The 71,718-nt window shown below is 47.6% G+C and overlaps 2 protein-coding genes across 3 annotated transcripts; one reads left to right on the top strand and one right to left on the bottom strand.

The window, feature by feature from the left end:
* The first annotated feature begins 32,864 nt into the window (after window positions 1-32,864).
* On the top strand, window positions 32,865-53,655 carry LOC140192572 (uncharacterized). Of its 2 annotated transcripts, none has more exons than XM_072250137.1 (5): window positions 32,865-33,243; window positions 34,080-34,217; window positions 41,917-42,033; window positions 47,544-47,598; window positions 52,461-53,655. In XM_072250137.1, the coding sequence occupies exons 1-5, from the start codon at window positions 32,950-32,952 to the stop codon at window positions 52,817-52,819; spliced, it is 963 nt and encodes a 320-aa protein (XP_072106238.1). In that variant the 5' UTR covers window positions 32,865-32,949; the 3' UTR covers window positions 52,820-53,655. The 2 variants fall into 2 exon arrangements, with proteins under 2 accessions (XP_072106238.1, XP_072106237.1); XM_072250136.1 differs by having other exon boundaries at window positions 34,074-34,217.
* Window positions 53,656-55,172: 1,517 nt separating this feature from the next.
* Window positions 55,173-68,417, bottom strand: LOC140192573 (izumo sperm-egg fusion protein 1-like). Its single transcript, XM_072250138.1, has 6 exons — window positions 68,404-68,417; window positions 66,748-66,828; window positions 58,760-58,869; window positions 56,784-56,940; window positions 55,537-55,720; window positions 55,173-55,259 (listed from the first exon to the last, which is right to left on the bottom strand). Exons 2-6 carry the CDS (start codon window positions 66,764-66,766, stop codon window positions 55,187-55,189), a joined length of 543 nt encoding a protein of 180 aa, XP_072106239.1. The 5' UTR covers window positions 66,767-66,828; window positions 68,404-68,417; the 3' UTR covers window positions 55,173-55,186.
* Between the last annotated feature and the right edge of the window lie 3,301 nt (window positions 68,418-71,718).

Here is a 71,718-nt window from a genome sequence, read left to right as displayed (position 1 = left end):
TGTGAAAGGAAAACCATGTCTGACGAATCTCATTTAATTTTTTGAGGATGTAACTAGTAGAGTGGATAGGGGAGAACCAGTGGATGTGGTATATTTGGATTTTCAAAAGACTCTTGACAAGGTCCCACACGGGAGATGTGTGCAAACTTAAAGCACATGGTATTGGGCGTATGGTATTGATGTGGATAGAGAATTGGTTGGCAGACAGGAAGCAAAGAGTGGGAATAAACGGGACCTTTTCAGAATGGCAGGCAGTGACTGGAGGGGTACCGCAAGGCTCAGTGCTGGGACCCTAGCTGTTTACAATATATATTAATGACTTGGATGAGGGAATTAAATGCAGCATCTCCAAGTTTGTGGATGACATGAAGCTGGGCGGCAGAGTTAGCTGGGAGGAGGATGCTAAGAGGATGCAGGGTGACTTGGATAGGTTAGGTTAGTGAGCAAATTCATGGCAGATGCAATTTAATGTGGATAAATATGAGGTTATCCACTTTGGTGTCAAGAACAGGAAAACAGATTATTATCTGAATGGTGGCCGATTAGGAAAAGGGGAAGTGCAATGAGACCTGGGTGTCATTATACACCAGTCATTGAAAGTGGGCATGCAGGTACAGCAGGTGGTGAAAAAGGCGAATGGAATGTTGGCATTCATAGCGAGAGGATTCGAGTACAGGAGCAGGGAGGTACTACTGCAGTTGTACAAGGCCTTGGTGAGACTACACCTGGAATATTGTGTGCAGTTTTGGTCCCCTAATCTGAGGAAAGACATCCTTGCCATAGAGGGGGTACAAAGAAGGTTCACCAGATTGATTCCTGGGATGGCAGGACTTTCATATGATGAAAGACTGGATCGACTAGGCTTATACTCTCTGGAATTTAGAAGATTGAGGAGGGATCTGATTGAAACATATAAAATTCTAAAGGGATTGGACAGGCTAGATGCAGGAAGATTGTTCCCGATGTTGGGGATGTCCAGAACGAGGGGTCACAGTTTGAAGGTAAAGGGGAAGTCTTTTAGGACGGAGATGAGGAAAAACTACTTCACACAGAGAGTGGTGAATCTGTGGAATTCTCTGCCACAGGAAACAGTTAAGGACAGTTCATTGGCTATAGGGAGTTAGATAGGGCCCTTGTGGCTAAAGGGATCGGGGGTATGAAGAGAAGGCAGATATAGGGTTCTGAGTTGGATGATCAGCCATGATCATAATAAATGGCGGTGCAGGCTCAAAGTGCCGAATGGCCTGCTCCTGCACCTATTTTCTATGTTTTCTATGTTTTCTAAGAACTGAGTGGGACAAGCAACATCTGTGGAAGGAAATGGCCGGCTGACATTTTGGGTCAAGACCTTTTATTTGGAGAGAGTAAGGAAGTTTTCCCTAGTAGTTGATACTAAAACAAAACATACTATTATTTCATTCCTGCTTATGGAACTTTGCTGTGTCTTGTTGCTGTGCCCACAATTATGTGAATATTTGCCCAAAGAATAGACGGAGCATGACTTGTTGCTGTGTCCAACAAATCATGCTCCCTGTATTCTTTGGGCAATTATTCACATAATTCTCATTCACTCTGGTTACTGATCCAGGCGCCTGACTCTTCGCTGCCTTTTCAATTTCAACTCCCCTCCCCCCATGCTTAAAATGCAACAGAGGAGCCATGCTTTTTACCCTATCCCCTCTTTGCCCTTTCTCATCCCTACTAACCAAAATCGTAACTATGTGACAGAGAATAGGCATGGTGGATTATCTACAACCTTTCAAGCATCCTTTTCCATAGCCTGCTCTCATTGTCCAGCTGAACAGAACCAGTTCAACTGTTTCCAATCTCCCTATCGTACTATAACTAAACAATATCTATTGTCCTAACAGCTTTGTCTCACCAATCCCTCTAAAAAAACACAACTTCTGGTCACTTCTCTCTTTCATCTAGTGGTCTGCCTTCTTTCTTGTGAAGCCTTTAAGGAAATGTAACTGCACCAAAAGATTCACATAAATAGAAGTGTCTTCGATGAGCTATCCCCCCCTGAATGTGGGAGGTCCCATTTTCTTTGCAAAATATGTGCAACTCAGGAAAATTTGAATTAACTCAAATCAAACCATTTACAAATAGCATGATTTTCAGCTTTTAGTTGCAGAATTACACCATCACTTAGTTGCTAAGCACATGCACGTTTCAGTCACAGAGTTGTACTCACAAGGTGAAAAATAAGAGAATTACAGATTCACTGTCAATTATAACCAAGCTAGCCATTTATATTGTCTTGTATGCTTTTAAACAAATTCACAGAAGTCAATAGCCATCTTTCACACACCATAGCAGATAGCCATCTAAAATAATTTTTTAATTAGCATCTTATGTTGTGAGAAATTTATGGTGTAAGATGAATACATCAGGATGCTCTTTATCGATTCCAGCTCAGCATTCAATACCAATATTCCCTCAAAAATAATCAATAAGCTCCAAGACATTGGCCTCAATATCTCCTTGTGCAATTGGATCCTCGATGTTCTTACTCGCAGACCCCAGCCAGTTCAGTTTGACAACAACATCTCTTCCACAATCTCCATCAGCACAGGTGCACCACAAGTTTGTGTGCTTATACCCCTGCTCTATTCACTTTACACTTATGACTGTGTGGCTTATTACAGCTCCCATGCCATATTCAAGTTTGCTAATCACACCACAGTTGTAGCTTGCACCAAAAGTGGAGATGAATCAGCATATAGGAAGGAGGTTGAAAATCTGGCTGAGTGGTGCCATAACAACAACCTGTTACTCAATGTCAGCAAGACCATGCAGCTGGTTATAGACTTCAGAAGGAAACCAGAGGTGCATGAGCCAGTCCTAATCAAGGAATCAGAGATAGAGAGGGTCAGCAACTTTAAATTCCTCAATGTTATCGTTTTGGAAGATCTGTCCTGAGCATGTATGTGCAATTACAAAGAAAGCATGGCAGCACCTTTACTTCCTTAAATATTTGTGAAGAGTCAGCATGACATCTAAAACTTTGACAAACTTCTATAGATGTGTGGTGGAGAGTATATTGACTGGTTGTATCACAGCCTGGTATGGAAACACCAATACCTTTGAATGGAAAATCCTACAAAATGCAGTGGATATGACCCCGTCCATTACAGATAAAGCCCTCCCCACCATTGAGCACATCTACATGAAGAGTTGTTGTAGGAAAGCAGCATCCACCATCAGGGAACTCCACCACCCAGGTCATGCTCCCTTCTCACTGCTGCCATCAGGAAGATGGTACAGGAGCCTCAGGGCTCACACCAGTAAGTTCAGGAACAGTTATTACCCCTCAGCCATCAGGCTCTTGAATAAAAGGAGATAACTTCACTCAACTTCAATTGCCCCATCATTGAAATGTTCTCACTACCTACGGACACACTTTCAAGGACTCTTCATCTCATGTTCTCAATATTTATTATTTCTTTCTTCTTTGTATTTGCACAACTTGCTGTCTTTTGCACACTAGTTGAATTATTCTGCTATGATTATTGTCCTATTATTGATTTATTGCGTATGCCCACAAGAAAATGAATCTCAGGACTGTACATGGTGACATATATGTACATTGATAATAAATTTACTTTGAACTTTATGCTCACAGTGAACGTCAAGAATTAAGTCTCTATGATCAGTGGATATTTTTTTTGAAAACACCTTCCAAATTTTTTTTTTTGTTAATGTCTGTTGCCAAAGATAAGTTCTGAAATTTCAACTATTTCGAAATGTAACTTTTAACAGTCTTTTATTTAAAATTTAAAAAACAGAAAACACTGAAAATACTCAGTAGGTAAGTCTGTTATCTGTGAGAAGAGAAACAGGGTGATTGTTTCTAGCCAAAAGCCCTTTGTCAGAACCAGGAAGCCCTTTAAGTTGAGTTGTTTGCAACCTTTTCTTTTGAAACTTATGGCCTCTGTCTCTGAGGGCAATTTCATATTCAAGTACAATTCGTCCTTCAAACTACCATATCCATTCTTTGTTTCTGTGGTTGTAATTGTTAGTCAACTTACTCAAGTTTTATAAGTTATTGGTTGAGTATTTATGATTAACTTCTACTTCATATTCTGAAAGCAGCTCACTGGGCCAGAGCCTGGAATAACAGAGAATGGACACTGGCAGAAAGGACAAGGAAATGATTTGTCATTATGCATCTCTGCACTTTTAATCACTCGGATGCATGTATGTTCTGCATTGATAAATTTGAGAGATTTGATGTATATGTATTTACAGCCAGCACTGGTGACAGTCCTACCCTTGTCAGAATATTCCAGGCTCTAGCAGCACTTCAGATCTTGAGTGAAAATTTTAATGTTTAAAGCCGGCATAGCACTTAGTAAAAGACAGAGATAAATAGATTTCTGGATATAAAGAAATCAAGGGAATATGGGGAAATAGAGTTGGTAATGGTGCTGAGGTCAAAAATCAGTCATGATTTTAATGCATGGAACAGCAGGCCTGAAGGACCATAGGGCTACTCCTGCTTCTATTTCTTAAATTCTTGCGATGCTCTTACATTGTCCTTTCACTGAGCCACTAAAACAAAGTCAACTGTGCCATAATGCTACAAAGCAATATGACAGGAAAACAGGCCCGCTGGCCAAGATGTCCAAAGATTAGCAAAGCAAACATCCTCTCAGTGCCTTGATTAAACTTTCATTAACTTTCAATCCACAGTGTATCACCAAAATCATTATTAATTTTATGCCATTTGCTTTGCTTAAATGGATGCACTTGGAAGGGATTTGTGATAGGCACTGAAATGCCTTGAGCAATGATAAATTGCCAAGAAAGGCTGATTTCTTTTTGTTGCTTATCTAATAGGAGATTTTTCTATTTCCTGAATAAAGTGGTCTCTGTGCAAGATAGAAACTCAGTTCTAATTTTGTACATTTTCTCCTCTGAGCTGATATTGACTCAGAAATGAAGTCCCCAAATTTATTTTGTGCAGAATCCTTACAGCCAGCAGTTAGAAGAGATTTCATATCATCATATAGATTAGAATCTGATGTCCAAAGCAAAATGACAAAAATAACACTTTCCATTACTTGTCTATGAATTGCAAAAGCAATATTTTTTATATTATATAACAACATGACAATAATTTCCATTTGACATGCTATAGCATAATTTTCAAAGAGCATCCATCAGTCTTTTTAGATTGCTATAGCCAAAGAATCCTTCGCACCTGACATTACAAGTATCTGTTGTCAGAAGATGAGCATATTGTAGTATTTGTGTTTGTAACAAAGTCATCATTGGAACTAAATTCAATCTGTAAAAGAATACATTTGACTAATTTTGTTATGTCATATGTTATGACCTTTGATCTCTGGTCTCCCATAGCTATTAATTATTAAGAACAGCTGCAAGGTGTTGGACCACAAGACCCGACAGAAGATAATAAAAAAACACTAAGTGGATCAACAGAGTCTTCTTCCCCTCTATTTGTGACATTTACCAGGTGTATTGTATACAAAGGTCCTAAAGCATTGCTCAGGATTCCTACCATCTACCTCACAATCTCTTTCACCCACTACCATCAGGAAAGAGAAACAAGAATATCAGGACTAAGACTGCCAGATTGGGTGACCGTTTCTTTCCTCAGGCTTTAAGAATAATGTGTATTGTGGAAGTACATCTGCAACCCTGGAGTCCTTATGAATTTATAACTTTTGTAAAATGTAATGTGACAAAATGGAACCTTTGTGATCCCAGAGTGCTCTGCTGATTTGTTGATGGGAAGCTTGTAAAAAGGGTTGTGACTTATAGTAGGATGTGTTTTATGGCAGGGAGTGTTTTGACAACAGACAAAAAGAGGATACAGCTTTCAGGGGAGCAGGGAGTGGGGAGAAGGCCTCAAAGAGAAATGTGGCTCCTTTAAGATGGATGCAGCTAAGAAAGGAATGCGATTAAGGGATGCAACGACCTCAAAGGCATGAAGTTGATGAGTTACTGGACTGTGTAAATGTATAAAAACGATCTATTTTCAGCTGCCACCACTGAGGGCTTGCCACCAGGACCGTGAGAAGTTCACTGATTACTGTTCTATTTAATGTTTACGTATGCTGCATACTACATCCACTTTTAATTACTGAATCACTATTGCAAAGTGTTCCCCCTCACAAACGTTTGTCATTTGCTCTTTCTTATTCCCAATAAGAGATCTAGTATTACACTCTCTCTAGTTGGGACTTCTATATACTGATCAAGGAAACTTTCCTGAACCCATTTGACAAACTCTTTCTCATCCAACCCTTTTACAGTATGGGAGACCCAGTCAATTTGCTGAAAGTTAATATCTCCTATCACAACCTTATGGCTTGCAACAATCTGCAATCTCTCTACAAATTTGTTCTTCTAAATCCTGTGGACTATTGGGTCATTTATAAAATAATCCCATTAGATCCCTGAGGCACACCACTGGTCACAGACCTCCATGCAGAGTATGAACCATCTACAAACACTGTTTGCCTTCCGTGGGCAAGCCAATTCTGGATCCACAAAGCAAGGTCTCCTTGGATCCCATGCCTCATTACTTTCTGAAGGAGCCTTGCATGAGGTACCTTATCAAATGCCATACTGAAATCCATATATACTACATCCTCTACTCTACCTTCATCAATGTGTTTTCTTACATCCTCAAACTCACTTAAACTCACTCCTGTAGGCAGTTCTACCCACAGCCACACAACATGCTGAGTGAAAAAGTTTCCCCTTAGATATTTCACCTTTCACACTGAATCCATGTATTCTTGTTCTATTCTCACTCAACCTGAGAGGAAATTATTCACCCTTGCTGACTCTTCACAAATATTTAAGGAAGTAAAGGTGCTGCCATGCTTTCTTTGTAATTGCAGATGTATGCTGGGCTCAGGGCAGCTACCCAGATGGAATATAAGGTGCTGCTCCTTCAATCTGAGTGTGGCTTCGCTTCACCATGACAGTAGAGGAGGCCATGGATTAACATGTCGGAATGTGAATGGAAAGTGGAATTAAAATGGGTGGCCACTGAGAGATCCCGCTTTTTCTGGTGGACGGAGCATAGGTACTCAGCGAAGTGGTCTCCCAATCTACGTCGGGTCTCACCAATATACAGGAGCCACACTGGGAGCACCGGATGCAATAGAAGACCCGAACAGACTCATAGTTGAAGTGTGGCCTCAACTAGAAGGACTGTTTGGGGCCCTGAATGGTAGTGAGAGAAGTGGTGTAGGGGGCACGTGTAGTGCTTGTTCCACTTGCAAGGTTAAGTGCCCGGAGGGAGATCAGTAGGGAGGGATGAATGGACAAGGGAGTCGCAGAGGGACCAATCCCTGTGAAAAGCCAATGAGAGATCCTGGCATCGGAGTCAAGATTGCTGCTTTTACTGTGGGGAAGCAGGTCACTTGTGGGCTGAATGTCTGAGGTTGCTGACTCCTGGGGAACTGCTCAGTGTCGGGAGGACTTTTATGGTGGCAGCCATTACACCCAATCCCATGGATTCTGGTTTCTTGCTGAAGGCAGAGTTCACCTGGGGTAAGAACTTGAGGCAGGTGAAGACTTTTGTTGACTCAGGGACAGTGGGTATTTTCTGGATTTAGGAACCATCCATCAGTTTGACATACCGCTGCAAGAGTTGAGCCAGTCCTTGCTCGCAACTGTTTTGAATGGCCGCCCACTAGGATCCAGGCAGGTCCAGCAACAGACTGTGGTTTTGCAGATGCGGATAGGGGATCATGTGGAAGACATTAGTTTCTACATTATTGACTCTCCACTCATATCCCTGATCCTTAGGTACCGCAGGCTGTCCCAGCATAACCCGTCCGTGGACTGGAGAGAGGGGAGAATCATTGCTTGGTCCAGTCATGGTAAGAGGCTTTGTTTCTGGTGTGGTGTTCTGCCACCCTGTCTCTCTGGTGACCAACAACCGGTAAGGGGGCAGGCTTCAGTGCCAGGGAAGCTGAGGCCTTTTGGAAACGTAGCCCAGTCCTCAAGAGCAGACAGGCTGGATCTGGCCAACGGGACAGTGGAAGTCCTGACACAGTCTAGCCAGAATCCCACAGGAACTAGACAGTGAATTTCTAGGTCAGGAGAAGACCAAAGAGATGCCCAAGCAGTCTAGGAGACTTGTCATTAAGCTGAAGGGAACCAGCCATCAGGTCTCATGGAAAGAGAAGACTCCTTTACTCTTTGCTCCTTTACTATTCCTGGGGACGCAAGAACTCTCTGTACCACTTCACCACTATTGCCTGTGGATACAGACAGGGAGTCAGACTCTGATTTGGCCACTGCTTCCGCAGATGACCTTTGTGAGCACAGAGAGATGACTCTGAAGCCCGACTAATCACCCCTGCACCAAAGAAGCTTCAGGAGTCATCCTCAAAGGAAGGTCCGGAGGAGGCAGCAAAATGATCAAAATCTCCCCTGTTTACAAGGACCTAGAGAAGGTCATTAGTATCGGAAAGTTCTTGATGTTTCCACTGCACTGGCCCTGTGACTGTGCCATAGACCTGCTGCCCGGTCCTCTGTGGGGTCATTTGCACGTGCTCTCAGGCCCAGAAAGAAGTACCATAGAGGAGTATGTACTCCATGGAGGAGTATATACTCTTGCCCTGGGCCTCATTTGGCCCTCCACCTTACCCACTGGCTAAAGTTTCTTCTTCGTACAAAAGAAAGATGGAAGCCTGTGGCCATGCATTGATTACAGGGGATTAAACTACTCACCAAGTTAGAGCTCTGGAGTGCCTACAATCTGGTCTGTATCAGGGAGGTTGATGAGTGGAAGGTGGCATTCAATACACTGATAGGGCACTATGAGTACCAGGTTACCCTGTTTGGCCTAGTGAACATCACAGCCGTTTTCCAGGCCTTTATAAATGATGTGCCCTGGGATACTCTCCATTAATATGCCTTCATTACTTGAATGATATTCTAATATCTCTTCCATGGAGGAGCACTTCGCTCACATCAGAAATATTTTAAAGAGGCTACTAGATCATGGATTTTACATCAAGTTGGATAAGTTTGAGTTTCATGTGATGACTGTTTCAATTTTGGGTTTCATCATCTCTAATGGTAATGTTGAGATGGACCTTAGCAAAACCCTAGGCAGTCAGAGACTGGCCACCACCATCCAATATCAAGCAGGTCAAATGAATCCTGGGGTTTCTTAACTTCTTCCAGAAGTTCATCAGGAACTTCAACTCAGTGGCAGCTCCGCTGATGGCCCTAACTAAGAAATCCACGGGCCCTCTTTTTTAGACTACGAAGCGGAGGCTGCTTTTGCAGAGTTTAAACAGTGATTGCAACTTGGTTGCAACCATCTTGCTTGCACCTACCCCAGACCTTCCGTTCAATGTCGAGGAGGATGCCTGAGACATTGGAGAAGGTGCCGACTTGCCTCAACAATCACCTTCAGACAGTAAACTCCACCCGCGTGTGTTCTTCTCCAGACGGCTATCCCCGGCAGAGAGGAACTATGACATCGGGAATCGGAGCTTCTTGCTGTTAAGTTATCTTTGGAGTGATGGCATCACTGGTTCGAGAGGGACAAGAAACCTTTCATTGTTTGGACTGACTGCAAGAACCTGGCCTATATTCAGAAGGCCAAGAGGCTGAATTGCAGGCAGGCCAGGCAGTCTTTGTTTTTTAACCGGTTTAATTTCATCCTGACCTATCGATCGGGGTCTAAAAACCAGAAGCCGGATGCCCTCTCCTCCCAGTTTGATGAACTGGAACAGGAGGAACAGCCTGCCACCACTTTGCCCCAAGCGAGGGTGGTGGCTCCGATTCACTGGGGCATCGACACTCTTGTGTAAGGAGAATCCTGAGAATGGTCATCTGGGTCGGTTGTTCGTTCCAAGTTCCATCCAGTTCCAAGCACTGCAATGTGGACACTCATCAAGAACGACCTCACACAGAGGGATTGCTAGGACCCTCAGGTTTATCAAGAGGAGATATTGGTAGCCTGGAATTATGAGAGAAGTTCAGCAGTACGTACAGGCATGCGAGGTGTGTGCCCAGAAGAAGGAGCCCCATACCCAACCTCCAGGGCTCCTCCACCCCCTACCCATTCCGAAAAGACTTTGGGCACACATCTTCATGGACTTTGTCATGGGTCTCCTGTCATCCAACGGGAAATTGATCATCATAGTGGTTGTTGATCGGTTTCCGAAAGCCTGCAAGTTCTTTGCCTTGGAGAAGCTACTTTCCGCGGCAGAGACAGCCAAGATTGTCCTGAACTAGGTCTTCAGAATCCATGGATTCTTGGTGGATATTGTCTTGGATCATGGTCCACAATTCTCATCACATTTCTGGAAGGCGTTCTGTAAACTGATAGGGGCAATAGTAAGCCTTTCCTTTGGGTTTCACCAACAGTCCAGCAGCCAGACAGAGCGGACCAACCGGGATTTAGTATGTACCCTGAGGTGCCTGGCCTCGGAAAGACCTGATGAGTGGTGTGACCATTTGATGTGGGCAGAGATTGCCCACAAAACCTTACAGCACTTGGAGCACAGGATGTCACCATTCGAGTGCCAGTTTGGTTATCCTCCATCTCTCTTTCTGGAACAAAAAGCCGGTGTTGGGGTCCCTGCAGCAGAAGATCTTGTCCAGTGCTGCAAGGAGAAATGGAGAGGGCAAGAGGGATTTTGCTTTCCTCTGCCAGGAGAGCAGAGACCAAAGCAAACTGAAGGAGAAGCCTGGCACCTGCTTTACAGCCTGGGCAACAGGCCTGACTGTCCACTCAGGATTTGCCTCTCTGATTGGAATCAAGAAATTTGGCACCCAAGTTCATTGGTCCCTATAAGATTCTGAGGAAAGTAATGCTGGTGGTTTGCACCTTACAGCTCCTCAAGATTAGAAAGATCAGCCATACCTTCCACCTCTCTAAATTAAAACCTGTCCACACCAGCCCCTTAATCCCACTACCACCAGTCCTGCTGCCAGGTTTTAACAAGGTGGAACAGGTCTTCATGGTGAAAAGACTTTTGGACTCGTGTATTGTTCAAGGTGTTCGGCAATACCTAATGGAATGGGAGGGATTCAGACGAGAAAAGAGGTGCTGGGTGCCGGAAATAGACATCCTGGATCACACTCTCATGCATGATTACCATCACCACCTCTCCTTCTCCGAGCAACCAGGGACATCAAGAGTCAGCCGTACGGGAGGGGGTCCTGTTACGAGATGCTCCCAACCATGCCAACTTCCAAAGTTTAAACACTCTAACTTTCCAGAGTATGGATAGCTAGTGCAGCCCCTTTAAGGGCTTAGGACATTCCCGTTAATTAATAATCATGTTTTGGGCGCCAAGAATCAGTATTTAAGGAACACCTGAACATAGGTTCAGTGCTCAATCATAAGTCTATCAGTGATTTCATCTAGCATTTGTTTTGTGCTCAGTTTCACGATCCCATTTGAGACAGTGTATTGATCCCAGCTATGATTAGCAAATTTGCGAATTTCTAGATGTGATACTCCATGATTTGGGTCCAAGCCAGCCTTGTCAAGGACTCTCATCACACAGGGATTTAGAAAGATAGTTTGTGATTGATAAAAAGCTAGGATTTATCCTTCTGTGCACAGACAATTCTGAAAATGTGTCCAGTTTTGACAAACAAGAACAGAGTTCAATACGGCTTCATGTTGCCCAGTCAAGCCTAGTGCTGAATAACTAAATCATCTAAAGGCTAAGTCTGTATCCCTTGCAACTTTAAAGTAACAGAGATAAGAGGTAGTGGACAATACAGGGGAATTGACAAGGAAGAGCTGAGTAATGACGTTAATGGGCACCAGAGTGACAGTGATGAAGAAAAGAAGGAGATTGAACAGATCTGCAGAATGATTTCAGTGAATTTATCAAAGTGGTTAAGATCTCCAAAGTACAATTGGAAATAAATTGAAATATAGAATTTTCTAGGGAAGTCATTAGTTTAGGAGATACAAAGGGAGTGGTAACAGAACAAATTGAAGAGAAATGACCTCATATGTTTGGAGTAATGGGAATAGTGAGACCACATAAGAAGGCCCATTCAAGGGTATGGTATTTAATAAGGATAGGGGAATAACCGTGATGATATCTTGATCAAAAATTCATGGTAGTTCTTGAGTGGGTGATCGAGAACAAGAAATTTTATTAAGAACTGCGAAGAATAGCTGGTGATGTATCAATTGGCAGAATGATCCAAAGGAGCAGACCAAGAAATGGATTTGGTAATAAAAATGCACCACCATTGCGCAGTCACACAGAGAAAAATCATGGAAAATATACTTGAATAGATGCTCTTTTTATGTGGAAGTATACTTTTATGCTTCACCATTTAGCCAGGTTTCTGTCAAATTCATGACATCAGTGTAACCAATCATAATAAGCCCCAATAAGGAATCACAATAATAACTGCATCAATGAAGTTCCAAAGAAAATGAGTTGAAAATGTTTTCTAAATTTTCTGCACTCCTTCCATCACAGGTGAAGTCCTCCCCACCATTGAGCACATCTACATGAAGCAATGTCACAGGACAGCAGTTTCCATCATCAGGGACCCCCACCAGCCAGGACATGTACTTTTCTCACTGCTGCCATCAGGAAGAAGATACAGGAGCCTCAGGACCCACACCACCATGTTCAAGAACAGTTATTAACCCTCAACCATCAGCTTCTTAAACCAAAGGGGATAATATCACTCAACTTCACTTGTCCTGTCACTGAAATGTTCCCACAACCTATCAACTCACATTCAAGGACTCTTCATCTCACGTTCTCATTATTTATTGTTTATTTATTATTATTATTATTATTATTTCCTTTTTTTGTATTTGCACATTTGTTGTCTTTTGCACACTGGGTGAACACCCAAGTTGGCACAATCCTTCACTGATTCTATTATCAGTTTGAAACGTGCCCACAAGAAAATGAATGTCAGGGTTGGATATGGTGACATATATGTACTTTGACAATAAATTTACCTTGAACTTTGAACCTTGGCAGAAATTGTGATTAGCACATTTGCGAATTTCTAGATGTGATACTGATTTTTGCTTTGGTGTCAGGTCTCTCCTCAGTTCTTATTTTGCACACACCTGTGAAATTAAAGACCTGTCACGTATCTGGCACGGCCACTTGCCGACAGCCAGCTGTTTGCTTCAACTATTCCCACATGTTTAGCACATTCCAAGTGAGCTATGAAAAAAATCGCACTCACGGCTTTCAGCTAACAGCCTTGTAGATTATCAGCCTTCTGAAGAGGGAAAGCAGGATTTCAGTGGGATAAAACCCCCTTCTAACTCATAGTTCCAATACAAGTAGCACCCAGTTCCATATTGAACCGTGGTGTTGGCGCAGTATTGTGATAGACAGCACGAGGAAGAAATTCACCCTTGTTTGTAAGGTAAAGATGTACAAATGGGGTAGCACAGTGGCAGAGCCGATAGGACTGTCAGTTCACAGCTTCAGTGAAGGTTGTGGAATTTTTTCCATGTGTTTTTGCGTATTCCCCCAGGTGCTCCAGTTCCTCCCACCTCACATTCCCAAAGATATGAAGGCTAATAGGCTGCTGTAAATTGTTTCTGGTGTGTAGATCAAGTCTTGGGGGAGTTGATGGGAATGTGGGGAGAATAAAACGAGATTAGTTTAATGGCATGCGTGAGAGTCAGTACAGACTTTGTGGGCTGAAGGGCTTGTCTGCACGCTGTCTGACTACGGAATAGGAGCTCCTCTTTGTATGTTGCTTCTGAAATTCGGCTACATTGAAGTCAATGGCACTTGACTTCAATGAAGTACTATACACAGCTACCAATAACTACATGCATGAGCACAAGGGGTTATGAGCATATTTCTAACCCACATGTTCTTACAGATGTAGTACTGGCATTCCCAGGAATAAAAGCTACTCAGTTTTATTTTGTATCTGATACTTGAGAGAATGATGAGGAACACTTAGGTAAGTGAAAACAAAGAAATCTTTTTTTTAACTTTACTAAGGTATGACTGTAGTCATAAATGTAATACTAAGCTTTGCACTATTATAACCTGCAATGGATGGCTTTACATCACATGATTAAATGAGTTTTAGGATCCAATCTGTCTCAAAGCACCCACTTCCAATTTTGATAGAGGTGAGATGGAAGGAGGGCAAACAGCTTGGTCCATACCACAAGTGCCTCATTTAAATATTTAAACAGGTTATGTGCTTCATATTTGATCTCCTTCAGGTTTCACAATGGTCAGGCAAATTTCACTAGCCTCCAAGGAAAGGTTATCAAAAGAGAAAAGATCTGTAGTATGAAAGTGGTAAATAGTCTTTCAGCTCACTCCACTAGGCCCCAGGTTAACCTATTTCTTTCCTCCTGATAGACCCCGTTATTGAACCCTCCATCCCCACTAAAACTACACACCAGTTTTCTACTTCCACCTTGTCCTCAACACTACCAGGCACACCCTATCCACTTACCTCTCCTTGCTACCTCTACCTCAACGATGCAACCTTAATGCTGATGGCTGTAGCCGCTTCCATAAGGCTTGAAGCTTTCATCCATTTAATAATGCTTTCGCACTTTGCATTGGCCAATTATTCATGCTCTAACTCTGTGGCCTAGAAGCAGTGAACAAAAATCTGAGACCCCTATATAGTGCTATAGAATTAGTCATTATCTCCAGGAGAAAAGGGAATGTGGATAAAACTAGAGAATTATAATAGTTATCTACAATAATTGTTAACATGGCTAAAGGATTACAAATAATTAAATTGGTTTTATTCCAATGCAGAGTCTTGAACCAAAATGTTGATGATTTCTTTACCCCAACAGATTTTGTTTTTTGCCCTAGATGCCGGTGTCCATGCCTCTTATATCACTGTCATAGCTTTTCCTGAATTGCATTTAGTGAATTATATACAGCTCAGGAATAGACCTTAGAAATTAATTAAATGTTTAATATAGCAGCAATAAATTATTACACTATACACATAAACTTAGCGCATTTTGAAGGATTTCATGTTGGTGGATTTCACTGGCCCTTCCCACATTAATGGTGTCAAAATGTTTGCTGTAATGTGTCTAGTGTGGTAATGCTTGTTGCTCTCACTTGCAGCTTCCACCACTGGCTAGCACTCCTGCGAAAAGGAGAGCTGAATGTGTAAGTCACTCAATGCCAGTACACAGCCTCTCCAAAAGCAAGCCTCATGTAGTGCCTCCTCGCTGGTGACTCACAGAAACTGAACTCCTTTTGGACTCAGGTTGAACTACAGAGGATGGATAGGAGGTCTGGCCCCTGCACCCATAGTGAACCAAATCCCCAGCTATGGGTAAGTAGCCCCACTGCCTTGTGGGCAGCATTGAGAGAGACAAAGGTTATGGGAGTGAACCCAGACAGAAAATCCAGAATGGAGCCCCTACGGCAGCTGGATGTCATTGAACATCCTTCTGGTAGCTCCTGCAGCCAAGCTGGTGCCAAATGTATTTCTTCATAAGCTTTCCTTTGGACTACACTGGTGAGGCCGAGAGGGGGATCTTGAAGCCTGGACATCTCAGGATCACCATACTTTCCACCCAGGCTTGTGATGATGATCTTCATCACCCAATCTCCTTCGAGACAGACAGATGACAACCACCCTACATTATGGATGCCTAGTTTGTGTGCAGACCTTGCAAACGAAGGGGCATTTTGAAGATCAGTGGCTTCTCTTTGCTGCAGAGCAGCAGGCCTCTTCCACTGTCTGGTAACTTAGTTGACAGCTGCGCTTCAGACTTGAGAGTTGTGTGGGTTGCATGCAGTTTGTAGGAACGGACCCCAACCTAACCTGGGGAAGGCCTATAATAGAAGGCAAGACTAATTTCATAGGAAGGATGTTCTTTAAAAGTCAAGAATTTATTCCACTGATTTTAGTAGAATTGTCTATTGTCAACAACTGTTACCTCTCACTTAAACTGTTCATGTAAATTTGATGGCTCAAATTATGTTCCTAAGAGACAATAACAAATAAATGCTATGATTTTATAAGCATACCAACCAAACAGAAGATCCCAGATTAATTATCTGACTTCAAATAATTTAGCTACATCAAGAAATTGATGTACTTAAACCTTTTCTCCATATATCTGGCTTTGGTAGACAGCCATGCTGATGTCAGCTGCTTGCTGGGAGCTGACCAGACAAGTATTGCCATCAAGTGGTCCGACAAGGATTTGCACAAAGACAGGATCTGGATTAGGACCCAGATCCCAATTAGGACGTGTTAGACAGCTAGGTTTTGGTCAACATGCAGGCTTGTTTCACTGTGGTAGAGATCCTAGACAATCAATGAAAATCAGACAGGGTTATATGAGTGAACAGCTACTTAATAAATTTCTTCTTAGTAGAGTCTACACTTCAGATTATTGTGTTAAATGCAAGCATGGCATACTTGACAGTGTTAAGATACAAGAGTAAAGTGACTGGTTCTAGGAATTCCCAAACAGTTCACAGAAGAATTAACCCCTCTTTCCTGAAGCATTTGCTGCTGCACATTATTTTTTGTGAGCTGGGCAGCTCCTGGAAGCAAGCTGGGTGAAACATATGTGTCCTATATTCAAAAACGTTATCAGAACTGGACCAGTTTAGTCAGTTCCTGAGATAAGGTTAGGATTACTAATTCTCTGGGATTACTGATTCTCTAGGATTCTTTGTGATATTAAAGTACAACTCCATGGAGACAGTTTTGAGCAACCCAGGGAAAAAAATATCAGTGTCATACAGCATAGAGGCTCATTCTTCAACCTAACTGGTCCATACTAAACAAGCTAAATCACAATCAGTTTCAATATCACTAACATCCATCGAGAAATTTGTTGTTTGGCAGCAGCATTACTCATAAAATACAGCAAATTACAAAAATAAATATATTTTAGAAAATAAAATTAATTAAGCAGTGCAATAAGAGAGCAAAAATAGTAGGGCAATGTTTATGGTTTGTTTCATTGTCCATTCAGAAACCTGATGGCAGAGGGGAAGGGAGGTTCCTAAAACATTGAGTATATCTCTCAGGTTGTCTTCCTGAGATGGTCCTATTTGCTTAAGGTTGGCCCATATCCCTCTAAACTTTTCCTATCTATCTAAATATGGGATAAACTTCCTTTTAAATGTTGCAATTGTTCCCATCTCTACTACTTCCTCTGGTATTTTGTTCCATATACCCACCTCTTTTTTGTGTGGAAAAATGTTCTCCTTATGTTCCCAGTTAAAATTTCCCCTCTCACCTTTAACCTATGCCCTCTAGCTTTAGGCTCTTCTATCCTGGAAAAAAGGACTGACTCTACCTTTGCACTCATGGCTTTTACATTTTATCGCCGGAGATTAAACATGTCAAATTATCATTTTCTTTGAAAACATTGGATTTATTTAAACATTATTTTTTTAAATGATTGAGGAGGGGAGAAGGGTGTTAGATAGGGTGGAGTGATTACTGGTAGAGTGGAAGGAAAAGGAAAAACTTTATAGGACTATTTTCCACCCGGATTATCTAGGATTCAAGATGAAACAGTCAGAGTTGTTGACAAGAAGAGAAGCAGGTGGTCCCAAGATTAATAATATTTTATCTAAATCTGATTTATTAGAACAAGGAATGGAATAGAAACAGAAAATCCAGCCAGAGGTACTGAAGCAGACTGCTCTAGATCAGTCAGACTCCGAAGCAACAATAATCTATCTTGATGCAAATATTCAATTTTGTTTTCTAAACACATCCTCATCTCCAAATTCCATGAGGAACCAACAAGTTAAAGACTCCCTTCTGTGCCAGTGTGACATTCAGATTAGGTTTGCCAATGTTGGTAGGATATATTCTTGGACTTCTTATCATGTGACCTTATGCAAAAGATCCACAATAATGCCATTCGCTGAAGCTATTCGGCGAGACTCCAAAATATCTGCTCCAGACATGACTAAAGTCACATAAAGTTACATTGTATGCAGATGATGTTCTAATTTTCTTATCAGACCCTGCTATATCAGTGCACCACCTTATACAATGCATCAATTCATTTAGCTCCTTTTCAGGTGATAAAATCAACTTTACTAAATCAGAGGCTATGCCTCTGGGGAATCTACAGCAGGTACCTGACACACAGGGTGTTTTCCCCTTTAAATGGTCGCAGACAGGTTTTGTTTACTTAGGCATATTTATCACACCTATATTTAATCAATTGTTCAAAGCTAACTTTACACAGTTATTTGACAAAATCAAACAGGATCTTGAGTGATGGAGCACTCTTCCCATTTCTTGGCTTGGCCGAATATCCTTGCTCAAAATGAACAGTCTGCCTCGTCTGCTCTAGCCAATATGAATGATTCCAGTCATGGCTGGTGTGTTTCTTTCACCTGGAACAAAAAAAGACCCTGTATTAAAATGGCTAAGTTACAGCTTCCCAGTAGTCTAGGGGGTCTGGATTGTCCAGGCATCAAAAAATATCAATTAAGTTCCTTTTTATCTTATGTGGTTGACTGGGTTTGCAGGGACCCCTCCTCAATTTGGCTGGACATTGAAGCTTCACAAGCAAAATGCCCTCTTATTAATTTGCTTTTCCTCAATAAGATGAAACTAGTTAAGGAATATTGTTGCAATCCAATAACAATTAATACAGTCAGGGCTTGGAGGGCGGTGCAACAAATTGAGGGCAACGCAGCGAAAATATCACCCTTCACTCCAATAACTAGCAGTCCAGATTTTCAGCCTGGCATAATGGATTCTGGACTTAAACTTTGGATTTCTAAGGGTATTTTCCATCTAGGAGATTTGTTTGATGAAGAAACGATGATGTCTTTTAGCCAAATAGCACAGAAATTTAACATACCCAACAAGGATCTTTTTCGCTTCTTTCAGATAAGAGATTATTTACAGAAAAAAACATCATTATTAACTGATTTCCATAGTTCTGACATAGAAAAGAGGGTGTTTCGTTCTAAGGGTGAAGTCTCCATTAGCACTTTTTACAGCATCCTGAGGGAATGTTCTTGTGGAGAGGCTGAGCAGCTGGGAAGGGTCTTGGAGGAAGAGCTGGGAGTAGAAATTACAGCTGAAACATGGGAAGACATATGTGATAATGCAAAGAAAATTTCAGTTTGTAACAGAACTAAAGCATTGCAACTCAAAATTCTGCATAGAGACCACCTGACTCCAGATCGCCTCTCGAAATTTAAGACGGGAGTTTCTCCAATGTGTTCTAAATGTAAAGTAAATACTAGAACTTTCACCAACTGTTTTTGGACTTGTCCCAAACTTCAGGCATACTGGAGTGATATTTTGGGTGAAATGGAAAAGAATCTGAAGATGGAGCTTGAACTGGACCCAGTGTCTTTTCTCTCGGGCTTACCCAGCAGTCGTATTATTAATGCACATCAGAAAAAACTTATTAACATCCTGACTTTTCGTGCAAGGAAGAACATTTTACATTGTTGGATATCCGATAAGGCCCATGGACTTTTTGGTTGGCGTAAGTTAATCACAGAATACATTCCTTTGGACTTTTTGACATGTATAGTACACTCAAAAACAAATAGTTTTCATAAAACATGGCAACCTTTTCTGCAGTACGTAGATGTAAACCTGTCTGCTATACTAATAAGGGCTTTTATATAGGATGTTGAGGTGATGTCTATATTTTGATCTGTGAGGGGAAGAAATGTAAATGTCTCTGTAAATTGAAAGTTTTGTTATGCTGAGCAAAAAATAAATAAATAGATATTAAAAAACAAATCAATGTTTTCATAGAAAATGAAAGTTTGATCATGATTATCTCGAGTGATATTTCACCCTATTTTCAAAGAATATTGCTTAAAATACATAGAACTTAAACCACTTTAGGCCACATTTTATAATGCTGTTTACATTGTAAATACATATTGATATTTATGTACTTATGCACATTTCATTCCATATCTGTGCTTTAACTTTAGTTCATTTTTTATAAAATTATTTATTATTATAATTGTTGAATGTTGTTGTTCATGGTTGGATGTTGCACCAACACACCACACAGATAATTATTGATGCATTTAAATTATATAGCAAATAAAATTGACCCTAGATACTTGATCCCTGAATAATCCTTAGGAATTAGGACTTCTGGTAAGAAAGCAGCACACTCGGATGCACTGGCTTCTATGGATCGAACTAAGATGTTATTGTCTTTATGAGACATTTTTTATAATTGCAAGACCCTGACGGAAGAACTCAAAGTAGTGCAGGTCTACCCATCAGCGACTTGCTCATTGGCGGAGAAACTGAAGGAGCTGGACTAAGTGTGGATCATCAGAGAGTCGTCGGAGTAGTCATTGCGTAAAGGAGGTGTGCAGTCTAACAGCGATGGAATCGGTGCTCTCCATCGAAGGCAGTGTGGTATGGCGTCGAAACTGGAGTCGGTCCTGTCCCCTGGTACTTGCTTGGCAGAAGGCAAGATGTATTATGTTCGAAGCAACACGTACAATGCTGGAGGAATTCAGGAAGCCAGGCAGGAATATGGAAAAGAGTAAACAGTTGACGTTTCAGGCCGCGACCCTTCCCATTTCCATAGAGCTGCTTGGCCTGCTGAGCCTGTCTAGCACTTTATGTGTGTTACTTTGCATCCGAATCTGCAGATTTTCTCATGTATCATGTTGGAGCAGACTTCTGGATCAGCTGTGAGCTCACTTTTGTGATCTTTAGTCCTGATTGCTATTTGCTTTCTTTTATTGTTTGCATGATTAGCTTCTTTTTTTGCACATTGGATGTTTAACGGTTTTGTTTTTTAATGGGTTCTTTTGGGTTTCTTTGTTTTGTGGCTGCGAATCTTAAGTTTGTATACAGTAGCATACTTTGATAATAAATGTACTCTAACTTTGCAGACTGCTGCGATATTCAGGACCCAGGCTCTTTGACTATAAATATTTTTTGTGTGACTGTACTTTACTGATATCTTGTATGTGCCTTGCACTTTATGTGACTTTTGGTACGGTGGATTTCACCCTGGCCCTGCAGTAACATTGTCACGTTTGACGGTATTCATGAGTATTCATGGAAGGTTGAATGACAATTAAACTTGAACTTGAATTTGAATCCTGAAGAAATAGCAATTCTAATGCACAAACCCTGCTGAGTTTGTCAAATTAGCACTGAACTTTGATGAACCTCATACTCTAGACTCCACTCCTTGTTTCAGCATTGACATCAGTCGTCTTTCACAGGAAAACACAGTAAGTTCCCAGGCTGTTCATTTTCCCTTATAGTGTTAATTAGTGTGATTAATAGCTCAAGGTTGTTAATTTAAAATAGTAGAACAATAAAGAGGCTATACTTTTAAGTCAACTTCTTTCTAGTTTGCCACTGATTGAAATGGCATAGCTAGGAAGAACTGTGTGGGAGATGGTCTAAATATTTCAAATAAACACCCTTGCAACTATATATGTTACATATTTGGGTAATTGTGGCCAACTCCCAGTGGGGACCAAAAATAATCTCAAGTGACCTATTCTCATTAGATCTCCCCCAGAGATCTATTTTTGATTCTTGCCTGCTTCCTGTCCCTCAGCAACAGCATACAAAATTATGGCAGCTCACTCAGATATGCTCTTTCCTGCAACATTCCCTCTCGTATCCTCACCATCTTTAAGTCTCCACCTCTGGTTATTTGCCCAACATCCAACACTGTAACATCAAGTATCTTCTCGAACTAAACATGTGGCAAAACAAATGCTTTCTTTGCAGTCCGTCACCAGTGCTGCCTTCTGGTCATCAGTTCCACCTATCTCCCAGGCAACTGTCTGAAATCAAATCATTCTGATTGCAATTTTCTAACATATTTGACCAGTAATGAATTTCAGACCCAATTTCCACTAAAGTCATCTATTTCAATCTGCATAACATCAACTGCCTCTCCTTCCAGTTATCCCTGCCTTATAGCTCAGCCATTTCTTTCTTAATCCAGGACTTAACTATGCACCTGGTTGCCTTTTTCATTCCTTGATAAACATGATTTCTCAGAAATTTTCCTGACCATTTCTTAACTCACAGCAAGTTCAGTTCACCAGTCACCTTTCTGTTTGCCGATTTATATAAGCTCTCAGTAAACACTGAATATTCTTTTTCTTTCTGCAAGTTCCTTTTGTTTGCTGTGGCTGTAGGGATGTTCTCATGATCTAGCTCCAAGGAAGTTTCATTGCAACTTTTCTTTGGAATGTTGGACACCAAACTTTTTAATTAACTCTTGTTCACTAACCCCCGAAGGTGAGTCCACACCCCGAATCACTGAGAATTCCTGGATTTAATTGTTCCACCACTGACAGCTGTGTCTTCAATTGTCTAGTACAATTCCCTCTCTTAGCTTCCATAAGACCATAATACTTAGGAATAGAATTATGCCATTCGATCCACTGAATCTGCTCTGCCATTCTATCATGGCTGATCCATTTCCCTCTCAAACCCATTCTCCTGCCTTCTCCCTGTAACCTTTGATGCCCTGACTAATCAAGAACTGAACAACCTCAGCATTAAATATACCCAATGACTTGGCCTCCACAGCCATCTGTGGCAATGAATTTTACAGATTTACCACCCTCTGGCTAAATAAATTCCTCCTCACCTCTGTTCTAAGGTGATGCCTTGTATTCTGAAGCTGTGCCCTCTGGTCCTAGACTCCCCCCACTATAGGAAAAATCCACTCCACATCCACTATATCTAGGCCTTTCAATAGTTGAAAAGAGCTCCCTTTCATACTTCTAAACTCCAGCATGTACATATCCAGAACCATCAAATGTTCCTCATATGTTAAATCTTTCATTACCAGGATCATTCTCGTCAACCTTTTCTGGGCCCTCTCCAATCAAGCACATCCTTTCTTAAATAAGGGGCTCTAAACTGCTCACAATACTCCAAGCGTGGCCCGACCAATGCCCAGAAAATCCTCAACTTTAAATCCTTTCTATTTTATTTGAGACCCCTCGAAATGACTGCTCTCATCGGATTTGGCTTCCTTACTATGGACTCAACCTGCAAGACAACCTTCAAAGAATTCTGGATGAGGACTCCCAAGTCCCTTTGCAACTCTTATTTCTGAATTTGCTCCCATTTAGAAAGTAGTCTATGCCCTTATTCCTTCTACCAAAGTGCATCACCATATATTTCCCTAGACTGCAGTCTATACATTTCTTTCCTCATTTAATAACCTCCTTAAAATACTGTGTATATCTTTTAGTCATCTTCCTGAATGCATCCTTGTGGAGATTTGTAACATTTTTTATGTGTTAATGCCATTGTGAAGGGCTTTGAGATGATTTTGCAATGTTAAAGGTACCATCTGCAAGGAAATTAATATCATTTGAAAAGCTTAGGATTGTGCTAAGCAAATACATTTCTATTGGGAAGGCACACTGGGAATCACAATGCATAAACTTAATTGTAATTATTTGAAGCACCATTGATAGGTAAACTGATCTTTCATAGTCTGTCCTTCATGGAGATTTGCATCTTTCTGGAATAGATCTCGTGGAATTTAGTAGGATTTATAAAATGATGAATACCATCCCATTTTCTTCTTCTGGGGTCATTTGAGAATCATCTTTATGTTCCTGAGGGAGGGAGAGCATTTATATTTATCTCTGATTCACATATACCTCTAGTTGGCTGGTGGTGTAGTGTCATCAACACCTGCCTTCAAGGCAAATGGTCTCGAGGTCTGTTGCTTTGAGGCGAGTTCAAATCCTGCCAGCTCCTTGTATGCCTTCCATTTGTGCTAGGTTGAGCATCGAGCTGGCAACTCAGCCTCATATCAAATGCTATGGAAATGGGAAAAATGCCACCTAATGTGCCACGAGGCGTAAAAAGAAACAACACACACACCAACACCTCTATTTTCTGAGGAAGCTGAAGAGAGAATAGTGTATTAACATCTATATTCATGTCCTTCTACAGATGTGCAGTAGAGAGCATCCTAACATGCTTCATCACTTCATGGTATGGAAAATGCAATGCAATGGGCAGGGAGGCTCTACGACAGGTAGTCAAAACTATGCGACACATCACTGGCATCAGCTTACCCGCCATCAAGGACATATATACAGAAAGATGTTGGAAAAGGTCCAATAACATCATGAAGAATCCCACCCATCCTGCTCATAGACTGTCTGTTCCACTCCCATCAGGGAGGAGGTTAAGTAACATCCACATCTGACCACTGGACTCAGTAAAAGCTGATTTCCCTAAGCTGTAAGGCTGATTAACTCCTCCACCCACTAACCCACTCCTCCACAGTCCCCACCATTACTACTTCTTCATTCCCTGTCAGATTCACCTTATGTACAGACATTCCTGTGCCTAGCATCACCTTATGGGTATATAATCAATCTATGTATATAGGCTCTCTTATGTATTTATATTTATTGTGTTTTTTTACTATTGTGTTTGTTTTCTCATTTCTTTTTGTGCTGCATGAATCCCGAGTAAGAATTGTTTTGTCTCCTTTACTCTAGTGTGCTGGAAATCACATCAAACTATCTTGAATCTCTAGCAAGTTACGTTTGGACATCTACAAGGATGGTTGGCGTTCAAAATTCCAAGAAAAAGCGATCATAAGGTTTCCTGTGAGGTGAATGAATAGTCAACAAATTAAGAGAGAAGAAAATCTCACACAGTGAAAAGAACAGAAGTATGCAAATGAATTTCAAATTTGTTTCTGGAGCAGTAGCAGGATTTAACAGAACTGCTTTGCTTTTTTATATATTTAGATGGCTGAACAGCAAATAGGTTGTGAATTGGGTGATGTACCTAAAATAGGAATGGCCAAATATGGAGATAATGACTGACATTGGTTAGTCTATCCTCATAGAGTAACTGATCACCAGAAGGTAAGTAGGAAAGAAGGTGTGAAAGAGATGAAAGGGAAGTAAACAAATGGGAAAAATACAGAAAATAGAGTGTAATATGGGACAAGGTGAAATTGTTTGTCTTGGTAGTAAAGACTGATGTTATCTAAATGGTGACAAACTGCAGATCTCAGAAATGCAGAAGGTCACGTCCTAGTGTATGATTTGCAAAAGGTTTTAATGTGGATACAACAAATGATTAGGAAACTAATAGAATATTGTTGTCTATTGCTAGTGATTTTGAATATAAAATAGATTGCCTCAGTTATACAGGTGATGCCGCATCTAGAGTACACTGTTGGTCTCGTTATTTAAGGAAGAATGTAAGTTGAAACAATTCAAAGAAGGTTTACTGGACTAATACTGATGAACATCAAAAACTACAGATGCTGGAATTCTGAAATAAAAGAACAAAATAAGAGAAATTATCAGCAAATCAGGTAATCTCATTGGTAAAAGAAACCACATTAACTCTTCTAGTCAAAGCCCTTTAGCAGAAATATTGGCATGCTCATAGAATCATCAAACAGTGAACTGCAAGAATTAAAATGAGAGCATTTTGCAGCCATAATGTAATGATCTAAATCAGTAATTTCTAAATCAGTGCTGGCACTCAGTGTTGGACGAGACTTGAACTAGAGGCCATAGCTCAAGGGAGAAAGGTGAAATGCTTAAAGGGAACCTGAGAGGGAGTTTCCTCACTCAGAGAGTGGTGAGAGTATGGAACGGTCTATTGTGGAAGTGGTGAGTGCGGGTTTAATTCCAGCATTTGGATAAGTACATGGATAGGAGGGTTGTAGAGGGATATGGTCCAGGTGCAGCTTGGTCGGACTAGCGCATGTAAAGGTTCAGCATAGACTAAATGTGATATAGTGCTCTATGATTCACATACAGAACATAGAATTCACCATTCTCACATGGAGAAATTTTCTGTACATTGAGCTAAGACATTTTACAACTCTTTTTGTTTTATTCAAATCCTTGAAACATTAACATATGCCTTATGTCAATATCATTACATAAAGCAACTGCTTTGTGATGAATGAACTGGGACTTTTCTTGCTTGTATCATGTCATGAAGTGAAAATTTTTTAAATGCTTTGTTGCAGAAATGCAGCCCAGTAATTTCCCTGTGCATGGAAATTGAGCAAAAATTTAAAGAGGTGCATGTATTTCTTAAAGGGGCACAGTAAATGTGGAGTCTTGTCACATTCTACAAAGATTTGTGTCTACTAATTCTGATATAGCTATAGGGACTTATTGGATTCCTATAGAATCCATGGCAGGAATTTGATAGAACCTTTTGCAGAATAACAAGGACCTAATTACACAGCGTTCCAACAAAATCCAGGGTTTGCAATTTGGTTTTGAGGCTGTTTGGCCAAGGCAGGAGTTAATATGTGAGGTATATAGTATGGCCCCATTTTACAGAGGGGTTGTGTTTCTAGGAATTTATCTACATTAGGATTCTTTTGTAAAGTGACTCTGTGACAAAAGATATTGACTAAACATGTTGTTTCTGTTACTTCAGTTTTTTTCCCCTCACATAAATTCCATAGGGGACTTCCGGGTCATCAAGGGAATGGCGGCATAAGGAAAAGGTCTCTCGACAAAAGAGAAGGTAAACTGTCCCAAAATCGAATTTAGACAAATACTTAGAAACATAGAAACATAGAAAATAGGTGCAGGAGTAGGCCATTCGACCCTTCGAGCCTGCACCGCCATTTATTATGATCATGGCTGATCATCCAACTCAGAACCCTGCCCCAACCTTCCCTCCATACCCCCTGACCCCCGTAGCCACAAGGGCCTCTTAAATATAGCCAATGAACTGGCCTCAACTGTTTCTTGTGGCAGAGAATTCCACAGATTCACCACTCTCTGTGTGAAGAAGTTTTTCCTAATCTCGGTCCTAAAAGGATTCCCCTCTATCCTCAAACTGTGGCCCCTCGTTCTGAACTTCCCCAACATCGGGAACAATCTTCCTGCAACTAGCCTGTCCAATCCCTTTAGGATCTTATACGTTTCAATCAGATCCCCCCTCAATCTTCTAAATTCCAACGAGTACAAACCCAGTTCATCCAGTCTTTCTTCATATGAAAGTCCTGCCATCCCAGGAATCAATCTGGTGAACCTTCTTTGTACTCCCTCTATTCGCAAGGATGTCTTTCCTCAGATTAGGGGACCAAAACTGCACACAATACTCCAGGTGTGGTCTCACCAAGGCAGTAGTACCTCCCTGCTCCTGTACTCGAATCCTCTCGCTATAAATGCCAGCATACCATTCGCCTTTTTCACCACCTGCTGTACCTGCATGCCCACTTTCAATGACAGGTGTATAATGACACCCAGGTCTCATTGCACCTCCCCTTTTCCTAATCGGCCACCATTCAGATAATAATCTGTTTTCCTATTTTTGCCACCAAAGTGGATAATTTCACATTTATCCACATTAAATTGCATCTGCCATGAATCTGCCCACTCACCCAACCTATCCAAGTCACCCTGCATCCTCTTAGCATCCTCCTCACAGCTAACACTGCCACCCAGCTTCGTGTCATCCGCAAACTTGGAGATGCTGCATTTAATTCCCTCATCCAAGTCATTAATATATATTGTAAACAACTGGGGTCCCAGCACTGAGCCTTGCGGTACCCCACTAGTCACCGCCTGCCATTCTGAAAAGGTCCCGTTTATTCCCAATCTTTGCTTCCTGTCTGCTAACCAATTCTTCAGCCACACCAATACCTTACCCCCAATACCGTGTGCTTTAAGTTTGCACACTAATCTCCTGTGTGGGACCTTGTCAAAAGCCTTTTGAAAATCCAAATATACCACATCCACTGGTTCTCCCCTATCCACTCTACTAGTTACATCCTCAAAAAATTCTATGAGATTCGTCAGACATGATTTTCCTTTCACAAATCCATGCTGACTTTGTCCGATCATTTCACCGCTTTCCAAATGTGTTGTTATCACATCCTTGATAACTGACTCCAGCAGTTTCCCCACCACTGACGTTAGGCTAACCTGTCTATAATTCCCCGGTTTCTCTCTCCCTCCTTTTTTAAAAAGTGGAGTTACATTAGCCACCCTCCAATCCTCAGGAACTAGTCCAGAATCTAACGAGTTTTGAAAAATTATCACTAATGCATCCACTATTTCTTGGGCTACTTCCTTAAGCACTCTAGGATGCAGACCATCTGGCCCTGGGGATTTATCTGCCTTCAATCCCTTCAATTTACCTAACACCACTTCCCTATAACATGCATTTCGCTCAGTTCCTCCATCTCACTGGACCCTCTGTCCCCTACTATTTCTGTAAGATTATTTATGTCCTCCTTAGTGAAGACAGAACCAAAGTAATTATTCAATTGGTCTGCCATGTCCTTGCTCCCCATAATCAATTCACCTGTTTCTGTCTGCAGGGGACCTACATTTGTCTTTACCAGTCTTTTCCTTTTTGCATATCTAAAAAAGCTTTTACAGTCCGCTTTTATGTTCCCTGCCAGTTTTCTCTCATAATCTTTTTTCCCCTTCCTAATTAAGCCCTTTGTCCTCCTCTGCTGAACTCTGAATTCCTCCCAGTCCTCAGGTGAGCCACTTTCTCTGGCTAATTTGTATGCTTCTTCTTTGGAATTGATACTATCCCTAATTTCTCTTGTCAGCCACGGGTGCACTACCTTCCTTGATTTATTCTTTCGCCAAACTGGGATGAACAATTGTTGTAGTTCATCCATGCAAACTTTAAATGCTTGCCATTGCATATCCACCGTCAATCCTTTAAGTGTCATTTGCCAGTCTATCTTAGCTAATTCACGTCTCATACCTTCAAAGTTACCCCACTTTAAGTTCAGAAACTTTGTTTCTGAATTAACTATGTCACCCTCCATCTTAATGAAGAATTCCACCATATTATGGTCACTCTTACCCAAGGGGCCTCTCACGACAAGATTGCTAATTAACCCTTCCTCATTGCTCAAAACCCAGTCCAGAATAGCCTGCTCTCTAGTTGGTTCCTCGACATGTTGGTTCAAAAAACCATCCCGCATACATTCCAAGAAATCCTCTTCCTCAGCACCTTTACCAATTTGGTTCACCCAATCTACATGTAGATTGAAGTCACCCATTATAACTGCTGTTCCTTTATGGCACACATTTCTAATTTCCTGTTTAATACCATCTCCGACCTCACTACTACTGTTAGGTGGCCTGTACACAACTCCCACCAGCGTCTTCTGCCCCTTAGTGTTACGCAGCTCTACCCATATCGATTCCACATCTACCCGGCTTATGTCCTTCCTTTCTATTGTGTTAATCTCTTCTTTAACCAGCAACGCCACCCCACCTCCCCTTCCTTCATGTCTACCCCTCCTGAATATTGAATATCCCTGAACGTTGAGCTCCCATCCCTGGTCACCCTGGAGCCATGTCTCTGTGATCCCAACTATATCATAATCATTAATAACAATCTACACTTTCAATTCATCCACCTTATTACGAATGCTCCTTGCATCGACACACAAAGCCTTCAGGCGCTCTTTTACAACTCTCTTAGCCCTTATAGAATTATGCTGAAAAGTGGCCTTTTTAATGCTTGCCCTGGATTTGTCAGCCTGCCACTTTTACTTTTCTCCATAGTACTTTTTGTTTCTAACCCTCACTTTACACCCCTCTACCTCTCTGCACTGGTTCCCATCCCCCTGTAGTGAACTAACCTCCTCTCGCCTAGCCGCTTTAATTTGATTCCCACCCCCAACCATTCTAGTTTAAAGTCACCTCAGTAGCCCCCGCTAATCTCCCTGCCAGGATATTGGTCCCCCTAGGATTCAAGTGCAACCCGTCCTTTTTGTACAGGTCACGCCTGCGCCAAAAGAGGTCCCAATGATCCAAAAACTTGAATCCCTGCCCCCTACTCCAATCCCTCAGCCATGCATTTATCCTCCACCTCATCGCATTCCTACTCTCACTGTCGCGTGGCACAGGCAGTAATCCCGAGATTACTACCTTTGCGGTCCTTTTTCTCAACTCCCTTCCTAGCTCCCTATATTCTCCTTTCAGGACCTCTTCCCTTTTCCTACCTATGTCATTGGTACCTATATGTACCACGACCTCTGGCTCCTCACCCTCCCACTTCAGGATATCTTGGACACGATCAGAAATATCCCGGACCCTGCACCAGGGAGGCAAACTACCATCCGGGTCTCTGGACTGCGTCCACAGAATCGTCTATCTGACCCCCTTACTATCCCCTATCACAACTGCCCTCCTCTTCCTTGCCCTACCCTTCTGAGCTACAGGGCCAGACTCTGTGCCGGAGGCACGGCCTCTGTCGCTTCCCCCAGGTAAGCTGTCCCCCCCAACAGTACTCAAACAGGAGTACCTGTTGTTAAGGGGCACAGCCACCGGGGAACTCCCTATTACCTGACTCTTCCCCTTCCCCCTCCTAACCGTGACCCACTTGTCTGCCTCCCGTGGCCCCGTGTGACCACCTGCCTGCAACTCCTCTCTATCACCTCCTCACTCTTCCTGACCAGACGAAGGTCATCGAGCTGTAGCTCCAGTTCCGTAACGCGGTCCCTTAGGAGCTGCATCTCAATGCACTTGGCGCAGATGTAGACGTCTGGGAGACTTGGAGACTCCAGGGCCTCCCACATCCAACACCGAGAACAACAAACTGCCCTCACACTCATACTGCCCCTCTCCTCAAATAACAACAGAAAATGAATGCCAAACCTCCCTCGCCTCGCCTGTTTCCGCCTGAGCCCGTTGAGCTGAAGCCCTTAAGTCTTCACTCTGTTCCCGGCTCACTCCGCAGCCCGCAAACTACGCTGCCTGCTCTATGAGGCTCTGTTCCTTTTAAATCTGCCGCGCTGCACAGCCCGACGTCACACGCCTGCGCAGTCCCGCCACTCAGAACGCCGTTGTCCATGTTTAATCATGTCCATGTTTAAGTTTCTGTGTGTTGTCTGTGTCTCGAGTCCATGTTGGAGTTTCCGTCTGTGTATGTGTTTCAAGTCTGTTTTGAGTGCCGTCTGGGTCTGAGTATCGTGTCTGTTTTTGAGTTTCCATCTGAGTCTGTGTTTTGAGTCTGTGTTTTGTGTCTGTGTTTGAGTTTCCATTTGTGTCTGTGTATATGTATCGTGCCTGTGTTTAAGTTTCTGTATATTGTCTGTGTATCATGTCCGTGTTTGAGTTTTTGTCTGTGTCCAGTATTCGTGTTTGAGTTTCCGTTTGTGTCTGGGTATCGTGTCTGTGTTTGAGTTTCCGTCTGTATCTGGGTATCGTGTCTGTGTTTGAGTTTTTGTCCTGTGTCTGTGTATCATGTCTGTTTTTGAGTTTCTGTATGTTGTCTGTGTATCGTGTCTGTGTTTGAGTTTCTGTATGTTGTCTGTGTATCATGTCCGTGTTTGAGTTTTTGTCTGTGTCTAGGATTCATGTTTGAGTTTCTGTCTGTGTCTGTGTATCGTGTCTGTGTTTGAGTTTCTGTTTGTTGTCTGTGTATCATGTCTGTGTTTGAGTTTCTGTCTATGTCTGTGTATGTGTTTCATGTTTGTGTTTGAGTTCCATTTGTGTCTGTGTTTCGTGTCCGTGTTTGAGTTTCTGTCTGTGTCTGTTTATCGTGTCTGTTTTTGAGTTTCCATCTGTGTCTGTGTATCGTGTCAATGTTTGAGTTTCTGTCTGTGTTTGTGTATCGTGTCAATGTTTGAGTTTCAGTCTGTGTCTGAATGTGTATCGTGTCTGTGTTTGAGTTTCTGTATGTGTCTGTGTATGTGTTTTATGTATGTATTTGAGGTCCATCTGTGTCTGTGTTTTGTGTCTGTGTTTGAATTTCCATCTGTGTCTGTGTCTGTGTATCGTGACAGTGATTAAGTTTCTGTCTGTGTCTGTGTCTCATGGCCTTGTTTGGGTTTCTGTCTTTGTGTATCGTCTCCATGTTTGAGTTTCTGTATGTTTTCTGTGTATTGTATCAGTGTTTGAGTTTCTGTCTGTGTCTGTGTTTCAGTTTCTGTCTGTGTCTGTGTATCGTGTCTGTGTTTGAGTTTCTGTCTGTGTCTGTGTTTCAGTTTCTGTCTGTGTCTGTGTATCATGTCTGTTTTTGAGTTTCTGTATGTTGTCTGTGTATCGTGTCTGTGTTTGAGTTTCTGTATGTTGTCTGTGTATCATGTCCGTGTTTGAGTTTTTGTCTGTGTCTAGGATTCATGTTTGAGTTTCTGTCTGTGTCTGTGTATCGTGTCTGTGTTTGAGTTTCTGTTTGTTGTCTGTGTATCATGTCTGTGTTTGAGTTTCTGTCTATGTCTGTGTATGTGTTTCATGTTTGTGTTTGAGTTCCATTTGTGTCTGTGTTTCGTGTCCGTGTTTGAGTTTCTGTCTGTGTCTGTTTATCGTGTCTGTTTTTGAGTTTCCATCTGTGTCTGTGTATCGTGTCAATGTTTGAGTTTCTGTCTGTGTTTGTGTATCGTGTCAATGTTTGAGTTTCAGTCTGTGTCTGAATGTGTATCGTGTCTGTGTTTGAGTTTCTGTATGTGTCTGTGTATGTGTTTTATGTATGTATTTGAGGTCCATCTGTGTCTGTGTTTTGTGTCTGTGTTTGAATTTCCATCTGTGTCTGTGTCTGTGTATCGTGACAGTGATTAAGTTTCTGTCTGTGTCTGTGTCTCATGGCCTTGTTTGGGTTTCTGTCTTTGTGTATCGTCTCCATGTTTGAGTTTCTGTATGTTTTCTGTGTATTGTATCAGTGTTTGAGTTTCTGTCTGTGTCTGTGTTTCAGTTTCTGTCTGTGTCTGTGTATCGTGTCTGTGTTTGAGTTTCTGTCTGTGTCTGTGTTTCAGTTTCTGTCTGTGTCTGTGTATCGTGTCTGTGTTTGAGTTTCTGTCTGTTTCTGTGTTTCAGTTTCTGTCTGCTACTGAGCTCGCCTTCAGGAAGTTTTTGCTCTGTATGTCTAAGCACTAACACTTCTCATCAACCATCCAACAGGTGTCCGAGCTACGGGCAGCAACTGAGGAAACGTGGCCTGCCTGTCTCTGGCACAAAACCTGCCCTGCTTGAACGTCTGAAGCCCTACCAGCTTTCGGGGCCCAAGATGGCACCCTCGCCCTTGGTGTCCCGGCCACGATCGCCTCCGTCCACAGTCCGGCCCGCCCTTCTCGAGAAACAGAAGGTGATCGAGAGGCTAACGTGGAAACTGAGGCAGGAGCAGCCACCAACACTGGCTCCCCACCCACCCATCTCAGCCGCACCCTTTCCTGGCCCGGCGTTGATGGAAGGACAGACGGAGAGTCTCCCTTCCCCCAGAAACAACTTTCTTCTCCCCTCCATCACTGATGCCAGTCTCTTATCTCCCCAGCCACAGCCACAGGAAGGAAGCCCACTACAGGTCAGGGTTCTCCATGCTGTCTGACCCTGGGAGTGTGTGACGGGCTGGTGTGAGGGAGCTTCACTCTGCGTCTGACCCCGGGAGTGTGTGATGCGATGGTGTGGAGGGAGCTTCACTCTGTGTCTGACCCTGGGAGTGTGTGATGGAACGATGTGGCAGGAGATTTACTCTGTGTCTGACCCCAGGAGAGTGTGATGGGACGATGTGGAGGAATCTTCATTCTGTGTCTGACCCAAGGAGTGTGTGATGGGACGTGTGGAGGGAGCTTCACTCTGTGTCTGACCCCGGAAGTGTGTGATGGGACGTGTGGAGGGAGATTCACTCTGTGTCTGACCCCGGGAGTGGGTGATGGTACGGTGTGGAGGGAGTTTCACTCTGTGTCTGACCTTGGGAGTGGGTGATGGGACGGTGTGGAGGGAGTTTCACTCTGTGTCTGACCCCGGGAGTGTGGGATGGGACGTGTGGAGGGAGATTCACTCTGTGTCTGACCCCGGGAGTGTGGGATGGGACGTGTGGAGGGAGATTCACTCTGTGTCTGACCCCGGGAGTGCGTGATGGTACGGTGTGGAGGGAGTTTCACTCTGTGTCTGACCCTGGGAGTGGGTGATGGGACGGTGTGGAGGGAGTTTCACTCTGTGTCTGACCCCGGGAGTGGGTGATGGGACAGTGTGGAGGGAGTTTCACTCTGTGTCTGACCCCGGGAGTGGGTGATGGGACAGTGTGGAGGAGTTTCACTCCAGTAACAGGGTTTTGTCTTGTCTCTGTATTGGCCATTATTCTGACCTCTGAATCTCTGACTACCAACATCCTAACCCATCCCCTTCCTGAAGCCACAGGACAGCAGCCTATGTCCTCCATCAGAGATGCAGAAAGCCTGTCCGGATTTCCCCCTCTCTCCAGCCAGTCTGCACTCATTCTTCCCCATGGAAGAGCTGGATTTCGAGTCTGAGTTCCAGGGGAACTTTGATCGAGAGGTGAGTGTGAACGAGTTTCAGCTGCCCCTTGTACAGGATGCAATCAAATCCCTTCGTTACCTGAATCTCACTGTCAGAAGCCAAGAGACCATGAGAGATAGGAACAGAATTAGACCATTTGGCTCATTTAGTCTATCCCACTATTCCATCATGGCCAATTTATTAACCCTCTCAACCCCATTCCCCTGCTTCTCTCCGTAACCTTTGATGACCTGACAAAAAGAAACTATCAATCTCTGCCTTAAATATATCCAATAACCCTTCCTGGCTATGAATTCCATAGATCCGACTGAAGAAAGTCCTCCTCATCTCTGTTCGAGAAGGATGTCCCTCTACTCTGAGGCTGTGCCCTCTGGTTCTTGATTCCCCAACGATAGGAAACATCGCCACCCCCTTCACTCGATCTGGCCCTTCGGTACCTTGCAATGAGATCGCCTTTCCTTCTAACTGGAGTACAGTATTGCAGCAACAACCGCAAAACGAAAGGACGGTGTAAAGATTGTCATCCCCACATCTCACAATCTCAGAGAGTGAGGAGGAGGCTGACAGGAGTGAGAAAGGTGAGCTGATTGAGTGGTGTCACAAGAACAAACTTTCACCGAACGTCAGAGAGACCAAGGGATTAATTGTGGACCAGAAAGGGGAAGTGAGGGGAACACACGCCAGTCCTCTAGAAAGACTCAGGGTCCCCTGATAGAACAGCACAGTACAGGCCTTTCTGCTGACCTCCCGACCCTTCTCCCTCCGTTTTCATATCATGCACCTGTACGGAACTAAGAATCTCTGAAATGACGCGAATGCATCTGTCTCTGGCGGGGTGTCCCACACACCCCCTACTCTCTGTGTATAAAACTTCCCTCCGAAAACCCCCCCCCCACCCCCGCCGTACTTTCCTGCAATCACCTTAAAAATTAGGTCCCCTCATATCAACCATTTCCAAGTTGGGAAATGCTCTGATGCTCTGGCTGTTCAGCTTATTGCAAACTCTTAGCATCTTGTACACCTCTGTCGTCACCTCTCATCCTCCCTCAGTCCGAAGAGAAAAGCCTCAGCTCACTCAACCTTTCCTCATAAAACAATGCTATAATCCAGGCAGTATTCTGGTAAATCTCATCTGCACTCTCTCTAATACAAAGAGCAGTCTGCTTAGACTCCTCTGCACCCTCTCTAATCCGGACAGCATCCTGGTGAATCTCCTCTGCACCATCTCTAATACAGACAGCATCCTGGTGAATCTCCTCTGCACCCTCTCTAATCCGGACAGCATCCTGGTGAATCTCCTCTGCACCCTCTCTAAAACAAACAGCATCCTGGTGAATCTCCTCTGCACCCTCTCTAATCCAGACAGCATCCTGGTGAATCTCCTCTGCACCCTCTCTAATCCAGACAGCATCCTGGTGAATCTCCTCTGCACCATCTCTAATCCAGACAGCATCCTGGTGAATCTCCTCTGCACCATCTCTAATACAGACAGCATCCTGGTGAATCTCCTCTGCACCCTCTCTAATCCAGACAGCATCCTGGTGAATCTCCTCTGCACCCTCTCTAATCCAGACAGCATCCTGGTGAATCTCCTCTGCACCCTCTCTAAAACAAACAGCAGTCTGCTCAATCCCCTCTGCACCCTCTGTAATACAGAGAACGTCCTGGTATATCTCTTCTGCACCATCTTCAAACCAGTAAGCATTCTGATAAATCTCCCCTGCACCCTCTCTAATACAGACAGCATTCCGATAAACCTCCCCTGCATCCCCTCTAATACGCACGGCATTCTGGTAAATCTCCGCTGCACGCTATCTACAAACTTTGTAATACAGACAGCATTTGGGTCAAACTACTCTGCACCCTCTATAATCCTGGCAGCATTCCGGTAAATCTCCTCTGCACCATCTCTAATATGGAAAGCATTCCAGTAGATTTCTTCTGCACCCTCTCTAATCCAGACAGCATTCCGGTGAATCTCCTCTGTACCCTCTCTAATCCAGACAGCATCCCAGTGAATCTCCTCTGTACCCTCTCTAATCCAAACAGCATCCCGGTGAACCTCCTCTGCACCCTCTCTAATCCAGACAGTATTCTGGTGAATCCCCTCTGCACCCTCTGTAGTACAGACACGCATTCCGGTAAAACTCCTCTGCACCCTCTCTAATACAGACTTCATCCTGGTAAATCTCTGCTGCATGCTCCCTAATACAGACAGCATTCCGGTGAAACTCCTCTGCACCCTCTATAATCTTGGCAGCTTTCCGGTAAATATCCTCTGCACATTCTCTAATCCAGACAGTATCCTGGTAGATCTCCCCTGCAACCTCTCTAATACAGTCAGCATCTCCTCTGCGTCCTCTCTAATCTAGGCAACATCCTGGTAAATCTTCACTGAACCCTCTATAGTACAGACAGCATTCTGTCGAATCTCCTCTGAACCCCCTCTAATACAGACAGCATCCTGCTGAATCTCCTCTGCACCCTCTCTAATACAGACATTGTCTTGGTGAATCTCCTCTGCACCCTCTCTAATCCAGCAGTATTCTGGTAAATCTTCTCTGCACCCTCTCTAAGACAAACAGCAGTCTGGTCAATCCCTCTGCACCCTCTGTATTACAGAGAGCATTCTGGTATATCTCTTCTGCACCGTCTTCAAACCAGTCAGCATTCCGATAAATCTCCCCTGCACCCTCTCTAATACAGACAGTTTTCCAGTAAATCTCTTCTGCACCCTCTCTAATCCAGGCAGCATCCTGGTAGATCTCCCCTGCACCCTCTCTAATCCAGGCAGCATCCTGGTAGATCTCCTCTGCACCCTCTCTAATACAGAAAGCATCCTGATAGATCTCCTTTACACCCTCTCTAATACATGCAGCATCCTGGTAAATCTCCTCTGCACCCTCACTAATCCAGGCAGCATTCTGGTAAATTTTCTCTGCACCCTCCCAGATTCAAACAGTATACTTGTGAATCTCCCCTGCACCCTCTCCTGGTAAATCTCCTCTGCACTCTCTTTAATACAGACAACATGCTTGTAAATCTGCTCTGCACTCTATCTAATACAGGTAGCATCCTGGTAAATCTCCACTCCACCCTCTCTAATACAGGCAGCATTTTGACAAGTCTCCTCTGCACCCTCTCTAATATAGACAGCATCCTAGTGCATCTCCCCTGCACCCTCTGTAATACACGCAACATCCTGGTAAATGTCCTCTGCACCCCCTCTAATGCAGACAGTATTCCGGTAAACAGCATTCCAATAAATCTGTTCTGCACCCTCTCAAATATGAACAGCAGTCTGGTAAATCTCCTCTGCACCCTCTCTAATACAGACATCATTCTGGTAAATCTGCTCTGCACCCTCTCTAATCCAGGCAGCATTCCAGTAAATCTCCACTGCACCCTCTGTAATCCAGGCAGCATTCCTGTGAACCTTCTCTGCACCCACTCTAAAAAGACAGCATCCTGGTAAATCTCCTCTGTTGTCTCTCTAATACAGACAGCATTTTGTCAAATCTCCTCTGCACCCTCTCTAACCCAGGCAGCACTCCAGTGAGTCTCCTCTCTAATCCATAATAATAATAAAAATAAGAGAGGTGCGTTCTCTCTAATCCAATCAGCATCGTGATAATCTCCACTGCTCCCTCGCTAATACTGACAGCATTTGGTGCATCTCCTCTGCACCCTCTCTAATCCAGACATCATTCTGGAAATCTCCTCTGCACCCTCTCTAATCCAGACATCATTCTGGAAATCTCCTCTGCACCCTCTCTAATCCAGACATCATTCTGGAAATCTCCTCTGCACCCTCTCTAATCCAGACATCGTTCTGGTAAATCTCCTCTGCACCCTCTCTAATCCAGACATCGTTCTGGTAAATCTCCTCTGCACCCTCTCTAATCCAGACATCGTTCTGGTAAATCTCCTCTGCACCCTCTCTAATCCAGACATCGTTCTGGTAAATCTCCTCTGCACCCTCTCTAATCCAGACATCGTTCTGGTAAATCTCCTCTGCACCCTCTCTAAATCAGGCAGCATTCCAGTAAATCTATTCTGTACTCACTCAAAAGCTTCCACATTCCATCTTCCAGCTTTTGCCCCATGCCCTAATCCTTTTCTTTCTGTGTACCTGTCCAGATATCTTTTAAATGTCGTTAATGTTCCAGCCTCAACCACTTCCCCTGGCAGCTCCTTCCATAGACAGATCTCCCTCTGGGTGAAACAGTTGCCCCTCAGGTCCCTATTAAATCTCCCTCCTCCTCACCATGAACCTGTTCCCTCTGGTTCTTGATTGCCCAGCCCTGGGGGAAAAAGTCTGTGCACATTCACCCTATCTGTGCCCCTGGTGGTTTTATACATCTCTGTAAGGTCACCCCTCAGTCTCCTACACTCTGAGGAATAAAGTCCCAACCTGTCCAGCCTCTTTCCATAACTCAGTCCTCATAAATTTATCCTCGTAAATCTCCTCTGCACCCTCTTCAGCTCAACGGCATCTTTCCTGCAGTAGGGTGACCAGAGCTGAACACAATACTCCAAGTGCGATCTCACCAACGTCTTGTACAACTGTAACATAACGTCCCGACTCCTGTACTCCGTGCCCTGACTGATGAAGGCCAGCGTGGCAAACGTCTTCTTCACTGCCCTGTCTACCCGTGACTCCACTTTCAGGGAAATATGTCCCCGTACCCCCGGGTCCCTCTGATCTACAACACTCCCCAGGGTCCCTGTCTAACTGTGACTCTACTTTCAAGGAACCATGTCCCTGTACCCCTGGGTCACTCTGTTCTACAACACTCCCCAGGGTCCCTGTCTACCTGTGACTCCACTCCCTGTACTGAGGACACCCCCCTCTCTCTGCTCCCTGTTCTGAGGACACCCCCTCTCTCTGCTCCCTGTACTGAGGTCACCCCCTCTCTCAGTACTGAGGACACCCCCTCTCTGTGCTCCCGGTACTGAGGTCACCCCCTCTCCCTGTACTGAGGACACCCCCTCTCTCTGCTCCCTGTACTGAGGACACCCCCTCTCCCTGTACTGAGGTCACCCCCTCTCCCTTTACTGAGGACACCCCCTCTCCCTGCTCTCTGTACTGAGGACACCCCCTCTCTCTGCTCCCTGTACTGAGGACACCCCCTCTCCCTGTACTGAGGTCACCCCCTCTCCCTTTACCGAGGACATCCCCTCTCTCTGTACTGTCACCCCCCTCTCCCTGTACTGAGGACACCCCCTCTCCCTGCTCTCTGTACTGAGGACACCCCCTCTCTCTGCTCCCTGTACTGAGGACACCCCCCTCTCTCTGCTCCCTGTTCTGAGGACACCCCCTCTCTCTGCTCCCTGTACTGAGGTCACCCCCTCTCTCTGCTCCCTGTACTGAGGACACCCCCCTCTCTCTGCTCCCTGTTCTGAGGACACCCCCTCTCTCTGCTCCCTGTACTGAGGACACCCCCCTCTCTCTGCTCCCTGTTCTGAGGACACCCCCTCTCTCTGCTCCCTGTACTGAGGTCACCCCCTCTCTCTGCTCCCTGTACTGAGGACACCCCCCTCTCTCTGCTCCCTGTACTGAGGACACCCCCTCTCCCTGTACTGAGGTCACCCCCTCTCCCTTTACCGAGGACATCCCCTCTCTCTGTACTGTCACCCCCCTCTCCCTGTACTGAGGACACCCCTCTCCCTGCTCTCTGTACTGAGGACACCCCCCTCTCTCTGCTCCCTGTACTGAGGACACCCCCCTCTCTCTGCTCCCTGTTCTGAGGACACCCCCTCTCTCTGCTCCCTGTACTGAGGTCACCCCCTCGTCTCTGCTCCCTGTACTGAGGACACCCCCCTCTCTCTGCTCCCTGTACTGAGGTCACCCCCTCTCTCTGCTCCCTGTACTGAGGTCACCCCCTCTCTCTGCTTCCTGTACTGAGGACACCCCCCTCTCTCTGCTCCCTGTACTGAGGACACCCCCCTCTCTCTGCTCCCTGTTCTGAGGACACCCCCTCTCTCTGCTCCCTGTACTGAGGACACCCCCCTCTCTCTGCTCCCTGTTCTGAGGACACCCCCTCTCTCTGCTCCCTGTACTGAGGTCACCCCCTCTCTCTGCTCCCTGTACTGAGGACACCCCCCTCTCTCTGCTCCCTGTACTGAGGACACCCCCTCTCCCTGTACTGAGGTCACCCCCTCTCCCTTTACCGAGGACATCCCCTCTCTCTGTACTGTCACCCCCCTCTCCCTGTACTGAGGACACCCCCTCTCTCTGCTCCCTGTTCTGAGGACACCCCCTCTCTCTGCTCCCTGTACTGAGGTCACCCCCTCTCTCTGCTCCCTGTACTGAGGACACCCCCTCTCTCTGCTCCCTGTACTGAGGTCACCCCCTCTCTCTGCTCCCTGTACTGAGGTCACCCCCTCTCTCTGCTCCCTGTACTGAGGACACCCCCCTCTCTCTGCTCCCTGTACTGAGGTCACCCCCTCTCTCTGCTCCCTGTACTGAGGACACCCCCTCTCTCTGCTCCCTGTACTGAGGTCACCCCCTCTCTCTGCTCCCTGTACTGAGGTCACCCCCTCTCTCTGCTCCCTGTACTGAGGACACCCCCCTCTCTCTGCTCCCTGTACTGAGGACACCCCCTCTCCCTGTACTGAGGTCACCCCCTCTCCCTTTACCGAGGACATCCCCTCTCTCTGTACTGTCACCCCCTCTCCCTGTACTGAGGACACCCCCTCTCCCTGCTCTCTGTATTGAGGACACCCCCTCTCTCTGCTCCCTGTACTGAGGACACCCCCCCTCTCTCTGCTCCCTGTTCTGAGGACACCCCCTCTCTCTGCTCCCTGTACTGAGGTCACCCCCTCTCTCTGCTCCCTGTACTGAGGACACCCCCCCTCTCTCTGCTCCCTGTTCTGAGGACACCCCCTCTCTCTGCTCCCTGTACTGAGGACACCCCCCTCTCTCTGCTCCCTGTTCTGAGGACACCCCCTCTCTCTGCTCCCTGTACTGAGGTCACCCCCTCTCTCTGCTCCCTGTACTGAGGACACCCCCCTCTCTCTGCTCCCTGTACTGAGGACACCCCCTCTCCCTGTACTGAGGTCACCCCCTCTCCCTTTACCGAGGACATCCCCTCTCTCTGTACTGTCACCCCCTCTCCCTGTACTGAGGACACCCCCTCTCTCTGCTCCCTGTTCTGAGGACACCCCCTCTCTCTGCTCCCTGTACTGAGGTCACCCCCTCTCTCTGCTCCCTGTACTGAGGACACCCCCTCTCTCTGCTCCCTGTACTGAGGACACCCCCTCTCTCTGCTCCCTGTACTGAGGACACCCCCCTCTCTCTGCTCCCTGTACTGAGGTCACCCCCTCTCTCTGCTCCCTGTACTGTCACCCCCTCTCTCTGCTCCCTGTACTGAGGACACCCCCTCTCTCTGCTCCCTGTACTGAGGTCACCCCCTCTCTCTGCTCCCTGTACTGAGGTCACCCCCTCTCTCTGCTCCCTGTACTGAGGTCACCCCCTCTCTCTGCTCCCTGTACTGAGGTCACCCCCTCTCTCTGCTCCCTGTACTGAGGACACCCCCTCTCTCTGCTCCCTGTACTGAGGTCACCCCCTCTCTCTGCTCCCTGTACTGAGGTCACCCCCTCTCTCTGCTCCCTGTACTGAGGTCACCCCCTCTCTCTGCTCCCTGTACTGAGGTCACCCCCTCTCTCTGCTCCCTGTACTGAGGTCACCCCCTCTCTCTGCTCCTGCCTGCAGGCCTTCCTGTCATCCGACAGCAGAGAGCCTGGCTGCCTGGGAGACCCAAAGAGCACGGAGACGAGGAAATTCCAGACTCTGGAGGAGGAACTGACACAGGCTATCCGGAGCGCAGAGGTAGGGCTGGGGGTGTTGATAGTCTGTGTATGGCAGTAGGGGGAAGAGTGGGAAAGAGAGAGAGAGAGGAAACGGGGATGAGAGGGAGAGGGAGAGTGGAACGGGGAGGGGGAGAGGGAGAATGGAATGGGGAGAGGGTTGAGGGAGAGATGGGGAGGGAGGGGGATAGGGAGAGTGGGGAGCGGAGGGGTGGGGGGAAAGACGAAGAGGAAAGAGGAGAATGAGAGAGGGAGGGAGGTAGGGGAGAGAAGTAAGATGGGAGAGAGGACAGAGGGGGGGAACTGAGATGGAGAGAAATAGACAGAGCCAGATCAGAGAGGGAGAGAAGGTCAGTGAGATGGGAGGGAGAGGGAGAGAAGGTCAGTGTGATGGAAGAGAGGGGGAGTGAGATGGGAGAAAAAGAGGGGGAGGAAGATAGGAGATAGAGTGGGGAATGAAATGGGATAGAGCGAGTGCGAGTGAGATGAGAGAGAGGCGGAGAGAGAGATTGGAAGTGAGATGGACGAGAGAGTGAGGGTCTGAGATGGGAGAGAGAAGGAGTGAGAGGGGGGTAGTTAAATGGGAAAGAGAGAAAGAGGGGAGATTGGAGAGAGAAAGATTGGAAAGAGGAAGAGAGAAGTGGGAGTGAGATGAGATATCACTCATGGGGGGCTGGGGATATTATCTGAGAGAGAGAAAGAGAGAGAAAGTGAGGTGGAAGAGAGAGGGGAGTAAGATGGGAGGAAGAGAGAGCTAGGAGATGGGAGAGAGAGGTTGGCAGTGAGATGGGAGCTTAATGTAAAGGAACACTGAGGAGACAGTGATGATAATATGATTGAATTCATACTGCAATTTGAGAGGGAGAAGCATAACTCACATGTGTCAGTATGACAATGGAATAAAGGGAATTACAGAGGCATGAGAGAGGAGCTTGCCCAGGTGGATTGGAGGAGGATACTGGCGGGGATGACGGCAGAGCAGAGATGGCTGAAGTTTCTGGGAATAGTTCACAAGGCGCAGGATAGATATGTCCCTCAGAAGAAGTTGTTCTCAAATGGCAGTGGTAGGTAACCGTGGCAGACATGGGAATTTAAGGACTGTGTCAAAGCCAAGGAAAGGGAATATAAGGTAGCAAAAGTGAGTGGGAAGTTGGATGATTGGGAAGCTTTTAAAATCCAACAAACGGCAACTAAAAAAGCTGTAAGAAGGGAAAAGATGAGATATGAGGGCAAACTAGCCAGTAATGTAAAGCAGGATACTAATTAAAGGTCTTAAGGTGGATATGTCATCTAGACAAGATGGACTACATCCCAGAGTCTTGAGAGGGGTTGCTCAACAAATAATGGATGCATTAGTCATGATCTTTCAAGAGTTACTTGATTCTGGCATGGTCCCGGAAGACTGGAAGATTGCAAATGTCACTCCACACCTTAAGAAGGGCAGAAGGGAAAAAAAAGAAAATTATAGGCCAGTTAGTCTAACCTCTGTTGGAAAAGTATTGGAGTCCATTATTAAGGATGAGGTTTCGGGGTACTTGGAGGCTAATGATAAAATAAGTCAAAGTCAGCATGGTTTCTGTAAAGGGAAATCTTGCCTGACAAATCTGTGAGAGTTCTTCAAGGGAGTAACAAGCAGGGTGGACAAAGGAGAGGCAGTGGATGTTATTTACTTGGATTTTCGGAAGGCATTTGATAAGGTGCCAGACATGAGGCTGTTTAACAAGATAAAATCCCATGGCGATACAGGAAAGATACCGGCACGGATAGAGGAATGGCTGACAGGCAGGAGGCAGTGAATGGGAATAGACAATAGACAATAGGAGCAGGAGTAGGCCATTCAGCCCTTCGAGCCAGCACCGCCATTCACTGTGATCATGGCTGATCATCCACAATCAGTATCCAGTTCCTGCCTTATCCCCATAACCTTTGATTCCGCTATCTTTAAGAGCTCTATCCATCTCTTTCTTGAAAGCATCCAGAGACTTGGCCTCCACAGCCTTCTGGGGCAGAGCATTCCAAATATCCACCATTCTCTGGGTGAAAAAGTTTTTCCTCAACTCCGTTCTAAATGGCCTACCCCTTATTCTTAAACTGTGGCCTCTCATCAGCGGGAACATGCTTCCTGCCTCCAGCGTGTCCAATCCCTTAATCTTACATGTTCCAATCAGATCCCCTCTCATCCTTCTAAATTCCAGTGTATACAAGCCCAGTCGCTCCAATCTTTCAACATATGAGAGTCCCGCCATCCCGGGAATTAACCTTGTGAACCTACGCTGCACTCCCTCAATAGCAAGAATGTCCTTCCTCAAATTTGGAGACCAAAACTGCACACAATACTCCAGGTGTGGTCTCACCAGGGCCCTGTACAACTGCAGAAGGACCTCTTTGCTCCTATACTCAACTCCCCTTGTTATGAAGGCCAGCATGCCATTAGCTTTCTTCACTGCCTGCTGTACTTGCATGCTTGCTTTCAGTGACTGATGTACAAGAACACCTAGATCTCGTTGTGCTTCCCCTTTTCCTAACTTGACTCCATTTAGATAATAATCTGCCTTCCTGCTCTTACCACCAAAGTGGATAACCTCACATTAAACTGCATCTGCCATGCATCTGCCCACTCACCCAGCCCGTCCAAGTCACCCTGCATTCTCGTAATATCCTCCTCACATTTCACACTGCCCCCAGCTTTGTGTCATCGGCAAATTTGCTAATGTTACTTTTAATCTCTTCATCTAAATCATTATTATATATTGTAAACAGCTGCGGTCCCAGCACTGAACCCTGCGGTACCCCACTGGTCACCGCCTGAATAAAAGGGAACTTTTCTGGTTGGCTGCCAGTGACTAGTGGTGTTCCTCAGGGGTCAGATTGGGACCGTTACTTTTCACATTGTAGGTCAATGATTTGGATAATGGAATTGATGGCTTTGTGGCAGAGATAGTGAATGATATGAAGATAGGTGGAGGGGTAGGTAGTGCTGAGGAAGCAATGTGATTGCAGCAGGACTTAGACAAATTGGAAGAATGGGCAAAAAAATGTCAGATGAATACAGTGTTGGGAAACGTATGATAATGCATTTTGGTAAAAGGAACAATAGTGCAGACTATTATCTAAATGGGGAGAAGGTTTAAACATCAGAGGTGCAGAGAGACTTAGGAGTCCTCGTGCAAGACTTCCAGAAGGTTCAGTTACAAGTAAAGTCTGGTAAAGAAGGCAAATGCAATGTTGGCTTTATTTCAAGGGGAATAGAATATAAAAGCAAGGAAATAATACTGAGTCTAGTCAGGCCACGCTTGGAGTATTGTCAACAGTTTTGGGCCCCATATCTCAGAAAGGATGTGTTGTCATTGGAGAGAGTCCAGAGGAGGTTCACGAGGATGATTCTGTGAATGAAGGGATTAACATATGAGGAGCATTTGCCAACTTTACATAAGAACATCAGAAATAGGAGCAGGAGTCGGCCATCTGGCCCGTCGAGCCTGTTCCACCATTCAATAAGATCATGGCTGATACGCCCATGGACTCGTCTCCACCTACCTGCCTTTTCCCCATAACCCTTAATTCCCCTACTATGCAAAAATCTGTCCAACCTCATCATAAATATATTTACTGATGTAGCCTCCACTGCTTCATTGGGCAGAGAATTCCACAGATTCACCACTCTTTAGGAAAAGCAGTTCCTCCACATCTCCGTCCTAAATCTACTCCCCCCGAATCCTGAGGCTATGTCTCTTGGTTCTAGTCTCACCTACCAGTGGAAACAACTTTGCTGCCTCTATCTTACTATCCCTTTCATAATTTTATATGTTTCTAAAGATTTGGGCCTGTATTCACTGGAATTGAGAAGAATGTGGGGATCTCTTTTGAGACCTACTGAATATTGAAAGGACTAGATAGGATGGATGTGGAGAGGATGTTCTCTATGGTGGGGGTATCCAGAACGAGAGGGCACAGACACAAAAATGAGGGGCGACCTTTTAGAACAGAAATAGGGAGAAATTCTTTTAGCCAGAGAGTAGTAAACCCGTGGAACGCTCTGCCACAGACTGCAGTGGAGGCCAGTTCCATGGGTATATTTAAGGCACAAGTTCATAATTTCCTGATTGATCAGGACATCAAAGGATATGGCGAGGAAGCAGGTATATTGGGGTTCAGCTACGATGGAATGGCAGAGCAGACTCGATGGGCTGAATGGCCTAATTCTGCTCCTGTGCCTTCTGGTCTTGTGGAGAGATTGGGGGGGGGAGAGAGTGAGATGGGAGAGAAAGGGAGAGGAATTGAAATGGGAGAGGGGGGGAGTGAGATGGGAGAGGGGGTTGAGTGAGGGGGGAGAGAGATGGGGAATGATATGGGTGAGAGTGGGAGTGAGATGGGAGAAAGAGATGGGGGGGTGAGATGGGAGTGAGAGGGGGTGAGATGGGAGAGCATGAAGAGAGGATTGAGATGGAAGGAGAAGGGGAGGGTGATGGATGGATGAAGGGAGGGTGGGAGAAATGATAAGAGTGGCTTATCATGATAAGAGTAACGTAAGAGTAACTCTTAAATGATAAGAGTATCTCATGTGGATAGGGTGGTGAAGAAAGCTTTTGGTATGCTGGTCTTTATTAATCAGAGCATTGAGTATAGGAGTTGGGATGTTAGGCTGAATTTGTATAAGGCATTGGTGAGGCCTAATTTGGAGTATTGTGTACAGTTCTGGTCACCGAACTATAGGAAAGGTGTCAATAAAATTGAGAGAGTACAGAGGAGGTTTACTAAAATGTTGCCTGGGTTTCATCTCCTAAGTTACAGAGAAAGGTTGAATAAGTTGGGTCTTTATTCTTTGGAGTGTAGAAGGTTGAGGGGGGACTTGATAGAGGTATTTAAAATTATGAGGGGGATTGATAGAGTTGACGCGGATAGACTTTTTCCATTGAGAGTGGGGGAGATTCAAACAAGAGAGCATGAGTTGAGAGTTAAAGAGCAAAAGTTTAGGGGTAACATGAGGGGGAACTTCTTTACTCAGAGAGTGGTAGCTGTGTGGAACGAGCTTCCAGCAGAAGTTGTTGAGGCAGGTTCGATGTTGTCATTTAAAGTTAAATTGGATAGATATATGGACAGGAAGGGAATGGAGGGTTATGGGCTGAGTGCAGGTCGGTGGGACTAGGTGAGAGTGAGAGTTCAGCACGGACTAGAAGGGCCGAGATGGCCTGTTTCCGTGCTGTAATTGTTATATGGTTACATGATTATATGGCTGACTGGTGGTGGTGAGGGGGACAAGTGGAGAGTATGGGAGGAGTGGGGAGAACAAGAGAGTGGTGAGGAGCTAGAGAGAGAGAAGTTTTGAGAGACTGAGATGAGCGAGGGGAGAATTGGCAATTGTAGGATGTGAGGTGGTGAGCGAAATGGGTGGGGGCAGAGTGTAGGGTCTTTGCACAAAGCGAAGAATCACGCGGCAGGGAAATGGGAAGAGAGTGGGACATCCCAGGGGATGTGGTCAAGCCCCACTAACAAACGTTCAAGTGCTAACGGTGATCCTGCTTCTCCCCACAGCTCTCCCAAAGCCCGTCCATCGAGGAGATTCTTAACGAGCCACTCAGCACTACCGGTGTGTAGTCATTTGGGCAAAGTGTGGGGAGAGTGTCTGGGAGGGGATTCAGTGGGTGGGGATAGTGTCTGGGAGGGGATTCAGTGGGTGGAGAGAGTCAGTGATGGGGAAGAGTGTCTGGGAGGGGATTCAGTTGGTGGGGAGAGTGTCTGGGAGGGGATTCAGTGGGTGGGGAGAGTCAGTGATGGGGAAGAGTGTCTGGGAGGGGATTCAGTGGGTGGGGAGAGTGTCTGGGAGGGGATTCAGTGGGTGGGGAGAGTCAGTGATGGGGAAGAGTGTCTGGGAGGGGATTCAGTGGGTGGGGAGAGTGGGAGGAGATTCAGTGGGTGGGTGGGGAGAGTGAGTGACTGGGAGGGGATTCAGTGGGTGGGGAGAGTCAGTGATGGGGAAGAGTGTCTGGGAGGGGATTCAGTTGGTGGGGAGAGTGTCTGGGAGGGGATTCAGTGGGTGGGGAGAGTCAGTGATGGGGAAGAGTGTCTGGGAGGGGATTCAGTGGGTGGGGAGAGTGTCTGGGAGGGGATTCAGTGGGTGGGGAGAGTCAGTGATGGGGAAGAGTGTCTGGGAGGGGATTCAGTGGGTGGGGAGAGTGGGAGGAGATTCAGTGGGTGGGTGGGGAGAGTGAGTGACTGGGAGGGGATTCAGTGGGTGGGGAGAGTGTCTGGGAGGGGATTCAGTGGGTGGGGAGAGTCAGTGATGGGGAAGAGTGTCTGGGAGGGGATTCAGTGGGTGGGGAGAGTCAGTGATGGGGAAGAGTGTCTGGGAGGGGATTCAGTGGGTGGGGAGAGTGTCTGGGAGGGGATTCAGTGGGTGGGGAGAGTCAGTGATGGGGAAGAGTGTCTGTGGCCTGTGGGAGGAGATTCTATTGGTGGGGAGAGTCAGTGACTGGGGAGGATGTAGAGAGTTGGTGATGGGGAGAGTGTCAGTCAGCTGTCTGGGGAGACATGGTGATGGAGGAGAAAGTCTGTGGCCTCTGGGAGGGTTTCAGTGCCTGAGGAGAAGGTCAATAATGGGGGAGAGTGTCTGTATGCTCTGGGAGGAGATTCAGTTGGTGGGGAGAATCAGTGTTGAGGGAGGGTGTCCATGGACTTTGAATGGGGAGAGTCTGTGATGGGGGAGAGTCTGTGGGCTGTGGGAGGGAATTCAGCGGATGGATCACAGTGGAATAAAGGGAATTACGGAGGCATGAGAGAGGAACTTGCCCAGGTGGGTCAGAGGTGGGTACTAGCAGGCATGACAGCTGAGCAGAGATGGCTGAAGTTTCTGGGACAAGTTCACAAGGGGCAGAATAGATCTGTCCCACAGAGGAAGCTGTTCTCAAATGGCAGGGGTAGGCAGCTCTGGCTAACAAGGGAAGTTAAGGACTGTATAAAAGCCAAGCAAAGGACACATAAGGCAGCAAAAGTGCGTGGGAAGTTGGATGATTGGGAAGCTTTTAAAATCCAACAAAAGGCAACTAAAAAAGCTATAAAAAGGGAAAAGATGAAATATGAGGGCAAACTAGCAGGATACCAGAAGTTTTTTTTCAGGTTATATGAAGAGTAAAAGGAGGTGAGAGTTGATATTGAACCACTGGAAAATGATGCTGGTGAGGTAGTGATGGGGACAAAGAAATGGCAAATGAACTTAATGGGTACTTTGCATCTGTCTTCACCGTGGCAGAGACTAGTAGTATGCCAAGGCCAAAAAAAAGGAAATTATATGCCAGTTAGCCAAACCTCAGTGGTTGGGAAAGTGTTGGAGTCCATTATTAAGGAGCGAATGATAAAATATATCAAAAGTCAGCATGGTTTCTGTGTAGGGAAATCTTGCCTGACAAATCTATTAGAGTTCTTCGAGGAAGTAATAAGCAGGGTGGACAAAGGAGAGGCAGTGGATGTCATTGACTTGAATTTTCAGAAGGCATTTGATACGGTGCCATGCATGAGGCTGCTAAACTAGATAAAATGCTATGGTGTTACAGGAAAGATACTGGCATGGAGAGCGGAATGGCTGGCAGGCAGGAGGCAGCAAGTGGGAATAAAAGGGGCCTTTTCTGGTTGTCTACCAGTGACTAGTGGTGTTCCTCGGGGTCAGTATTGGGACCGCTGCTTTTCACATTGTTTGTCATTGATTTGGATAATGGAATTGATGGCTTTGTGACAAAGATAGGTGGAGGGGTAGGTAGTGCTGAGGAAGCAATGTGATGGCAGCAAGACAGAGAAATTGGATGAATAGACAAGAAAGGGGCAGATGGAATACAGTGTTGGGAAATGTATGATAATGCATTTTTGGTAAAAGAAACAAAAGTGTGGACTATTGTCTAAATGGTGAGAAAATTCAAACATCAGAGGTGCAGAGAGACTCGGGAGACCTTGTACACGACTCCCAGATGGTTAATTTACAGGTTGAGTCTGTGGTAAAGAAGGCAAATTCAATGTTGGCATTTATTTCAAGGGGAAAAGAATATAAAAGCAAGGAGATAATGTAGAGCCTTCATAAGACACTCCCAGGCTGCACTGGGAGTATTGTCACCAGTTTTGGGCCCCATATCTCAGAAAGGATAGTCACAGCCATACTTTATTGATCCCGGGGGAAATTGGTTTTCGTTACAGTTGCACCATAAATAGTTAAATAGTAATATGTAAATTATGCCAGTAAATTATGAAATAAGTCCAGGACCAGCCTATTGGCTCAGGGTGTCTGACCCTCCAAGGGAGGAGTTGTAAAGTTTGATGGCCACAGGCAGGAATGACTTCCTATGACGCTCTGTGCTACGTTTCAGTGGAATAAGTCTCTGGTTGAATGTACTCCTGTGCCCACCCAGTACATTATGTAGTGGATGGGAGACATTGTCCAAGATGGCATGCAACTTAGACAGCATCCTCTTTTTCAGACACCACCGTGAGAGAGTCCATTTCCATCCCTGCAACATCACTGGCCTTACGAATGAGTTTGTTGATTCTGTTAACAGCAGGAATTCTGCACATGCTGGAAATTCAAACAACACACATCAAAGTTGCTGGTGAACGCAGCTGGCCAGGCAGCATCTCTAGGAAGAGGTACAGTGGACGTTTCAGGCCGAGACCTTTCATCAGGATTAACTGAAGGAAGAGCTAGTAAGAGATTTGAAAGTGGGAGGGGGAGGGGAAGATCCAAAATGATAGGAGAAGACAGGAGGGGGAGGGATGGAGCCAAGAGCTGGACAGGTGATTGGCAAAGGGGATATGAGAGGATCATGGGACAGGAGGTCCGGGAAGAAAGACAAGGGGGGGGAACCCAGAGGATGGGCAAGGGGTCCTTTTTCTCCCTCTGTCCCTCTGACTATACCCCTTGTCCATCCTCTGGGTTCCCCCCCTCTTGTCTTTCTCCCCGGACCTCCTGTCCCATGATCCTCTCATATCCCTTTTACCTATCTCCTGTCCAGCTCTTGGCTCCATCCCTCCCCCTCCTGTCTTCTCCTGTCATTTTGGAACTTCCCCTCCCCCTCCCACTTTCAAATCTCTTACTAACTCTTCCTTCAGTTAGTTGACGAAGGGTCTCGGCCTGAAACGTCGACCGTACCTCTTCCTAGAGATGCTGCCTGGCCTGCTGCGTTCACCAGCAACTTTGATGTGTGTTGCTTGTTGACTCTGTTGGTGTCTGCTACCCTCAGCCCGCTGCCCCAGCACACAACAGCAAACATGAGAGCACTGGCCACCACAGACTCGTAGAACATCCTCAGCATCGTCCGGCAGATGTTAAAGGACCTCAGTCTCCTCAGGAAATAGAGACGGCTCTGACCCTTCTTGTAGACAGCCTCAGTGTTCTTAGACCAGTCCAGTTTATTGTCAATTCGTATCCCCAGGTATTTGTAATCCTCCAGCATGTGTTGTGATTGGAGAGAGTTCAGAGGAGGTTCACAAGGATGATTCTGGGAATGAAGGGGTTAACATATGAGGTGCATTTGGAAGCTTTGGATCTGTTCTCACTAGAATTCGGAAGAATGCATGGAGATCTCATTGAAACCTACTGAATTTTGAAAGGACTAGATAGGGAGGATGTGGAGAGGATGTTTCCTATGGTGGGGGTGTCCAGAACTAGAGGGTGCAGCCTCAAAATTGAGAGGCGGTGCTTTAGAACAAAGGTAAGTAGGAATTTTTTAGCCAGAGAGTAGTGAATCTGTGGAATGCTCTGCCACACACTGTGGTGGCCAAATCCATGGGTATATTTAAAGCAGAAGTTGATCGTTTCCTGATCGGTCAGGGTATCAAGGCATATGGCGAGAAGGCAGGTGTATGGGGTTGAGCGGGATCCAGGATCAACCATGATGGAATGGTGGAGTAGACTCGATGGGACGAATGGCCTAATTGTCAGAGATGGGGGAGAGAGTCCGTGGGATGTGGGTGGGGATTCAGTCCATGACAGGGGAGTGTCTGGGAATTAAGTGGGGATTCAGTCTGTGGGGAAAGTCAGTGACAGGGGAGTGTCTGTGTGGATGTGGGGTTCAGTCTGTGAGGAGAGTCAGTGACAGGGGAGTGTCTGGGATGTGGGGTTCAGTCTGTGGGGAGAGTCAGTGACAGGGGAGTGTCTGTAGGATGTGGGGTTCAGTCTGTGGGGAGAGTCAGTGACAGGGGAGTAAGTGTCTGTGGGATGTGGGGTTCAGTCTGTGGGGAGAGTCAGTGACAGGGGAGTGTCTGTGGGATGTGTGGATTCAGTCTGTGGGGAGAGTCAGTGATGGGAGTGTCTGTGGGATGTGGGGAGAGTCGGTGATAGAGGAGTGTCCATTGCCTGTGGGAAGGGAGAGAGTCGGGAACAAGGGTTTCCATGGGTTGTGGGAAGGGCTGAGAGACAAAGTGGGTGTGACGTCTTGCTCCTGTAACTGACGGAATCTTCCTTTTCCTCAGGTCCCTGTGCAAGGCTGGGGCCCGACCCCCCTCTCTCTCCTGGAGCAACCAGGCTCACTCCCATCATTACTGAGGACGAGGGGTCATCTCTTCTGCTCTCACCACCCTCCCTGGATCTCCTCCCTGAACTGTCCCACTGTCGACCCTTCGAGCCCCTCTCCCCTCCATCTTCTCCTGGGCCCTGCCGCCCGACGGCCAGCCCACCCCACTCCCCCCTCACCCTCGATCCGGCTGACTGGGTGGATGCCTCACCCAGCACCACTTGCCCATCTTTGGCTAGTGTTTTCTGTGCCGATATGCTCGAGCCCCCCGAGCTCGGCATTAACCGGATGGTGGACTTACTGGTGGACCAGTGGTGAGAGGGGCGAGGGGAAGAACGAGTGAGGGACCACCTCCCCTCCCTCCCTCCACTCCTCAAAGGACATGGGGAGAAGGGACCCCAGGGGACCGAGATCACAACCATCTGCTGCCCCTCCCTTCCGCATCTTGAGGAACCGGGAACAGGCTGAGGTTGAGAGATAGGAATGGTGGTGGGAAGAGTGTGTGAGAGTGAGAGAGACCTACGAACACACTCTCCTTCCTCCCCTCCCTTTCTCCCTCCCTCTACTCTGCAGGAGGCAAGGGTAACAGAGTGCAGTGGAGAGGAAACGCTGTCCCTTCCCCTCAAGGAATGAAGAAGAGAGATAGAGAGAAAAAAAGCACTGTCTCCTTCCCTCCCTCCCCTCCTTGAGGGAAAGCAGGACCCCAGGGTGAGTGGGAGCAGCACTCTCCACCTCTCCCTACCCCAGAACCCAATCCACAACACGTCTGAAGTTCATGGGCAGATGCAAATCCTGGAACTGCACCCCCACCCATCCGCTCACACGCGCACGTTGCCATCGTGTCTCCTTCGTCACGAGCACCCTCCCCGGTCTTCCCCAGCACACTCCTGGGAAAACAGAGCAAGGAGGGGAGGGGAACTCTTCACCTCAGGAAGATGGGGATTGGGAGGGACAGAATCCAGACTGATGCACGTTCGAGTCCAGATCCCCCCATCCCAATAACTGCCCCACAAGTCCTGTCCCTCAAGTCCCCAACTTTCTGAGGGCCCCCGGCCTCTTTCGCCTCCAGCTCCCCACCTCCCTTCTTCGCCCCCACCCCCCAACTCGTGGTCAACACTTGGGTGAACCTCAATAAAGTATGGATGTAATTACGAGATGTTGGTGAGGAAGCACTTGGAATTTTGTGTCCAGTTCTGGTCTCCTCGTTGAGGGGCGGTGACATCTCCCATGTGAGGGATTGTGTTTCGGGAAGACAGTCCGGGGCTGGAATTCCAGTGACCGGCAGGGACCCTGGGGAGTGTTCTAGATCAGAGGGACCCTGGGGAGTGTTGTAGCACAGCCGGTCCCAGGGTTACAAGGACATGGTTCCCTGAAAGTGGAGTCACAGGTAGACAGGGCGGTGAAGAAGACGTTTGCCACGCTGGCCTTCATCAGTCAGGGCACTGAGTACAGGAGTTGGGACGTTATGGTACAGTTTTACAAGACGTTGGAGAGGCCGCACTTGGGTATTGTGTTCAGCTCTGGTCACCCTGCCGTACGTAAGATGCCATTGAGCTGGAGAGAGTGCAGAGGAGATTTACGAGGATGTTTCCGGGGCTCAGGGACTGAGTTACGGAGAGAGGTTGGACAGGTTGGGACTTTATTCCTCGGAGTGTAGGAGATTGAGAGGTGACCTTACAGAGGTGTATAAAACCACCAGGGGCACAGATAGGGTGAATGTGCACAGTGTTTTCCCCAGGGCTGGGCAATCAAGAACCAGAGGGCACAGGTTTAAGGTGAGAGGGGAGAGAGATTTAATAGGGACCTAAGGGGCAACTTTTTCACCCAGAGGGTGATCTGTCTGTGGAACAAGTGCCAGGGCAAGTGGTTGGGACAGGTACATTAAAAATGCACTGAACAGGTACGTGAACAGGAAAGGTTATGGGGCAAACGTGGCCGATGGGACTGGTTCAGATGGGAATCTAAACGACTTGTTACTTTGTTGGGTGACTCTCTGACAGAGAGTGCAACTCATCTCTCTAATACCCAAGCCAAGGCAGCAGAGACACACGTCCTTCTCCCTCGCTGAAGCTCTCTCCCCCTCTTCTCCCTCTCCCAGCCCTCCGCCCACGATGCAGGGGAAGTAGAGCTGGCTGATTCTTGAGCTTTCAACAAGACAGTTTATTTGGAGTGGTTTTGGGGGGGGTCATACCGTGGCCAGGCTCGTTCAGGGTGGGTGGGCGGTTCAGGGTCTCATTCGGTGTGGGTGGGTGGTTCAGGGTCTCGTTCGGCGTGGGTGGTGGTTCAGGGTCTTGTTCGGGGTGGATGGGTGGTTCAGGGTCTCATTCGGTGTGGGTGGTGGTTCAAGGTCTTGTTCGGCGTGGGTGGGCGGTTCAGGGTCTCATTCGGTGTGGGTGGTGGTTCAAGGTCTTGTTCGGCGTGGGTGGGCGGTTCAGGGTCTCATTGGATGTGGGTGGGCGGTTCAGGGTCTCGGGCGTGGGTGGGCGGTTCAGGGTCTCGTTCAGGGTGGGTGGTGATTCAGGGTCTCGTTGGGCGTGGGTGGGTGGTTCAGGATCTTGTTGGGCGTGGGTGGTGGTTTAGGGTCTCATTGGGCGTGGGCAGTAGTTCAGGGGCTCGGACAGTGACCAGGCTGCCTCAGAACCCCCCCCCCACCCCCCCCCGGCCACCTCCTCCGAACTGAGGACATCACTTCAATAGTTCCATCCACTCCCTGGACCGATCCACACCTGGCCTCTTCTGGCACCCCACAGTGGAGTAACTGAGGGCGAACAAGGGAGTGGTGAGAGGGCAGGAAGACGAGGGAGAGGGTGTACGGGGAAGGTGAGGGAGGAGAGATGGGGGGAGGAGAGATGGGGAGAGGAGAGGAAGGGAGGAGGAGAGAGAAAGGGTGAGTGAGAAAGCAGCTGTTAACACAAACGCTGATCTATCAGAATCCCCTCTACCCGGGATCCTCCCTCACACGAACACACAGGTACAGATGTGTATACACACACACACACACACACACACAGACGCAGACACACTCCCTCCCTCACCAGAGGAGGCCTCCCAGGGCAAGCACGGAGATACTCAGCACCACAATGGCGAGGATGGAACCCAGGTTCAGGGCCGACAGCCGCTCACTCTGCAGAGGGGCCCTGGTGGTCGCGGGCAGGAGCTCTGTGCCCAGGGAAGGACGAGTGAAGGTGGGTTCTGTCGCCTCTGGAATCGGGTCACCAACTGAAGGTAGGAGGGAGCAGAGTGACTCCTTACATCCAAAATCCCATCTTCCTCCTTCCCTCCGTCCTTGGCTTCTTGCTCCTCTGCAGCACATCCCCTCACCCCCTCCCTATCTCTGTAACCCAAACCCTCCATCCTCCCTCACCCCCTCCCTATCTCTGTAACCCAAACCCTCCATCCTCCCTCACCCTCTCCCTATCTCTGTAACCCTGACACTCCATCCTCCCTCACCCCCTCCCTATCTCGGTAACTCAAACCCTCCATCCTCCCTCACCGCCTCCCTATCTCTGTAACCCAAACCCTCCATCCTCCCTCACCCCCTCCCTATCTCTGTAACCAAAACCCTCCATCCTCCCTCACCCCCTCCCTATCTCTGTAACCCCGACCCTCCATCTTCCCTCACCCCCTCCCTATCTCTGTAACCTAAACCCGCCATCCTCCTCCCTCACCCCCTCCCTATCTCTGTAACCTAAACCCGCCATCCTCCTCCCTCACCCCTCCCTATCTCTGTAACCCCGACCCTCCATCCTCCCTCACCCCTTCCTAGCTCTGTAACCCAAACCCTCCATCCTCCCTCACCCCCTCCATCCTCCCTCACCCCCTCCCTATCTCTATAACCCAAACCCTCCATCCTTCTCCCTCACACCCTCCCTATCTCTGTAACCCAAACCCTCCATCCTCCCTCACCCCCTCCCTATCTCTGTAACCCTAACCCTCCATCCTCCCTCACCCCTCCATCCTCCCTCACCCCCGCCCTATCTCTGTAACCCCAACCCTCCATCCTCCTCCCTCACCCCTCCCTATCTCTGTAATCCCGACCCTCCATCCTCCCTCACCCCCTCCCTATCTCTGTAACAGCGACCCTCCATCCTCCTCCCTCAACCCCTCCCTATCTCTGTAACCCCGACCCTCCATCCTCTTCCCTCACCCCCTCCCTATCTCTGTAATCCCTACACTCCCTGTCCTCCTGTTCAAACCCCTCCCTCGCTCCCTCCCTATCTTTGTTGCCCCTACACTCCCCACCCACCTGCTCAAACCCCTCCCTCACCCCCTCAACACCCACCATGGACATCATAGAGGGTCCTGGCGATATTCTTTCCCTCATTCCCCATCACCACACAATGGTATGTTTTCTCGTGCTCTTTTTGAACTCTGAGGAACTCCAGACTTGATTCCTGCGTCTCCACCATCGTTTCAAAATGCCAGTGACTGCGGGTTCCCTGTTCAAAGCAGACAACCTCAGGGTTCGTTTTGACAACACACAGAGTAATTCACTTGTACAGACGTCCTGCTGACTGGTTCCGTCACGGTCTGGTATGGTCAGGTAGGGTCTGGTACGGTCTGGTAGGGTCAGGTACGGTCCGTCACGGTCTGGTAGGGTCTGGTATGGTCAGGTACGGTCTGGTACGGTCCGTCACAGTCTGGTACGGTCAGGTACGGTCTGGTATGGTCAGGTATGGTCTGGTAGGGTCTGGTACAGTCTGGTATGGTCAGGTATGGTCTGGTAGGGTCAGGTATGGTCTGGTAGGATCTGGTACAGTCAGGTAGGGTCTGGTATGGTCCATCACGGTCTGGTATGGTTAGGTACGGTCTGGTATGGTCAGGTATGGTCTGGTAGGGTCTGGTACGGTCAGGTACAGTCTGGTATGGTCAGGTACGGTCTGGTACGGTCAGGTACAGTCTGGTATGGTCAGGTACGGTCTGGTATGGTCAGGTACGGTCTGGTAGGGTCTGGTACGGTCAGGTACAGTCTGGTATGGTCAGGTACGGTCTGGTACGGTCAGGTACAGTCTGGTATGGTCAGGTACGGTCTGGTACGGTCAGGTACAGTCTGGTATGGTCAGGTACGGTCTGGTATGGTCAGGTACAGTCTGGTAGGGTTTGGTACGGTATGGTAGGGTCTGGTATGGTCAGGTACGGTCTAGTAGGGTCTGGTACAGTCAGATACGGTCTGGTAGGGGCTGGTATGGTCTGGTACGGGCTGGTATGGTCAGGTACAGTCTGGTAGGGTCTGGTACGGTCAGATACGGTCTGGTAGGGGCTGGTATGGTCTGGTACGGGCTGGTATGGTCAGGTACGGGCTGGTATGGTCTGGTACGGGCTGGTATGGTCTGGTACGGGCTGGTATGGTCAGGTACGGGCTGGTATGGTCTGGTACGGGCTGGTATGGTCAGGTACGGGCTGGTATGGTCAGGTACAGTCTGGTAGGGTCTGGTACGGTCAGGTACGGTCTGGTATGGTCAGGTACGGTCTGGTACGGTCAGGTACAGTCTGGTATGGTCAGGTACGGTCTGGTATGGTCAGGTACAGTCTGGTAGGGTTTGGTACGGTATGATAGGGGCTGGTATGGTCAGGTACGGTCTGGTAGGGTCTGGTACAGTCAGATACGGTCTGGTAGGGGCTGGTATGGTCTGGTACAGTCTGGTAGGGTCTGGTATGGTCAGGCGATGCATGTGGAGATCAGTAAGGTATGGCAGACCTGTCCAGCAACACCGTCATCACATTGTGCTCCGATTTAAATGTGCCCGGTCTTTCTGGTAAAACTGGGCACAACAGATACTGACCAGCAAATTCGATTTGTCGATCATCTCTGTGTTTATTTGTGAAAGTTGAATGGGGAGGGATGGAGGGAGAGGAGGTGTGTGGAGGGGGTGGGAATGTGTCGAAGGGAGGGGAAGTGTGTAGATGAGAGTGGAAGGAGGACAGGGGACTGGAGGGGAGTGAAGAAGAGGGGAGGTGAGGGAAGAGGGAATGGGAGTGGAGGGGAAAGGAGAACAGAGGGAATGGGAATGGAGGAGAGATGAGGGAGGGGAAGGAAGGGGAGTGGAGAGGAGACATGAGGGTTGGAGGTGAGAGGAGGGGAATGGATCTGAGGGGAGAGGAAGGGAGGGGAGGGACAGGGAGCGTAGGGAAGCAAAGGGGAGGGGAAGGGAGTGGAGATGAGGGGCGGCAAGTGTATATGAGGGGAGGGGAAAGGCACAGAGTGTAGGGAAGTGGAGTAGATGGTAAGGGAGGGGGGTCTGGAGGATGCCTCCCTACCAGTGGGGCCTTGGCGAAGATGTAGGATTTGAAGTTGGTGGTGAGCTGGTGCCAGGGCTGGAAACAGTCGAGTAACAGCTCATCGTTCTCACCCACCGTCACCTCCATCACTGCCAAGCAAAAACACAGAGCTCCATAAGGCCATTCAGCCCATTCAATCTACTCTTCCATTCCCATGGCTGATTAATTATCTTTCTCAACCCCATTCTGCCTTTGCCCCGTAATCTTCGACACCCTGACTAATCAAAAACCTATCAAACTCTGCTTTAAATATACCCCATGACCTGGCCTCCACAGCCGTCTGTGGTGATGAATTCCACAAATTCACCATCCTCTGGCTAAAGAAATTCCTCCTCATCTCCATTCTAAATGGATATCTCTCTATTCTAGGTTGTGTCTTCTGGCCCACCACAAGAAACATCCACTCTATCAAGGCCTTTCACCATTCAATAGGTTTCAATGAAGGCCCCTTATACTTCTCAATTCCAATGAGTTCAGGCCATCAAATCCTCCCTGTATGACAAGCCTTTTAATCTAGAATCATTTTCGCGAACTTCCTTTGAACCCTGGAGGGCAATGGACATTGTGTACGGGGAACGGAGGGAGATGGACATTGTGTACGGGGAGTGGAGGGAGATGGACATGGTGTATGGGCAATGGAGGGAGATGGACATTGTGTACGGGGAATGGAGGGAGATGGACATTATGTACGGGGAACGGAGGGAGATGGACATTGTGTACAGGGAATGGAGGGAGATGGACATTGTGTATGTGGAATGGAGGGAGATGGACATTGTGGACGGGGAACGGAAGGAGATGGACATTGTGTACAGGGAATGGAGGGAGAAGGACATTGTGTACGGGGAATGGAGGGAGATGGACATTGTGTACGGGGAATGGAGGGAGATGGACATTGTGTACGGGGAATGGAGGGAGATGGACATTGTGTACGGGGAATGGAGGGAGATGGACATTGTGTACGGGGAATGGAGGGAGATGGACATTGTGTACGGGGAATGGAGGGAGATGGACATTGTGTACGGGGAATGGAGGGAGATGGACATTGTGTACGGGGAATGGAGGGAGATGGACATTGTGTACGGGGAATGGAGGGAGATGGACATTGTGTATGGAGAATGGAGGGAGATAGACATTGTGTACGGGGAACGGAGGGAGATGGACATTGTGTACGGGGAACGGAGGGAGATAGACATTGTGTACGGGGAACGGAGGGAGATGGACATTGTGTACGGGGAACGGAGGGAGATGGACATTGTGTACGGGGAACGGAGGGAGATGGACATTGTGTACGGGGAATGGAGGGAGATGGACATTGTGTACGGGGAACGGAGGGAGATGGACATTGTGTACGGGGAATGGAGGGAGATGGACATTGTGTACGGGGAATGGAGGGAGATGGACATTGTGTACGGGGACTGGAGGGAGATGGACATTGTGTACGGGGAACGGAGGGAGATGGACATTGTGTACGGGGAATGGAGGGAGATGGACATTGTGTACGGGGAATGGAGGGAGATGGACATTGTGTATGGGGAACGGAGGGAGATGGACATTGTGTATGGGGAATGGAGGGAGATGGACATTGTGTATCGGGAACGGAGGGAGATGGACATTGTGTACGGGGAATGGAGGGAGATGGACATTGTGTACGGGGAATGGAGGGAGATGGACATTGTGTACGGGGAACGGAGGGAGATGGACATTGTGTATGGGGAATGGAGGGAGATGGACATTGTGTACGGGGAACGGAGGGAGGTGGACATTGTGTACCGGGAACGGAGGGAGATGGACATTGTGTGTGGGGAATGGAGGGAGATGGACATTGTGTACGGGGAACGGAGGGAGATGGACATTGTGTATGGGGAATGGAGGGAGATGGACATTGTGAACGGGGAATGGAGGGAGATGGACATTGTGTATAGGGAACGGAGGGAGATGGACATTGTGTATGGGGAATGGAGGGAGATGGACATTGTGTATGGGGAACGGAGGGAGATGGACATTGTGTATGGGGAATGGAGGGAGATGGACATTGTGTACGGGGAACGGAGGGAGATGGACATTGTGTATGTGGAATGGAGGGAGATGGACATTGTGTATGGGGAACGGAGGGAGATGGACATTGTGTACGGGGAATGGAGAGAGATGGACATTGTGTATGGGGAACGGAGGGAGATGGACATTGGGTACGGGGAACGGAGGGAGATGGACATTGTGTACGGGGAACGCAGGGAGATGGACATTGTGTACGGGGAATGGAGGGAGATGGACATTGTGTATGGGGAATGGAGGGAGATGGACATTGTGTATAGGGAACGGAGGGAGATGGACATTGTGTATGGGGAATGGAGGGAGATGGACATTGTGTACGGGGAATGGAGGGAGATGGACATTATGTACGGGGAATGGAGGGAGATGACATTGCGTACGGGGAATGGAGGGAGATGGACATGGTGTATGGGGAATGGAGGGAGATGGACATTGTGTACGGAGAATGGAGGGAGATGGACATTGTGTACGGGGAATGGAGGGAGATGGACATTGTGTACGGGGAACGGAGGGAGATGGACATTGTGTACGGGGAATGGAGGGAGATGGACATTGTGTATGGGAATGGAGGGAGATGGACATTGTGTATGGGGAATGGAGGGAGATGGACATTGTGTACGGGGAATGGAGGGAGATGGACATTGTGTACAGGGAATGGAGGGAGATGGACATTGTGTACGGGGAATGGAGGGAGATGGACATTGTGTACGGGGAATGGAGGGAGATGGACATTGTGTACAGGGAACGGAGGGAGATGGACATTGTGTACGGTGAATGGAGGGAGATGGACATTGTGTACGGGGAACGGAGGGAGATGGACATTGTGTACGGGGAATGGAGGGAGATGGACATTGTGTACGGGGAATGGAGGGAGATGGACATTGTGTACGGGGAATGGAGAGAGATGGACATTGTGTATGGGGAACGGAGGGAGAATGATATTGTATATGGGGAATGGAGGGAGATGGGCATTGTGTATGGGGAATGGAGGGAGATGGACATTGTGAACGGGGAATGGAGGGAGATGGACATTGTGTATAGGGAACGGAGGGAGATGGACATTGTGTATGGGGAATGGAGGGAGATGGACATTGTGTATGGGGAATGGAGGGAGATGGACATTGTGTATAGGGAACGGAGGGAGATGGACATTGTGTACGGGGAATGGAGGGAGATGGGCATTGTGTATGGGGAATGGAGGGAGATGGACATTGTGAACGGGGAATGGAGGGAGATGGACATTGTGTATAGGGAACGGAGGGAGATGGACATTGTGTATGGGGAATGGAGGGAGATGGACATTGTGTATGGGGAATGGAGGGAGATGGGCATTGTGTATGGGGAATGGAGGGAGATGGACATTGTGTATGGGGAATGGAGGGAGATGGACATTGTGTATAGGGAACGGAGGGAGATGGACATTGTGTATGGGGAATGGAGGGAGATGGACATTGTGTATAGGGAACGGAGGGAGATGGACATTGTGTATGGGGAATGGAGGGAGATGGACATTGTGTACGGGGAATGGAGGGAGATGGACATTATGTACGGGGAATGGAGGGAGATGACATTGCGTACGGGGAATGGAGGGAGATGGACATGGTGTATGGGGAATGGAGGGAGATGGACATTGTGTACGGAGAATGGAGGGAGATGGACATTGTGTACGGGGAATGGAGGGAGATGGACATTGTGTACGGGGAACGGAGGGAGATGGACATTGTGTACGGGGAATGGAGGGAGATGGACATTGTGTATGGGAATGGAGGGAGATGGACATTGTGTATGGGGAATGGAGGGAGATGGACATTGTGTACGGGGAATGGAGGGAGATGGACATTGTGTACAGGGAATGGAGGGAGATGGACATTGTGTACGGGGAATGGAGGGAGATGGACATTGTGTACGGGGAATGGAGGGAGATGGACATTGTGTACAGGGAACGGAGGGAGATGGACATTGTGTACGGTGAATGGAGGGAGATGGACATTGTGTACGGGGAACGGAGGGAGATGGACATTGTGTACGGGGAATGGAGGGAGATGGACATTGTGTACGGGGAATGGAGGGAGATGGACATTGTGTACGGGGAATGGAGAGAGATGGACATTGTGTATGGGGAACGGAGGGAGAATGATATTGTATATGGGGAATGGAGGGAGATGGGCATTGTGTATGGGGAATGGAGGGAGATGGACATTGTGAACGGGGAATGGAGGGAGATGGACATTGTGTATAGGGAACGGAGGGAGATGGACATTGTGTATGGGGAATGGAGGGAGATGGACATTGTGTATGGGGAATGGAGGGAGATGGACATTGTGTATAGGGAACGGAGGGAGATGGACATTGTGTACGGGGAATGGAGGGAGATGGGCATTGTGTATGGGGAATGGAGGGAGATGGACATTGTGAACGGGGAATGGAGGGAGATGGACATTGTGTATAGGGAACGGAGGGAGATGGACATTGTGTATGGGGAATGGAGGGAGATGGACATTGTGTATGGGGAATGGAGGGAGATGGGCATTGTGTATGGGGAATGGAGGGAGATGGACATTGTGTATGGGGAATGGAGGGAGATGGACATTGTGTATAGGGAACGGAGGGAGATGGACATTGTGTATGGGGAATGGAGGGAGATGGACATTGTGTATAGGGAACGGAGGGAGATGGACATTGTGTATGGGGAATGGAGGGAGATGGACATTGTGTACGGGGAATGGAGGGAGATGGACATTATGTACGGGGAATGGAGGGAGATGACATTGCGTACGGGGAATGGAGGGAGATGGACATGGTGTATGGGGAATGGAGGGAGATGGACATTGTGTACGGAGAATGGAGGGAGATGGACATTGTGTACGGGGAATGGAGGGAGATGGACATTGTGTACGGGGAACGGAGGGAGATGGACATTGTGTACGGGGAATGGAGGGAGATGGACATTGTGTATGGGAATGGAGGGAGATGGACATTGTGTATGGGGAATGGAGGGAGATGGACATTGTGTACGGGGAATGGAGGGAGATGGACATTGTGTACAGGGAATGGAGGGAGATGGACATTGTGTACGGGGAATGGAGGGAGATGGACATTGTGTACGGGGAATGGAGGGAGATGGACATTGTGTACAGGGAACGGAGGGAGATGGACATTGTGTACGGTGAATGGAGGGAGATGGACATTGTGTACGGGGAACGGAGGGAGATGGACATTGTGTACGGGGAATGGAGGGAGATGGACATTGTGTACGGGGAATGGAGGGAGATGGACATTGTGTACGGGGAATGGAGAGAGATGGACATTGTGTATGGGGAACGGAGGGAGAATGATATTGTATATGGGGAATGGAGGGAGATGGGCATTGTGTATGGGGAATGGAGGGAGATGGACATTGTGAACGGGGAATGGAGGGAGATGGACATTGTGTATAGGGAACGGAGGGAGATGGACATTGTGTATGGGGAATGGAGGGAGATGGACATTGTGTATGGGGAATGGAGGGAGATGGACATTGTGTATAGGGAACGGAGGGAGATGGACATTGTGTACGGGGAATGGAGGGAGATGGGCATTGTGTATGGGGAATGGAGGGAGATGGACATTGTGAACGGGGAATGGAGGGAGATGGACATTGTGTATAGGGAACGGAGGGAGATGGACATTGTGTATGGGGAATGGAGGGAGATGGACATTGTGTATGGGGAATGGAGGGAGATGGGCATTGTGTATGGGGAATGGAGGGAGATGGACATTGTGTATGGGGAATGGAGGGAGATGGACATTGTGTATAGGGAACGGAGGGAGATGGACATTGTGTATGGGGAATGGAGGGAGATGGACATTGTGTACGGGGAACGGAGGGAGATGGACATTGTGTATAGGGAACGGAGGGAGATGGACATTGTGTACGGGGAACGGAGGGAGATGGACATTGTGTACGGGGAATGGAGGGAGATGGACATTGTGTACGGGGAATGGAGGGAGATGGACATTGTGTATGGGGAATGGAGGGAGATGGACATTGCGTACGGGGAATGGAGGGAGATGGACATTGTGTACGGGGAACGCAGGGAGATGGACATTGTGTATGGGGAACGGAGGGAGATGGACATTGTGTACGGGGAATGGAGGGAGATGGACATTGTGTACGGGGAATGGAGGGAGATGGACATTGTGAGTGTAACGGAAGGGGATGGACATACTAGAAAAAAATGGATCATTCTTATTCTACACTCTGTTCAGAACAACGACGACGGCCTGTGTGGTTCTGGTCTGATGAATGTTTTCTGCCCCCTCCCCAGCTACAGTATATCTAAAGTGGAGATTGACTAATTGCAGGGACATGAGGCAGAGACAGGAGGATCGAGCTGAGAGGGATAATGAATCAGTCATGATGGAATAGTAGAAGAGACTCATGGGCGAATTATGTATTTCTGCTCCCATTTCTTATGCAACTGATATCCCAGACGTGGTCTGACTGGAGTTCTGTATAGTTGCAGTCTGACTCGCTAACTCTTGTACTGAATGGCAGCAGTAACCGTGAAGGAGAACACACACTGCAGGTGTGATGTGATGGAGATTCGACACAGGTCTTCGAGGAACATCTGTCCAGCAGCAGAAACCCATTATTACTAATCTTTCCCTGTCCTTGGAAAGTCAGGGAAACTTGGGACGCACACCAGTAATTCAATTGTGTAAATACATGTCTTCATCCATTGGAACAATGAAGGTGCTTTTCTGCACATATACATTCGATCTCTACACAAACAGATTTGCTCTGCGCCTCCCTGATCTGTTTTACCAAGTGTTATCCTTCTAACTCAATTGATCGAGAGAATTCAGATGGTGTCTATCACAAGCAAGCCCACTCTGGAATCTGGAGAGAGAGTGGGACGGAGAGCTGGGGAGAGAGTTTGACAGAGAGCTGGGGAGAGAGTTTGACAGAGAGCTGGGGAGAGAGTTTGACAGAGAGCTGGGGAGAGAGTGGGACGGAGAGCTGGGGAGAGAGTGGGACGCAGAGCTGGGGAGAGGGTGGGACAGAGAGAGCCGGGGAGAGAGTGGGACGGAGAGCTGGGGAGAGAGTGGGACGCAGAGCCGGGGAGAGAGTGGGACGGAGAGCTGGGAGAGGGTGGGACAGAGAGAGCCGGGGAGAGAGTGGGACGGAGAGCTGGGGAGAGAGTGGGCCCGAGAGCTGGGAAGAGAGGGTGGGACAGAGAGAGCCGGGGAGAGAGTGGGACAGAGAGCCGGGGAGAGAGTGGGACAGAGAGAGCCGGGGAGAGAGTGGGACTGAGAGCCGGGGAGAGAGTGGGACAGAGAGAGCCGGGGAGAGAGTGGGACAGAGAGAGCCGGGGAGAGAGTGGGACGGAGAGCTGGGGAGAGAGTGGGACGGAGAGCCGGGGAGAGAGTGGGACAGAGAGAGCCGGGGAGAGAGTGGGACGGAGAGCTGGGGAGAGAGTGGGATGCAGAGCTGGGGAGAGAGTGGGACGGAGAGAGCCGGGGAGAGAGTGGGACGGAGAGCCGGGGAGAGAGTGGGACAGAGAGAGCTGGGGAGAGAGTGGGACGGAGAGCCGGGGAGAGAGTGGGACAGAGAGAGCTGGGGAGAGAGTGGGACGGAGAGCCGGGGAGAGAGTGGGACAGAGAGAGCCGGGGAGAGAGTGGGACGGAGAGCTGGGGAGAGAGTGGGATGCAGAGCTGGGGAGAGAGTGGGACAGAGAGCCGGGGAGAGAGTGGGACAGAGAGCTGGGAGAGAGTGGGACGGAGAGCCGGGGAGAGAGTGGGACAGAGAGAGCTGGGGAGACAGTGGGACAGAGAGGTCGGGTGGGGTGCTGCGACATATCTGGAGATGATTAATACTGGTGTGGGTCTTCAGGCGACACTCAGCTCTATCATCCACTCCCCTCCGCACGACTCACCTCCACAGTTAATCCGCATGACACAGGCCTCAGTCTTTAGAGAACAGCTGGAGCACTCTACATACTTCAGGGTGAAGTTACCTGGTGGGATGATGGGAGCAAGAGGAGAGTCGGGAGGAATATTCAGTTGTAATTAGGTAAAGAAGAAGCCATTCTCCTCTTCAAAACCCTCCCTCACCCCCTCCCTATCTCTGTTAACCCTACACTCCCCCTCCTGTTCAAACCCCTCCCTATCTCTGTAACCCCGACACTCCCCCTCCTGTTCAAACCCCTCCCTCACCCCCTCCTATCTCTGTAACCCTGACACCCCCCTCCTGTTCAAACCCCTCCCTCACCCCCTCCCTATCTCTGTAACCCCTACACTCCCCCCTCCTGTTCAAACCCCTCCCTCACCCCCTATCTCTGTAACCCCGACACTCCCCCTCCTGTTCAAACCCCTCCCTATCTCTGTAACCCCGACACTCCCCCTCCTGTTCAAACCCCTCCCTATCTCTGTAACCCCTACACTCCCCCCTCCTGTTCAAACCCCTCCCTCACCCCCTCCCTATCTCTGTAACCCCTGCACTCCCCCCTCTTGTTCAAACCCCTCCCTATCTCTGTAACCCCGACACTCCCCCCTCCTGTTCAAACCCCTCCCTCACCCCCTACCTATCTCTGTAACCCCTACACTCCCCCCTCCTGTTCAAACCCCTCCCTATCTCTGTAACCCCTACACTCCCCCTCCTGTTCAAACCCCTCCCTCACCCCTCCCTATCTCTGTAACCCCGACACTCCCCCCTCCTGTTCAAACCCCTCCCTCACCCCCTCCCTATCTCTGTAACCCCTACACTCCCCCCTCCTGTTCAAACCCCTCCCTCACCCCCTCCCTATCTCTGTAACCCCTACACTCCCCCCTCCTGTTCAAACCCCTCCCTCACCCCCTACCTATCTCTGTAACCCCGACACTCCCCCCTCCTGTTCAAACCCCTCCCTCACCCCCTACCTATCTCTGTAACCCCTACACTCCCCCCTCCTGTTCAAACCCCTCCCTATCTCTGTAACCCCTACACTCCCCCTCCTGTTCAAACCCCTCCCTCACCCCCTCCCTATCTCTGTAACCCCGACACTCCCCCTCCTGTTCAAACCCCTCCCTATCTCTGTAACCTCTACACTTGCTCCTCCTGTACAAACCCCTCCCTCACCCCCTCCCTATCTCTGTAACCACTGCACTCCCCCCTCTTGTTCAAACCCCTCCCTATCTCTGTAACCCTGACACTCCCCCCTCCTGTTCAAACCCCTCCCTCGCCCCCTCCCTATCTCTGTAACCCCTAAACTCCCCCCTCCTGTTCAAACCCCTCCCTCACCCCCTCCCTATCTCTGTAACCCCTACACTCCCCCCCCTCCTGTTCAAACCCCTCCCTCACCCCCTACCTATCTCTGTAACCCCTACACTCCCCCCTCCTGTTCAAACCCCTCCCTATCTCTGTAACCCCGACACTCCCCCCTCCTGTTCAAATCCCTCCCTCACCCCCTCCCTATCTCTGTAACCCCTACACTCCCCCCTCCTGTTCAAAACCCCTCCCTAGCTCTGTAACCCCTACATCCTTGTCTTCCCGTTGAATCTCTCGTTAAGAGGGAGGGGGAAGAGTTCAAACAGCCAGAGACTGGGAAACTCACCACAGTGATTGCTGCATTCGACTGTGCGGGTCGAGAGAGGTAGACGAGGGGAGGGAGCGTGGGAGTGTGAGGCAGAAGTAGGGGAGAGGGGCGAGATAGGGGAGAGATGAGGAATGGCGGAAGATGGGGAGAGATAGGGAGCGAACGGTAGAGGGAGGGAAGAGAGGGTGATGGGGAGAGGGAAGAGAGGGGGATAGGGAGAGGGAAGAGAAGGAGGGGCGTGTGGGGGGGGTTAGAGGCAAGACATGTAGAGAGGGGTTAGAGAGAGGAGGATGGGGAGAGAGGGAGAGAGGGAGAGTGGGGGTTGAGTTGGGGAGGGAGGGAACGAGAAGGCAGGGGAGTGAGGGGGGCAGGAAGAGAGGGGGCGAGTGAGGGGGAGTGGGAGGGAGTGAGGGGGAGAGCGAGGGAGTGAGGGGGAGAGGGAGGGAGTGAGGAGAGAGGGAAGGAGTGAGGGGGAGAGGGAGTGAGTAGAGAGGGAGGGAGTGAGGGGAGGGAGGGAGTGAGGGGGAGGGGCAGGGGGGAGGGAGTGAGGGGTAGAGGGAGTGAGTAGAGAGGGAGGGAGTGAGGGGAGGGGCAGGGAGGGAGGGGGAGGGGGAGAGGGGGAGGGGAAGAGAGGGGAGGGGAAGGGAGGGGAGGGGAAGGGAGGGAGGGAAGGAATGAGGAGGAGGGGTGAGGCAGTGGGGGGGCAGAGAGGGAGAGAGATGATGAGCTCAGGTAGATTTCACACCACGCGACCCCACCCCGACAGTTGACGGTGAGGCCCATGAAAAAGAACCTGACCGTACCATACTTATGGAAATACGACTGCTCCCTTTTAATTGTCTTCCCTGTCAGATACACAAACCTCTCTATGGCCTTTGAGAGATTATTGCCTGGGGAAAGCAAAAGACATTTCAGATCATTCACTCCCCGTCTCCAGTATCACATTCCAGTCTGTGACCCATTCTCGGAATCTCATATATATATAAACACTCCCCTCCCACTGAACTCCTGGATCAGATCACAGTCTGTGACCCAGTCCCGGAATCTGGTATATATATATATATAATCCTCCCCCTCCCACCGAACTCCTGGATTAGATCACAGTCTGTGACCCATTCCGGGAAAATATCTGGTGTGTATATATATATAAAACTCCCCCTGAACCTGTAGATTAGACTCCATCCAGAGATCTGTTATTCTGTACATAAGCCCCCTGAACATTTGGATTGGAACCCACTCCCGGGAATCTGTATAAGCCCCACAAATTCTCGGATTGACCTCCGACTCTATACTCACCTGCTGAAACCCTGGATTAGACTCCAGCCTGTCATGAGGGGTGACCTGATCGAATGTTGAAAGGCCTTGATAGAGTGGATGTGGGGAGGATGCCTCCTGTGGTGGGGGAGTTAAGACCAGAGGACTGTGGTAAACCATATATATATAGGTTGTAACTGGGTTACCTGTCTGGACACGCCCCTCTGCTGACTCCCCCCCTCAGAGCCCCAAATAAAGGCGATTGCGCCCTGCTCCTCCCCCTCAGGCAGACATTCAGCATGGAGGTCACGTTTTGCTGCGAATAAAAGCCTTTCAGTATTTACCCTACTTCAGTCTTTTGGGATTATTGAAGGTGCTTCAAGGACACAGCCTCAGAATAGAGGGGCGTCCTTTTAGAACAGAGATGAGGAGGAATTTCTTTAGCCAGAGGGTGGTGAATCTGTGCAATTCATTGCCATAGATGGCTGTGGAGGCCAAGTCTTCCTGTATGTTTAAGGCAGAGGCTGATAGATTCTTGCTTTGTCAGGGCACGAAGGGATACCGGGAGATGGCAGGCGATTGGGGATGAGAGTGAAAATGCATCAGCCAAGATGAAATGGTGAGATAGGCCAAATGGCCTAACGGTCTTACAGTTTAATAAACCGCCCCCCCCCCCCGGAACTTTCGATATCTAAACCCCCACCCCCTGAACTTTCGATATCTCAACTCCCGAACCCCTGGATCAGATCCCAGTCTATCACCCACTCCTGGGGATCTGTTATGCTACATCAAATCCCCTGAACCCCTGCATCAGATCTGACTGTCACCCACTCCTGGGGATCTGCTACACTATATCTGATCTCTTGAACGCCTGGGTCAGATCCCAGTCTGTCACCCACTCCTGGAATGTCATGTTCTATACGAACCCACAAACCATTAGACATAGGAGCAGAATTAGGCCATTTGGCCCATCGAGTCTGCTACACCATTCAGTCGTGGCTGATCCTTTCTTCTCCTCCTCAGCCCAACTCCCCATAACCTTTGATGCCACATCCAATCAGGAACCGATTAATCTCTGCCTTAAATGCATGCAACAACCTGGTCTCCATAGCTGCCTGTGGTAAAGAGTTCCACAAATTCACCACGCTCTGGCTAAAGAAATTTTCCCGCATCTGTTTTAAATGGGCACCCCTCTACCCTGAGGCTGTGCCCTCTTGTCCTCGACTCCCCCACCACGGGAAACGTCCTTTCCATATCCACTCAGTCTCGACCTTTCAAAATTCAAAAGGTTTCAATGAGATTCCCTTCATTCTTCTAAACCCCAGTGAGTACAGACCCAGAGCCATCAAACGTTCCTCATATGATAACCCTTCAATTCCTGGAATCATCCTTGTGAACCTCCTCTGGACCCTCTCCAATGCCAGCACATCTTCTCTTTGATGAGGAGACCCAAGCTGTTCACGATACATAGAAACATAGATACATAGAAAATAGGTGCAGGAGTAGGCCATTCGGCCCTTTGAGCCTGCACCGCCATTCAGTATGATCATGGCTGATCATCCAACTCAGAACCCTGTACCTGCCTTCTCTCCATACCCCCTGATCCCTTTAGCCACAAGGGCCATATCTAACTCCCTCTTAAATATAGCCAATGAACTGGCCTCAACTGTTTCCCGTGGCAGAGAATTCCACAGATTCACCACTCTCTGTGAAGAAGTTTTTCCTAATCTCGGTCCTAAAAGGCTTCCACTTTATCCTTAAACTGTGACCCCTCGTTCTGGACTTCCCCAACATCGGGAGCAATCTTCCTGCATCTAGCCTGTCCAATCCCTTTAAGATTTTATACGTTTCAATAAGATCCCCCCTCAATCTTCTAAATTCCAACGAGTACAAGCCCAGTTCATCCAGTCTTTCTTCATATGAAAGTCCTGCCATCCCAGGAATCAATCTGGTAAACCTTCTTTGTACTCCCTCTATGGCAAGGCTGTCTTTCCTCAGATTAGGGGACCAAGACTGCACACAATACTCCAGGTGTGGTCTCACCAAGGCCTTGTACAACTGCAGTAGTACCTCCCTGCT

Source organism: Mobula birostris, unplaced genomic scaffold (assembly GCF_030028105.1).
Source record: "Mobula birostris isolate sMobBir1 unplaced genomic scaffold, sMobBir1.hap1 scaffold_1692, whole genome shotgun sequence".
Taxonomy (NCBI): domain Eukaryota; kingdom Metazoa; phylum Chordata; class Chondrichthyes; order Myliobatiformes; family Myliobatidae; genus Mobula; species Mobula birostris.
Note: the sequence above shows the minus strand (reverse complement) of the source record. Positions and strands in the feature narration are given on the sequence as shown.

Bases quoted from the DNA above. Each gene is read 5' to 3' on its own strand.
- LOC140192573 (XM_072250138.1), bottom strand. The intron at 55,721-56,783 runs GTGGGTGTTGAG...TCCTACCTTCAG, and splicing joins GACCCTCTATGATGTCCATG to TTGGTGACCCGATTCCAGAG. The intron at 55,260-55,536 runs GTGAGGGAGGGA...GTTCGCCCTCAG, and splicing joins GCCCTGGGAGGCCTCCTCTG to TTACTCCACTGTGGGGTGCC.
- LOC140192572 (XM_072250136.1), top strand. From the start codon at position 32,950: ATGGCACCCTCGCCCTTGGTGTCCCGGCCACGATCGCCTCCGTCCACA. The intron at 33,244-34,073 runs GTCAGGGTTCTC...CCCTTCCTGAAG, and splicing joins AGGAAGGAAGCCCACTACAG to CCACAGGACAGCAGCCTATG. The intron at 47,599-52,460 runs GTGTGTAGTCAT...CCTTTTCCTCAG, and splicing joins CGAGCCACTCAGCACTACCG to GTCCCTGTGCAAGGCTGGGG.